This window comes from Mesoplodon densirostris, chromosome 2 (genome assembly GCF_025265405.1).
Source record: "Mesoplodon densirostris isolate mMesDen1 chromosome 2, mMesDen1 primary haplotype, whole genome shotgun sequence".
NCBI classification, from domain to species: Eukaryota; Metazoa; Chordata; class Mammalia; order Artiodactyla; family Ziphiidae; genus Mesoplodon; species Mesoplodon densirostris.
In genome coordinates this window covers 147241062-147313150 of record NC_082662.1, presented here as the reverse complement: position 1 = coordinate 147313150, position 72089 = coordinate 147241062, and the positions used below count along the sequence as shown (strand labels likewise).

Genomic DNA, 72089 nt, shown 5'->3' with positions numbered 1-72089 from the left:
ATGCCTCCATCCTTTTTTTCTCAAAGATAGTGCTATCTACCCATAGATCTGATGGTTAAAGGCACGTAAAGTCCCCTGGAATGAGTGAGCCAAATTCAAGAACATAAAGACCAGACTACGCTTAAAGGGAAAGGAAGAAAATTCTATTCCTCCCTCTTCTCCTCCTCCCCCCTCTTCATTTCCGTTAAAGCCGGGTACACAAGAAAGGCATCAATTAAGTTCTCAATTACTCATTCTATTAAATACATAAATAAATATAATTTTAAATATAAGTGGGATTATATGATTTACTGTATTTCATCATGTCTAAGCTACATCAATTGTAAGGCATGTCATAATTTTATGTTTTACTAAGAAGAGAAAAATGCCACCTATTACAATTATTAGACACTGTTGATTGCATGATGCCTCACAATGTAAGAAGTGTTGAAATGTGAATGAAATGATCTTTAGAATCAACAGAATATAGTACTACATTATTCTGCTCCTAGATATTTTTAGTTAGTAATTTGTCTTGGATATTTTTCTGTGTTGATATATAAAGATCTAGCTCATTAAAAAAAAATCACTCTATAGTATCCCATATAAGGATATAAAATGATTTATTTAAAAAAAATTAAAATAATTTATTCAATCATTCATCTACCCAGAGATTTTATTTTTTGCAGTTGAAAACAATGCTTTAATGAAGATTCTTATACTTTCAATGTATTTTGTGAACATTTCCAGTTCTTAGATGTAGAATTACTAGATCATATTAAATTTTGACAATTACTGTCAATTTGTCCCTTAAAAAGGCTATTTATAATGCTGCAATAATATCTGAGAGTGCCCATTTCCCCATGCACTTGTCCAAACTGGATGATATCAATATTTTTCATTTTTTGTAATCAAATTGACAAAAATGGTATTATTTTCTAATTTGTATTTCTCTGATTGCTGGAGAAGTTAATCATATTTTCAGATATTCATTAGCCTCTTTCATTTCTTCTCTGGTATTCTGACAATTCGTGTCCTTTGACCATTTTACCATTGAGTGGCACAATCTTTAAATTGATTTATAGATGCTTTTATAATAAGGCTAATAGTCTATATGTATCTACTATGTATTTTCTCCATATTTATTTTCTCTTTTTCCATGATTTTTTGGTTATTATTCCTGAGATGTCATTTAAAAATTTTTTTTAATTGAATGAGTCTTTAAATTCTACAATTTTCAAAAGTTTCACATACATGATTTCATATAAACCCATAATAACCCCTTTTTTTAACCCCCTATCCCTTTATTGCCCCTCCCCCTTCTCTCTCACCACTGGTAACCACTAGTTTGTTCTCTGTATCTGTGAGTCTGCTTCTTTTTTTGTTATATTCACTAGTTTGTTGTATTTTTTTAGATTCTACATATGATATCATACAGTATTTGTCTTTCTCTGTCTGACTTATTTCACTTCACATAATGCCCTCCAAGTCCTTCCATGTTGCTGCAAATGGCAAAATTTCATTCTTTTTTTACAGCTGAGTGATATATTTATACATACAAACATACATATATATATGTATGTGTATATATATGTGCTTTTTATGTAGCCATATCTTTTATTTTACTTCTTTATGGCTTCTGGGTTTTGTGTTGCTTAAAATATCTTCCAAACTGTAAGACGGTAAAATTAGTTTTTCCAGAATGTTCATGCTTGTGTTATGTGTGTGTGTGCGTGTGTTTGTGCACATGCCTATATGTGTGAATATATATTTTCAAACTTTTGTCTATCAATAATTTATTTTTACATATGTTGTGAGATGGGAATCTAACTTTGTTTTATCCATATCATTAGCAAATTATCCCAATGCTATTTGTTGAATAGTTTATTTTTTTCCTCCTGATTGAAAGTAATCTTTACTAGAGACCAAATTCCTATGTTTCCTATATATCTGTTTCAGGATTTTCTAATCTGCTTTCTTGGACTACTGTTTTCAATCCTTGAGTTAATAACATAGTATTTAATTACAGTAACTTTAAATTTTGTTTCTGTAGCTATTGGGGCAAGCCATAGAAAAGATAGGTAGAAATATGCATTAATTTTCAAAATATTATTCAGTGTCCTCTATGTCCTGGGCTCTGTGGTAAGTCCTTGAGTGTATCTAACAACTGTACTAAACCTTAATATAATTTTAATAGTTTTTAAAATTGATTTTTTTTCCTATTTTTCAACACTTTCTTGGCTTTCTGTTTTGCTAGCATTTCCTTTTTTAGGTGAACTTTAAAATTAAGTTTATTAAAATTTAGGTGAACTTTAAAATTAAGTTTATTAAGTTCCATTAACAGTCCTCTAAATTTGATTGGGACTGCATTAGCTTATAGAGTAAATTGATTGCATTAATTTATAAGTTATTGAGCAAATTAGACAAAATAAAAAATTTATGAATTTGGATCTTTCTATTCAAAAAGTTACCTTACCTTTATGTGTCCCAGTTTCCTTTTTTAATAAATGAGGATAATAGTATAAATACCTCATAAAATTTCTGAGATTAAAGAAATCATGTAGATAATTCCTGCCACATTATAAGAACATAATAAATGTTAGTTACTGTTATCATCATTATTGCTGTTATCATTATTGTCTGACTGAATTTTTTTAGGTCTTCTTTATGTCTTTACACTACCATTTTTAACATTATAGGTTTAGTGTTACTTTATTTCCATTTTTTTTTGTTCTAGTTGTTTATTGTTTAACATATAGAAAAATAAATTGAAATATATGTTAATTGGCCACATATTTATTGAGTGTCCTCTATGGTCTCTTCCCATTCCTTCCTCCAGTCTAGCTCTGGTTATATTGGGAATTACCCAAAGTGGAGAAACAGAGGCCAGATTCAGGGGTTACTGTGTGACTTCCTCTCAAGGCTGATGGGTTATCACTCCAAAATCAAACATAAATACGTTCTCAATGCTCAGTTGTTCATATCCATCTTCCCTCTGGCCAGATCATGTACACTGGAGAATTGACTGTATTGCATATGGAAGTCATTATTGCTGTCAGAACCTTTGAAGACTGGCTTATACAAAATACACATTTGACCATCTACTTTGCATATAGCTATTTATCTAAAGGGTAGGAGGCAAGTTTGCTTTGAGACACCTGGGGGAACTCAGGATGCCCAACAAGAAGATATAGTTTGGTGGATTCCAGCCATTCCAAGAATGCTAGGAGAGGAAGTGGCTAAGGGTTACATAATCTACTATAACTTTTACATGTGATAATTTCAAACAAGAGATAGTGTTGGAACTCTAGGTAGAACACAGCAGCTGAGGCTGTATGAGTCTGAAAGAATATTACCTCTCCTTGGAACAAACTATCCAGGAGATTTATCATTTCGTTTACTCGGTAACCAAGTTATATCATTAATAATATCAACAGAATACAATGGCCTCTATGGTGTGTAGATTAAAAATCTCCCCAAAGGTCTCCACATGGAGATTTTTTTGGTGGCAGTGTCCAGGTTTAGAAAGCACAACTACAAGTTTACTTATATACTTGCATTCTTTCAAAATGTCAGTGGAACTTACTCAGTTTACACTCAGATCGTTTAAAAGTGAACATTGCTGTTCTGAACATTGTTTAACCTTTCCTTTTCTCTATTCATTCTTATCAGGATGGTATCCCCTCAAGTGTCATTGGCCTGATTCCACTATGTCAAATGTATGCAGCAGAGAAAGGGGATACACCAGCAGCTGGAGGAGCTGAGCGGAAGGAAGGAGACTAAAATGTATTAATCCCATTTTAAGCAACAGGCACTGTGTTAAATGCTTTCAGATATAATACCACATTTAATCCTCATGGCTATCTTGCAGGGAGAGCACTGTTATGATTATTTTCACATAGGAAGAAACTGAGGCTCAGAGAAATTAAGATTTGAGCCAGGGTCTATTTAACTCCAAAACCCATGGGTCAGAAGTACCAGTTCATTCTCAGTTCCAGTTAGAACTACTAGACTTAGGCCACATCTCCAGGAATTCTTAAGACAAGATTTGTGTAATATTGAAGCCAAAGAGGAGTTTAAATGAGTTGGAGCTTTCCGTTTAGCAGTGTGTTTCTTTATTGGCAAAATATTCTATCAAGCTCTCCCCTGATGGGAAAATCAAAAAATTTCCAACAGAACGAGGATCTAAAGTCATCATGGGAATGCTGCTCTCTTGCTCTTTCAGCTTCAAAATCTACTTCTTGGAACCAGGTCATGGACTTGTAGGACTTTCCATGTACAAGTTTGCTTAGTGTGTTAAGATCAGATGAACAGGGCTGAGGAAGCTGTAGGCAGACAGAATTAGTGATAATTCTTTCCCACAATACTGCACTCCATTCTTCTAACATACCTCAAGTGCATGCCCTCGGCCAAAACAGAGCTGGCAAGAGGGAGATTAACAATGATGACAAAAATAGTCTCTGACTTGATAAAACAAATATCAACTGGGGCAGGGGACAAGAACTGTCCATAACCAAACTTGGGATCTGATATGCTCTTCATTAGGACAGGATTGCACCATCTTAAGTATTTCACCTCATGCTAACTCTGAAGTTAGACCTTCTACCACTGTCCTTGAACTTAGTCAATATTTGCAAACTGTGGGGGAAAAAAGAGGATACAGATCAGCAAGAAGGGTAAAAGTAAAATATTCTGGAATCACTTTTTTGGTTTTCTGTAAGCTCAGAGTTCCCTATCTGTTGATCTTCCAGAACTGAACTTCAGAAATGAGGTTACTAGGGTAGATGTCTTGTGTGATATTGTGTACATTGTGGGGTAGGAGGCGGCGGCGGCAGTGGTGCTGGTGGTGTTAAATTTTCATTGAATAAAATGTGGCTTTGTCTGGGTCTGGGCTCCCTAATTTCCTCTCAAGATAAAGATGAGCTCATTTAAACCTATCCATCTTTAGATCAGTAAACACTCTGCATGGGTCAGATTCCAGCCCTAGACCCCGGGCTCCTGCACTTCGGGACCCCATTGATTTTCCCTTTCCTGAGGCTTTAGGGTGAGAGGTCAGGGCAGGTGGGGATGTGGGTGGCCTGTATTTCCTCTGCCTTCCAGCTCTGCCTCCATACACGCTCTGCCCTAGTCTCCATTTCCTGGAAGTGTAAGCATCACATCTCACTAAGTCCAGAGCAAGTTTTGACGTCTGAATGGGCATTGTTTACCATCCTCTCTGTTGCCCTATCTTGCCTTGTACCCAGACTTATAGTATGATTTTGTGCCATCTGTTTCATAAGTTAATATCTTTTCTGATCACTCACCCTAAACTCTGGTCTTCCTAAATAAAGTTCCCCTGTCTCTTTCCTTACTTCTTCCTCATACGTGGTAGGGAACTGCAAACCCATTATCACATTGACCCAAGCAAAACACAGCATATGCTTTGGGTGTATTTGACGCTTCCCTCCCATCTATAACACCCACACCTACATACCACCTGGAGAGAGCTAGTTTTGAGGACAATGCAGAGCTCACTCCTGTGTGTGTACCCTGCTTGTTTCCTTTTCCAGATGCTCAATTAGGGTGGATCTGGGCTGCTAAGTTGAAGGAAAAAAAGAAAAAAGAAAAAGGAATAGGCCACCAATGGTACATTACCATGTCAATAACTGCCCTGCGGGGACAATCATGGCTCCCACTCCCCAAAGGTTACCAGTACATCTTCCGACCTGACTTTCTCCTCCTCCTACTGTTTAGGAGCACATTCCATACCAGGCACTTCACACAACACATCTCATTTACTCCTCAGTTTGAGAGGTAGGTGTTATTTTATGAAAGAAAGAATGGTGATTCAAAAAGACTAAAAGCCTAACAAGTCATGGATTAAGCTTCCGAGGCAGGTCCATCGGGCTCTGTGCCTCCTACTTTCTTCAGGAGTCTGTGACACCTGAGGCCAGCTGGGCAGTGCAGACTGCCCACTGCAGAGCAAGACAAGACAGGGGATGCATCCATCCAGGGCAGGACCTTGATTCCCCTCTGAAGTGAAGGGCGCACTTTCCCTCTTTGCTTTTGTCCTGGTATGTAGGCCCCTTACAAACAAAAGTTGTGCTTGCTCACTAAAAAAACCCTCCAACATTACAGAAATGTATAAAGTAAATGTGACAATTACCCCCTCACCTAAACGCTTCCTTACCCATTTCTACTCCTCAAAAGTAACATTTACTGTGGTGGTGGTGTGTGTATGTGTGTGTGTGTGCACACGTGTGTGTGTGTGCCCATACACAAGCGTGCATGAGCTTTGTAGATATAGATAGATATATCAGCTGAAAAACAACACCAAAGTGGAGTCATGTTATATGACATATTCTTACATCTACTTGTAAAACTCAAGAACGTATTGTGGAAACTTTCCATTTCACTACATAGCTATTGCTCATCCTCAGATTTTTCGTGGCTGCATAATATTCCACAGGCCATGGAATCAAAATACAAATCTTACAACTGAAAGCACAAATAAAGCTTTGGAAAAGCCAGATACAATTTTTGTGTGGCTGTGATGACATATTAGGGAAACGGTTATTCTTGGGGTCAGTTCTACCCAAGTTAAGTTCAGCTGAAAGAGGCATAAAGTAACACAATTCATTTTAACAATTCAGCTTGTGATGGATATTTACTTTGTCTACCATTTTCTATTATTACATACAATCCTGCAATGTGTATTTCTGAACATGTCACATAAAATTTAGACATATTAACTGAGGTCCTCCCAGCTGCAAACCAGTATCTGTGACTTGTCCTCATTCAGTCATGGGCAAGCACTGCTTCTAGATGGGATTCATGGAGCAAATGCGGAGAACAAAGAATCAAGGTTTTGACTTTTGAATTTTAAAATAGAGTCTTAAAACTCAGTGTTGAGACAACAGTCTTGAAAGTTAAGGCTTTTAATTTGCCAGAACCTAACTTTTTTGTGATAGAAAAGAGTGTTTTTAGTCTCAAAAGTTAAGTCAAAGGAATCAAGGCATAAAGCCTCATCCTCAACAAAGAACAGAGTGATAACAGATGAGGAGCCAGCCTGGCCCACCTTCACTGGTTGGAAGAAGTTTTCCTAGTCTAGGGGACAAAATGGCTAAGACAAGAGGGACTTAATCAGACCCTTTCCCTACAAAGGGGCCCTGCACCTTCTGTCCTGGGCTGAGCCTGGGGTTTGGGTGGAGGTGACAGAACAGCCAAGTACGTTTGGAGTGCAGAAGAAGGGATTTGTATCTATGTGCTGCCTGGCACCTAGAATATAGGAGCCATGCAGAAATGCCATGGGCCAACATAGTGTGGCTCCATAGAGTACAGACTTTATGAGTGCCGGGGCAGAGAGCATAGACCTCAGAGTGGCTTGAGAAGAGTCCAACATCCTTGTGTCCAGAGCCCTGAAGGAAATATAATGGGGAAGAAAGTGAGCCAGTGAAGGCCTGAAGATGCCTTCGTGGAAAATGGTATGAACCCTGCAGGCCAGAAGCTCAATGCATTAATAGCCATGTTAGCAAACAAAGGCTGGTGGCCTGATGACACCTTGGAATCAGAAGTCTCAGGGCTCCTTGCTCAAGGATCAGAGGACCTGGCAGTATTAAACATCAGCCAAGAACCAGAAGCCTCCTTCTCCTTGCTAATACCCAAGAGTTTAGATGCCATCCTAAGGGAAAGCAGCAGAAAGGGATGGAACTTCGTCTGAAAATGTTGAGCACATCTGAAAGTGACTAGATTATTTTCTACCATCAGACAAAAAAGGAGCTTGAGGAAGAGATTGAGTTATAGAAAAAAAAATCACACATTTTAACCTAACTGAATATGTGCTTTTGTGATTCCTGTCTGCTTATGCATTCAGTTATTTCCATAAGGTTGATTGCTAGATGTGGAGCTGATGAGGCAAAAACATGCACGTTAAAAAAAATTAAGTATATTGCCACGTCCTTCTCCAAAGTTCTAAGCAATGGAAACTCTCATAAGCTTCACCAGATGGCCTGGGGTCAGTGCTGGCCAAGTCAATACTTCTTTAGAGCCTGGTATCTTATCCTTTCCTCTCATAATATAAACAAATAGGCTCTAATTTTAAGTCAATATTCCAGAAAATGAAAAAGTCATGATTCCTTTTATGTAGAAGAAATAGCCTATCTTTAATTAGCATTACTTTTCTCGATTTCTTTTCCTTTTTTTATTCTTTTTTAAAAAAATTATTGAGGGAAATCCTTAAAGCTCTACTAGATGAATGTGACTTTTTTAAAGACTCAGAGTTCCAAAAAGACATATTAAAATGAGACACGGCCTCTGAATTAAGCAACCTGGCAAACTAGAGTGGCTGAAAGAGCAAAGGCTACTTGGCCCTAGTAAAAGAAAAAATTAGCTGACAGCCCCAATAAGATATGTTTGTTTCCATTGTAATTAGAAGGTAGAAAAAACAAATCAGCATATCAATAAACTTTTTCCTGCTTTTCACCCAGAAAATCAGTAAATCTGGGTCTTCCTGTATCTCAGTTTCATTACAAGCCCTGCTTGTTTATAGTATAGTATAATATTCTATTTTTACTATATGCTTGGTTGCACTGGTGATTGGAATTTACTTAGGATTTTTTTTTTTTTTTTGTGGTACGCGGGCCTCTCACTGTTGTGGTCTCTCCCGTTGCGGAGCACAGGCTCCGGACGCACAGGCTCAGCGGCCATGGCTCACGGGCCCAGCCGCTCCGCAGCATGTGGGATCTTCCCGGACCAGGGCAAGAACCCGTGTCCCCTGCATCGGCAGGCAGACTCTCAACCACTGCGCCACCAGGGAAGCCCTTTACTTAGGATTTTTGCAATTGTATTAATAAGTGTGAACTTCATAAAAAATTGGGAGATATATATATATATATATATATATATATATATATATATGTATATATGTAGGTGTCTGAACTGTTTATCCAATATTTTTAAATACTGAATAAAATTCACCCATAAACCTATGAGGCTGGGTGCCTTTGGAGGAGAGGAGATTGTATTTGTTTTTGTATTGTTTTTTGGACAGCTTTTTCAATTTCTTTTAGGATCTCATTTCTATTAAAAATTTTCACTTCTAGTGTAAATTTTGATACCTTCATTTTGCTTAGAGATGCATCCATTTCACTGAGATTTTTCACATATCTAACCATAATGTTGATTGTACAAATTCTTGGATATTGAGTGGGGAAAAGATATAAATAATACTCAGTTGGTAATCTATATATTATTCATAATTTTTTTCTAGAATGCAGATACCCATACTCAGATGCACATGCCCACACCATGCTTGGGTGCATGATCCTTAACCTTCCTCTGTGTCAGACTTCAAGACTGTCTTGCTCACTGTCAGTTGCTGAGCAGTGAATAGGGATTTAGAGAAAATGTTTCTTCTGGTTACCAACAATTTTCATGTTGTGAATAATTGGAAATAGGACTATTGATTTTTGAAATTATTTCCCAACAGGTCAAGGGTAACAACAATGACAAGAAATCCATAGCTCCGATTTTCATGGTCTAGAGCTACTCACACCAAGGAATTTCCAATACCAGCAAAGCACAGAGTACTGTTTGCACAAGCACTGGGGAAAACCCAGTGCTTTCTCCACCGGCAGATTTATTTGCAGAGACACAGGCATTTTTTCCAGGGTGGCTGCCAAACTATCTCCTGAGCCTGTCTAGCTAGCACCTGGGCCACCCATCAGGGGGCTTTGCAAATAATACCCTCCCCTTTGCCCGGGTAGAGGCAGCCTTTATGATTGTTTCAGCTTGTTGTGGCACCTTAATCTTTCTAAGCTGCTCCACTCCTATTCTGGGGCCTACCCAAGCATGGCTGGCTGGAGGTGGGGCTACAGCAGCTATAGGCCTGAGGCTGAGGGCAAGGGCCCCAGGAAACAGGAGGCATGGGAAGAAACTTTCAGTTCCTGGAGAACGTCTGTGCTCTTCAAACTTTGAATGTCCTGGGAAGCTGCCATGGGTCTGGGTGTAGTTCTTAGATCACAATTTGAAACAATACGGCAAGATGACAAAAGCCACCGGCTGGGGGAGAAGAAAGGGAACTAATGGTGATTCGGCAAAAAACCCATGTGTCAGGCAGGCTCTGTGCTGTTTCTATAGTATAAAAATAATCTCTTCTTTTGAAGGTTTGCCAGAACTCACAGAAGGTACTATTTTTATTTTCACATTCATCCTTAAAGATCTCTTGCTCTACCCAATGAGTATTGTGTTGTTGTTTAGCAGAGCACTCCTTTCTTTATTTTGTTTTACCTTTTGTAAAAAAATGTTTATTGTTATATTGTAAAATATACATAAAATAAAATTTATGTTTTTAACCATTCTTAAGTGTACAATTCAGTGGCAATAAGTACATTCACATGGTTCTGCAACCATCACCATTATCCATCTCTGGAACTTTTTCATCTTCCCCATTTAAAACCCCATACCCCTTAAACAATAGCTCCCCATTCCCTTCTCTTATCCCTTGGCAACCACCATCCTATTTTCTGACTCTTTGAATTTGACTGCTTTTAGAACCTCATATAAGTGGAATCACACAGCATTTGTCTTTTTGTGACTGGCCTATTGCACTTAGCATGATGTCCTCAAGATGCTTCCATGTTACAGCTTCGGTCATAATTTTCTTCCTTTTTAAGGCTGAATAATATTCCATTGTATGTATATACCACATTTGTTAAATCAATTCATCTGTAAGTGGAAAATTAGGTTGATCCCACGTTCATTATTTTGATTTTTTTGTTTGTTTTTTCATTGATTGACTTTATCAGTCAACATATATTTTTTAAATCTTTATTTTATATTGGAGTATAGTTGATTAACAATGTTGTGTTAGTTTCATGTGTACAGCAAAGTGATTCAGTTATACATTTACATGTATCTATTCTTTTTCAAATCCTTTTCCCAATTCTCTTTCCATTTCAATACAGAATAGTGAGCAGTGTTCCCTGTGCTATACAGTAGGTCCTTGTTGGTTATCTATTTTTAATACAGCAGTGTGTACATGTCAATCCCAAATTCCCAATCTATCCCTCCTCCCCACCCTTCCCCTCTGGTAACCATAATTTCGTGGAACTCCTTTCTTTAAATGAAAGTTTGACAGAACTTACTTATTGAATTTAATACTCACATTCATACTTAGAGATTTGTTCTATTATACCTGGTGAGATCATTGTTATTTTAAACAGAGAACACCTTTTTAAAAAAATGAACATTTTATTGCACCCCAATATAAAGATAAAGCTCCTTTGGTTAAAAGAGGTCCCAATTTGATGGCCCCTGAGATAATACACATTACCCTAGAGATCTTGGGAACAAAAGTCACTGAATTATATTCTCTTTAAAATTTCTTCAGCACTAGTTATTTTCCTCTCTAACCAGAAAAATAAAACAATGTCCAGTGGAGAAGGGTTTCTCCTTCTGAATGATTTTGGAGACATTTGGAAGGATTGTATGACCACGGGCAGGAAACAAATCCTGCAGAGAGAGGAAGGATGCCCAGACAGACGACACTGCATTCAGGCAAGGTGTAGCCATGAGTGGTACTGCTCAAAGGACCTGGCCTTGTGTTTGGTGGGGAAGGCCTCCAGCCCCTAATCACTCAGGTGTCCTTGGCCCTAATATGAAAACGTAAAATGCACCATGTATTTTTTAATGCCTATACCACTGGAAGAGGAACACACCAAGTCAGTGATTTCTTCATGTTACCTTTAGTAGATGCCTCATTCCCCATGAACAGAGGAAGGGCTGGGGCCACACGAGAGCATTAAATGCTTGGCAGGGGGTAGAGGCACTTACTGAAGGGAGAATAGATCATGAACAGAGAGAAAAAGATCCAAAGTCACACTTGGCCAACTTCAGAATTTTGCCCTTGTCTTGCCCTGAAACTTAAATTCCCTTTCTTATGAGAAGCGAAAACATTTTAACAAACTCCTTTTTTTTCTTTTGGCATGTAGAAATCCTTCGGAGAAAGTTAATATGGTGTCTGCACTGATTCTAAGAATCCTTTAGCCTTTTATAATTCTTTTGAGTCTCCTGACACTCAAGGGTTAAGTGTCATGCCCTGGGGTCCCAGGGAGGCCACGTAAAGATTTTTAGAAATGAATTGATTGGAGGAAGGTCTTCTGACACCCAAAGCAGTGCTGTCTTTATTTTCCTTTAGTTAAAAAGGTTACCCCTTAGGTTTTTTCTTCCACAGTATTGACCCTCCCTCCAAAGGGTTATATTGCTTGTGGGACATGGGGGAACGTGTGGCACAATTTATCTCTTTAGTAATCTTTCACCATTTTGCTTAGATATCATATCAGCTGTTTTCTAAAATTGTATGAGCTCTTTTCCTTTATAAATACCCCCCTTGTATTTTATGCCTTCGGGAGTGTTCATAGACCCCAGAACTTGGTAACACACAGTAAATATTTGATGTTTTCCTATGACTTGTATTCAGGGACATCTATCCCTCACCTTAGCATGTGTGAGTAAATTAATTGTAAAAATGTGATGATCTTTAGCTGTTAGTCTTTAAGAAAAACTTGTAAATCATTTATGATGATAAATGGAGGTACCGATGAATAAAATTAACCTTTTCTTTACTATTAGTTGGTGAAACTTATACCTTCAAGTATAGCAAGGGTACTGCCAGGCATCAAGACAGACATATGTGGAAAAAGTTTTATGATCAGGGTTCAGATCAACGTTAAGAAGGATGGTATATATTATTCTGGACTAGTACTGTCAGATAATTAGAGTCACAAAAGCAATGATTTGAAGCTAACATTTTAAATAAACCTCCTCTCAGAAAACATTACCACCTGCTGTAACTTCTTAGTGATTTAGGCTCTACCTGGATTATCCAATCTGATTTAAAGCAGATTGGTGTTAAATAAGTATCAGAAGATAGGAGTCATTACATTACCACAAATGCCTTCTCCCTTTCAAGAGCAGGTAGAAGGGAGTTGGGGGGAATTCCCTTTTTTCTCCAATCAGGGAATAAATATTTTGGCCTAGAGGGACACAGGCATGCTCTTTTGCACAATTTAGTTAGGAAGACTGGAATTTAAGTTTGTGCCATTGATAGAAAAAGAGCTGAAAGTGGAAAAGTACTGTTAGCACTTAATGTTTTGAGATTGCATTGGTTCTAAGCACCCTCAGGACAACAGGGTCAAAATACCAAGTTTCCATCACTGAGGGGAAAAGCAAATGAAGCCATCTGAGAGACGAAGACTCACTGAACAATAATATGGCGGACGGAAAGGGAGGTGCAGCTGTGAATGACATTTAATAGGGTCAATGATTTCTGCTGATTCTTCATGCTCCTGATTGGAAGATAAAGGAGACATGATTTTAAACCAAAGCAAAAGAGATAAAGAAAAATTTCAAAAGCCATACAACCAATGTTCTCAGTATGAAACACGCTGCCAGTCATGTCTAAAGGAACACTTTAGAAAGGTTTTGAATTTACATTAGGACTTAGTTCTGAATTCAACCAAGTAGAAACAATACATGCTCTCACTCCCCATATTTCAAATAATATATTTACCATTCTGTGATTTTGGGGAACATCTTTCCTTGTTCTTCAAATCATGAGACATTAGCAATCGTTGAACTGAATTTAGCTCACATTGTTTTGAACCAAAATGGTTGTTGTTTTTAAATTTTGAGGGCTAAAGTTAAATCTGTGAGAAGAGTTTTCAGACAGGAATCTAGCCATTTACTACAAACGTCTGAAATAAAAAAGATCATTTCTAGGAGTTGCATGCATTGATCCTAGGTTTGTATCAACATAATTAAGAATCGCAATAAAAAGAAAACTCCAGGGAATTCCCTGGCGGTTCAGTGGTTAGGACTCTGTGCTTTCACTGCCAAGGGCATGGGTTCAATCCCTGGTTGGGGAACTAAGATCCTGTAAGCTGCATGGCCAAAAATAAATAAATAAATAAAATAAAGTGACAAGTGTGGGGAGAGAAAGGAAAACTCCATCACTGATATTACAGTCACACCTAGCCTGCTGTCCTACAACTGGACACAGGTCCAAAAATTAAATGTCACCTGTTTAAAAAAAATCAAACGGCACTGAGCTTGTAATGTATATTTTATTTTGCACAAGCTTGCATATATACTGCACATACATTCAGTTTAAGAGAAGATGGAAGGCACACAAGGCAATTGGACTACTGTATCCTTTAAGTGGTACAAAGCAAAAGGTAAAAGTTTGGAGAGTATACAAAAGCTTAAACACACAAAGTAAAACCCCCTTCCCACCCTTCCCCCCACAACTATTTTTTTTTCCTGTTTTAAAATTTAGTAGCTGCCAAACTAAATTTTTTACTTTTACTTTAAAATCAATTGTCTACTGCACCTTTTTATTTACTTTTTAATATGGACAGGGAGTCTCATTGTTTTTTTTATCATATCAATTAATATTACAGTACATCCTTGGTAATACAAAATTGTACACCTTCATCAAATAAATTAGGATAAATTAAACCAATAAATTATGCAAAGTCTTCAGAACAATAGACAACAACAAAAATCCACAATTGAAATTGCCTCTAGCTAAAAAAAAAATCAAAAATTGACTTTATCAGTTCAGTTATTTTACTATATTCAAATCAAAGGGTCTTTATTACAAAAAAAAGAGCTTAATAATGCTATTTACAACATATTGCTAAATAATATAAAGGCAGTGTTTTGTCACGGTTTATACTATATACATATGAGAAATGGCTGGGATAATATTGGGGGAAGCCAGGACCTTTGATTTTTCCGGGTATTGCTGAGACCAACCCCAAATACATTTGCTTTTCTAATTCTAATTTTGAAGTGGTAATATACAATTTTAAACTGCTTTTCCCACCTATGGAGAATATTTGAATATTTTAAAAATAAAGAATGAAGCCATTTTCACAGAAGAGGGCCAGTTTGTTTGCCTTTTCTGTTCATGTCTGTGCATTTTCGGGGGTGTCAGGTTTGAGAGAGGGCTCAGTTGAAAAGACTCAAAGTCCAGATGCTTCCAGATTCCGTTATATCCTTAGAAGGATCATTATAAGAAGATGCAAAGGTTAAATACCAGTTTTGATCCCAGCTCTGAATATGAGCATTTTAGCTTTAGTCTTATGGATGGTTTACAACCAACAGATCTACAGAAAACAAAACTGCATTTCCTTCAACATCACATGTAAGTGCAATACAGTAACTGCTTACTCATAGAAACCAGTTACGTTATTTTAAGGGGAGCTTTTTGAAAACAATGCTTCTTGTAATTTGCAAACACAGAGTTTGTACCAGAACGAAACATTTGTACTATTCACACCAATGAAGATTCTATAATATACATGGCAAAGAGATTCTGCTCTGTCCTCACATGTACACTGCTTCTTTCAGGGGAGTATATAAACCACTTTTTCTTTGATGAATTTATGATTGCTTCTAGGGGACATCTTATTTTTAAAGCCCCCAAATCTTTAGCTTTATGACTTAATATTAACCTGTATGTGTATGCATGTATGTGTGTGTGGGGGGGAGGGAGGTTACGTACTGAATGTCTTCATGTACATAGAAAAGAAATTTCATAAATTTACAGAAACTGCATTACCCTTGCCCTTGACATCTGATGAAAGAGACTGTTATCTTTTAAAAGTAGAGAGCAGGATTTTCAAGAATGCTTTCAACTGTCTATACAGTCACTGAAGTGTTCCTAATAAATTCAACAGATGTTGTGAGAATGTAGTTATTTATTAAAATCTCATGTCTTATGTAACAACAGCCATGAGGTTAAATATTTACATTGCTTTATAAAAGTTCCCCTCTTGCTTTAGTGTTTTTGTTTTGCTTTTTTTTTGTTGTTTTTAAAATTTTTAAAAATGATATTCACCCACATCCCTAGCACAGCAACAAAGATTCTGCAAACATAAAACACTTTAATGAAATAATACTTGGAGGCACAAAGCAAACTTCAGGAATATGTGGGTGAACATTTCCTTAAATAATTACTACATTCTACCATCTTCCACGTTGTTTTACCATTTAAAGTGAAATGTCCTCGTTAAACAGCCAGAGATACAGTAAGAATTAAATGTTTTGTTGTTGCAAATAGAACATTCTTTTCACAAAACATAACAAGTGCCTAAAATAGGTCCTTAAATCTAGATAGGAAAAGGTAAGCTTTCCACTTCACACGCATATATATATGTATATTTTTACATGTGTGTATATGTGTGTATGTGTTTTTATGTTCACACATCTGCACACACATATATAGCACATGGTATGAAATATTGCTTCTATACTACTTTTCATTAGGCTAAGAAAACACAAGATTTGCACCACAGTTACAAAAAATTGGCTTCTACAAGAATTTTCAAAACTCGAATGCTGCTCAAACAATTGAGGAAAAAATAATTTGCGGTATCAAACTGTTCTAAAAATTCTCTTCTTCAAAAACGTATTCTCCTGCTTTGTTTTAAAAAGACACAAAATATGCATAGCTATCAACGTTATGTCAAACAGCCAGAAAAAAAATCTAGTGTTTATTGCAGCTGTAGTAATTGGAAATAAAGTCAAAAAGATGAAATCGAAAGCCACAGAAGGCACAAGAACAATTGTACTTGTGGGAAAAAACTGGGATTTTGAAGGATTTTTAAAAATCCCCCCGCTGGTGCATTTAGGTCTAGGCACAGACTATAACCTCAAGTGTAGATGCAAAAATAATTTAGGGTTAGCAGAAAATAAGTGGAAATGTGGTATTTCAACATGGACTTTAGACTTTGTTTCCCTATGTAAACTGTCTTTAGTCCTTCACCCTCCCACCAGAGAAAGTGAACTTTCTCCCAAGTCGCCAATTTTTACTTGGTGAGAGTTGAGCTAAGATTGGAAAGATGGTGATTTAAAGAAAACTTGTTAAATAGGAGTTTTGAGAGATAGGCTTTTGTCATTTTCCAATGCACTGGGAGGCACAAGATCTTATGATGGTCAAAGAGAAAAGAATCACCTAAAAGCAAAATGATTGAGTTCTGTTTCCAGGACAATGAGGTGAGTTTCTCCTCACGCTGCAATTTCTACTCTGAAACAATTTCTATGCCTCAGTGAACATGGAGAGGGTATTATTGTAGATAAGTGTATCAACATTTGGTTGTGAACACACATTTTTGCTTAATTTGTCTATTTCAATTAGAAAGGCAGGGGAGAATAATACTAAAAATTCAAATACGTCTGGAATCAATACTGAATTTGCCCCAGGTCAGGAAGATACTAGCAATCTATCTTTACAGGTGAAGACATTACGGTTTTGCTTTTTACCTTGCAAATGGCAACGCAATGGTGATGTGAATTACACGGAACAGCAAAGACCCAGTTCTATACTGATGTGAACAATGAACGTCATACTCTTGGGCGTGAAGCAAGGCGAAAGTGTGTGACCACAAGCTGAGATTGCTTCCCTACTTTGTGCTGATTGGATTTTTTTTTTTTTTTTTTTTTGGTTTTCATTTTATTCCAATGTGATGATTATCCGAACACTATTTTTTTTTTTTTTTTTCCAAACAAGCCGGAACAAGAACAAATTGGCTCTGATGGCTCTGTGCAGGAGCCTGCGAGCTGGGCGATGTGTTTGGCTGTGGGTGCAGAGGGAGACCCAGGGTGTTCCAGGCCGGGCCACTGCACTCTGTCCACACCGCAAGAGGCCATGTCTCCTGAATGACGCAGGCATCATAGGACTGCGCCGTTTAACTTAAAGTCAGCAGGTTTTAAGGCTTTGTGCTGACAATAATTGCCTTCATACATTCCTGTCCATCAGCAGAATTTATAAATGATGTTAAATTACAGCGATTGGGTCACCTAGTTACATGGGTCAACCTGAAGTCTCCAAAGTCAAATGTAATCTTTATAAAAATCAAGGAAAAAACGATATTTATGTTGTATACGATCTAAATACCAGGTTTTTTTTGTTTTGTTTTGTTTTTACTTTGTCACTTTAGGAGATGTAGATCAAGTTACCAAAGGGGAGGGAGGGTTCTGGAAAACACTATTAGAATAAAAAACGAATTCTTACTGCATCTGCACACAAAACCCATCTAAGAAAACAAGTGTGAATGCCATACATTTTTTAAAAAGCAAGTATGGGACTTTGTACACCTTTGAAAAAGTGGGAAAAAAAAAGAAAAAGAAAAAAGAGGAGAACCATTGAAGAAAGCATTAAATAGCAGCTAGCTTTCTTATGTGTGCTGAAATTGTGTCTTTTGGGTTAACTCCCAAACTCTCCTATTCTATACACTCTTCACGTTTTGGTCAATTACTAGCTTCTGAATTAGAAGAGACTGTATCAATTTCTTTAAAACGCTGTACCTAAAATGAAGAAACACTTAAAAATTAGACCGTCACCACTTTGAATATCCATCAGGGTAGAGTGGAAATGTATAGGAAAATAGGTCATTCTCATATGTACTCCTCTCAGGAGGGGAAGATCGCGTCAGCTAGCAGCTGTTAACAAACTTCTAGTGTAGGCAGGAATTTTATGGTCAAGTTGGGATGTCCTTTATTCCTTACCATAGAAAGGAATTCAGAAAATAGTGTTTTTTGAAAAAAAGTGTTAAATATTAAACAGAAATGATCATTCTTTTAAACCACATAAAGTTGAGCAAAGAATAAATTTGAAACTTATGTGCCTTTTAGTATCTGAAGCAAGATACATAGAAAATGATAACACATTATAGGGGGTTTTCTGTATGAAGAACGATAGATACTTACTTATTACCAAGAAGAACCTATTGCAAAATTTCGAGAGGTGACTAGAAATCACATGAATTTCCAGTCTCATTTTGAAAGAGTCAGTTTTGTACAAAACTGCTTTGCCTCCAAAGAAAATGGTACTAGCTTGTGGTGTTTGCCATTTCTCTAGGAAAGACTTGACGGTTAGTGATTATGTTTCTTTTTAAAATTTGGCCTTTTGGGGGTACTTTTGAAAAGTGAGTTGTTCATCTGCCACCGGCATTATTTTTAAATGTGTGATAAAAAGCGACTTACTGAGTTCAAACCAAATAAAATATTTAAGTTTATCAAGTGGTTTCATTGAGTTTTCCGACCTTCTCAGCAGGAAAAACAAGAGACACATCACTGACTACAGAGTAGTGCTGTGTCACGGGTCTCCCTCTGTCAACCGCCATGCGCAATAAACAATCAATCCAGCAGAAGCATCTTTTTAAAATGCCCTTCCTTGCTAATATAGACTTTACACACGTCAACATTCTTTTTCCCTGAAAATTAACCCTATTTTAAGTCTCCAAATGTTAAGGGCCTTGGGCAAAAGTAAACTAAAGGCGGAAGGAAAAGAACCATCCCCTTGCAATGGAAAACAGAAGAAAATGAGAGAAAGATGATGAGGAGGAATTACCAGCTGATTTCGTAACACATCTATGCCTCCCATACACATATATATGAAATCAAAATCTAGACACGGATAACTTGGACATCCAAAGGGGACTGCTACTATTCATACATTCGAAAAGAGTTGTTGAAATTTCTACTCATGAAGCAGCTCTTGTAGGCAGTTTGGGGATTTGAAAATCTCAGGGACTTCACTATCCAGCTTGCAGATGACCTTGTATATAGCCTTCTTCCAGGAAGGATCAACATCTTTGCCTGCGATAATGGCATTGAAAAACTCCCGTAATGTGATCTGCGCAACTTCCAGGAATCTCTCTGGAACCTGCTGATACAAGGAGACAATGGCATTAATAAAGTTTTCAGTTTCAAGTCTCCAGTTCTTCAAAGGAAATTGAGCTAAGTTCTTTCTTTCAGAAAGGGGCTTACATGGCACCTGCATTTTCTAAAAATGGCCGGCCTCTATTCTCTTATGTAAAGTCGTTATATATAGTAGCATTGTAATGTGGGGTTGACAGCTTTATAGAGTTTTAGAAAAAGACTTGTGCAAAGGATACATGCAGAACTACTGAAAAACTGGGATTCCATTGTGAATATCTGAGTAGAAAAAAAGGGGACACACTGTTGGGATTCCTCACTTCATTAAATAGGTGTATTCCAGAAGCAAGTCGCCACCTAATCGTTCAGAATTTGAATCATATTTCCATTATGAAAACAAAATGTGTTCTCAAAAGTAGAATAATAATTGGCCTTTGATATAAACCAAACTAAACCCACGCTTATAGATGAAGATAGCAAAAATCTTAGTTTCCTGCTTGTATCAGAGGATTGTTGACCCAGATGTTAAATTGTATATTAAAATAATCTGCACTATAAAGTACAGGCATACCTTGCTTTATTGTGCTTTGCTTTGCTTTATTGTGCTTCATAGATAGTGCGTTTTGTACAAATTGCAGGTTTGTGGCAGCCCTGTGTGGAGCAAGTCTATTGGCGCCATTTTTCTAACAGTATCTGCTCACTTCATGTCTCTGTGTCACGTTTTGGTAATTCTCGAGATATTTCAAACTTTTTCATTAATATTATATTTGTCATGGTTATCTGTGCTCTTTGATGTTACTATTGCGAAAAGATGCAACCCAAGGCTCAGATAATGGTTAGCATTTTTAGCAATTAAGTATTTTTAATTAAGGTATGTACTTTTTTTGAAAGAGAAAGACAAATACTGTATGCTGACACATATATATGGAATTTAAGAAAAAAATGTCATGAAGAACATAGGGGTAAGACAGGAATAAAGACACAGACCTACTAGAGCATGGACTTGAGGATATGGGGAGGGGGAAGGGTAAGCTGTGACAAAGTGAAAGAGCGGCATGGACATATATACACTACCAAACGTAAGGTAGATAGCTAGTGGGAAGCAGCCGCATAGCACAGGGAGATCAGCTCGGTTCTTTGTGACCGCCTGGAGGGGTGGGATAGGGAGGGTGGGAGGGAGACGCAAAAGGGAGGGGATATGGGAACATATGTATATGTATAACTGATTAAATTTGTAAAATAAAAAAAAAAAAAAAGGTATGTACTTTTTAAGACATAATGCTATTGCACACTTGATAGACTACAATATAGTATAAACATGACTTTTATATGCACTGGAAAATCAAAATATTTATGTGGCTCGCTTTATTGCGACATTTGCTTTATTGCGGTAGTCTGGAACGGAACCTGCAATATCTCTGAGGTATACCTGTCCTCTATGTACAAAAAAAGAGTAAGATAATGATACTGAGTCCCAAAATACAAAATTAGTACTGAATCTTAAAATCCTACATTGGAAAATACTTTACCTTGAGGTTAGAATTGCTCCATGAGAGAGTGATTTATGCAGCTGAAAGCAATAATAAAACCCCACATTTTTGGACTGCTTATTATGTGTCAGGCACTGTGTTATGTACTGAATGTGAATTATGTCATTCAGTTCCCCCAACATCTCTGTGATTATTAACCCCATTTGACAGTGAGAAAATGGAGGCTCAGAGAGATTAAGGGAATTGTTCAAAGTCATTGTACTCTAAGATAAACATTCTTCAAATATTCTTTTCAGAATCCCTATCTGTTAATCCTTTTCTCCCAGAGCAGTGAGTATATATGTGGGTGTTTTTTGTGTGTGTTTATTAATTATTTATAAATAGCTGTTTATTTAATAGTCTAACGTCTTGTCTAGGGAAAGGAATAGCTATTGATGTACTTATTCAGTATCCTTTGTAAGTTACGTGGTAAAGCATGGCCTATCTTTCCCCACAACAAGGAAATGGATTCACAGAATCATTCCATGTACTCATAATTTTCCAAATACACACTGACACTGTAGATTTCTTTTAGTGGGGTACTTATACATTAATAATGTTTTATTTTTACAGTAAGTGCAGACATACGAGGAAGTAAAATGCACTGCAGTTATATGTGTAGACAGATCTGTCTGCACATATACAAGAGGTATATATTTTCATCTTGGTTCACACTTGCCCCTCACCAAAGTAAAAGGGAGGGATTGTCATTTTGAACACATTTGATTCCTTTCTCCACGCCTTTTCTCAATTTGTGCAGTGGACCTTTTTATAATGATAGTAACTGTTAAAGAAAATGAAAAAGATACCAGGCATCCCTGTCTTACATATTTGGAGTTAGACAAAGAAGTTCAGTGCATCCCATGGCAAGTCACTTGTCCTTTGAAGGAAACCTAATAACACCCCAGAAAAAAAGGGCCCCCATCTGGGGCTGATCAGAATCTAGAAAAAGTGAAAAGTTTGAGAAGCCCCTCCCAAAGACATTGGCTAGTTTCTTAGGACACAGTCCCCACCACTGCCTGGGAAATCATGGAAACATCACTTTGTCCCCCATGGATGTGCAAACCCATACACCCCAAAGGCCATTCCCTGCTGAGAATTCATCTGTATTTTCAACTGAACTTTGATGATTTTCTCCCCAACCTCCTGCACGTATATGAGTACTTGTGGGATGGGAAGGGCCTGGAAGAGCAATCACCCCTCCTAGTCACCTTATACTAAATAAAAAGTCAAAAAAAATTAAAAAATTAAAAAAGGGGCTTCCCTGGTGGCACAGTGGTTGAGAGTCCACCTGCCGATGCAGGGGACACGGGTTCGTGTCCCGGTCTGGGAAGATCCCACATGCCGTGGAGCGGCTGGGCCCGTGAGCCATGGCCGCTGAGCCCGTGCGTCCAGAGCCTGTGCTCCGCAGCGGGAGAGGTCACAGCAGTGAGAGGCCCGCGTACCACAAACAAAACAAAACAAAACAAAAAAAGTCATTAAGCAGCCTTTTTGAGTACCCCTCCCTCTTCCCCAAAGATGATCCTTCACATTTTATCAAATGGGCACTATTGAGAGAGGGATTCTGGCTAGAGAACAGTTATGCAGTGCAACTACCCACTCTAACTACTAGGTTTGGGAGCTGTTAGCCAAATGCTACAGAAACATCATCAGAGTGGTTTTCCTGGCCATTGGCAACAGATCCACGATGAAGATCTGTGTTCCTTGAACACTCGGGGATGCGGCCTGGCCTGGTGGAGAGCTGTAGGGACAGAGGGTATGGCAGCGGCTCCAGATGAAGTCCCACCCACTCCAAGGACCCCCAAGAGATCTGGGGAGCCAGGGGCCAAGGGAGCAGGGCTGATGTTTAAGACAGTCGGAGGAGGGAGGTGCATCCAGAACAGCATCAGCCCTGGAGGAGGGAAGAAGCGTATTTCTAGGGTTTGCCTGAGAACAACTCAAAGTAATTTCTTTGGGGGTGCGTGCAGCCTCCACCCTGTTATTCCTTATCATTCGCCATGCTGGTTACTGGTTTTTAGTGGGTCTTATCCTGTTTTAAACATTCATTTCTTTTGGCAGTCATCTTGGGCTGTCCTTTAACATGTTTTGTATTTGTGTCTTGATGTTATTTAACTTTTCACCTACTTATTTCTAGTTGTACTGAATTTATCATAAGATGTCTTTAGAGAGGAAGTCCTGGCTTCTATTCTGCGTATCCCTCACAATGCTTCACAGAGTTCTTTCACATCATCTTTGATAAACAGTTCATAATGAGACCCTGCCTTCTGCTTTGTTCTACACTGCTCTAGAGTCACACTTATCTTCTCCCTAAATACTTAAAAAAAAAAAAGGAATTTTAAAGTAAGGATAGAAAACAGAATTTAAAGACTTGAAATAGATCTCAGAACTCATTTTATAGCTGAAGAAACAGATTCTATGAGATGAAGAGACTCATGTGAAATAACTTATCCAGGTGTCCTTCCATTAAACCATGATGGCTCCTTTTTAATGCAATTTCCTACTTATAAGAGGCATCAAAACCTTGACAACCTGTGGATCTGTGGTTTAGAAAAACCATGGAAGAGCTAGTAACTTCAAAATAAGTGCAAATGACACAAAAGATTCCCAAGAGTAGACTATGGTTATTGGTTTATGTTTGGGAAGGGACGAATTCTTTGCAAATGGTTTGCTAATTTCTTGCTTACTTTGAGGCAACACTCATGCATGGATTGGGCTAGGTAAAAGAAAGTTATAATGAGATCCTCTAGTACTAGAGCAATTAATCATTTTTTGGTGGCTCCAGAGAGGTAAATTGATGTGTAGCAACTGAGCTGAGTGTCAAGGAATCCCATCCACAGGTAGAACTATCACCCACGAAAAAGAGACCCTTACCTCTCTGCCAGAAAAGTTTCCCCAACTCCATTTAACAGAGTAAGGGGCGGGGGAGTCCTTTCTGATGTTTTTTTTGGGGGTATCTTCGAATTCAGCGTTATGAGAATGGTGTTGCCGATATTTTTTCAGTACCTCTTCACACCTAATGGATTTCCAATCACTAATAAACATCTGCAGAAAATCCCTTAGTGACAAGTAATCCCTTATCTAGGTTTCTTTTAATAGAACCCAACAATCTGCAGAATGAACCCTAGAGTATCTCCTCAGCATCAGGTGGCAACAGTCAATCAAGTCCCTGGAATGCAAGACAATGCAGGCCGCTGGGAGGGGGAGGGAAGGCCATGCCTTTGGACATGCCACAGGGGAAAAACAAAAGGCTTCCAAAGTCTCTGGCTGGGACTCTGAGGCTATTGTGGGAGCTGCTGTGCTGAGTGTTCTTCAGGAGAGGAGAGTGGAAACTTTGCTTTGATAAAAGGCATCCCAATATAGGAACCTCACCCCAAATGGTCTTGCTTCTCCTTGCCCTGATATTTGGAGAAGAATATCACCGCAGGGAGGTACTTGAATGCACTCATATATTTCAAGGGGGTTGGCTATCAGCATCCTCCCATTTCATCACAATTGTTTGCACTTGAGTCTCCTCAGAGCACATGAGGGCCCTGTGGGCTTAGATGAAACAGGAGAAATGGGAGGATGTTTTCAAGTCTGTCAGCCCGTGCCTGAGTTGCCTATATGTGCGCACAGGCACGCGCACACACAGGCGCGCGCACACACGGTGTGTTGGGTGAGTGGTTGTTTTGCTGTTCTTTTTTTTTTTTTTAATCAGAATGAGTGGCAAAGACACATTTTCCCCCCGTCTTCCTCCTCCTCTTCCCAGTTGCTTTACCTTCAAGGATGATTTGTTTTATTAAACTGACTGTCCCTAGCCTCTGCAGTACATAATAAAAGCCTGACATAGCAGGCTGCCTGCCTTCTGTGTCCTGCAGACACTCATCATAAGTGTCAGGACATACCAAGGTTAGCGGTCACTGGAAGTGTGCTCACTGGCCCAAACCTTGCCAAACGCTCTTGGCAGCTGAATGAATGTCACAGAGAATAGAAGGGGAATTACAAAGGTTAAAAAGAAGACAGCCTCTCCTATTTTCTGGAGATAGAGAAGCTGATTTTTCACACCTCTGAAACATCCATAGGCTCATCCATCAGCCTCTTGCAGGGGACCTAAACTCTGCCCCTTTCACAGCTCCCCGTGGATACCTTTCCAACTTCCATCCCCTTTAAAAACTGGTCCACTGGCCTAATTTCATCAGTGGAATGATCTTTGCTGAAATGGACAGAAAAGAAACCAGGCATTGACCTCTCTCCCTGGCCCCTCCCCAATAACCAAAGCTAATCAATCAGTAGATTACCATCTTATCAAGAGAGATCATCTTTTAGGTTCATCTTTTAAACTATTTTTTTTTCAGACTTCAGTGGGGAAATGGAAAAGGAAACATACATATGGGCAGAAGTGGCTAACGGATGGGAAAGTAAAATCCTGGCTAGTATTTTGGTGAATTAGTTTGTGTGTGGGTTTTCTTTCTTCATCCTCCTCCATTAAAAAAAAATACTATAAAAGGGCAATAAAATGCTGACTGTAAGAAGACCATGTCAAGGAGAAAAGGGTACTGGTATTTTGGATACTCTTCACTGCTCGCCTTGGAGAGAGAGTTATTCTTGTCACAAACCCTTTTGTCTGCATCTGCTGACTGCTTGCCTGTAGCCAGCAGCATACTTTAACTGTTTTGTCACCTCCTAACATCACATGCATCAGCTGTTGGGCTTTTGTTACGGGTATTGTAGAACTAATCCGCTGTGGCTGGTCTACTGTGCAGTAAATAAAACAGAAACGGGCTTCTCAGACAATTCTGCATGAATATTTCAGATGGCTTTTACAACTCCGATTCACAAAATCAAATAAATAAATAACTCCCACAGTCCCCCCGCTCCAGCCTCTACCCACACAGAAACAAAACCCCTCAAACTAGACCCAGATGCCTCCAAGTCAACTGCATTGAAGGCACTGACTTGAGCGTTCAAGCAATTGTTTGAGTGAAGTTGAAAGAATAGCGATCTCTGAACTTCAATACTGTGGTGTTTGTATTTATTATTAGAGTTAAACACGTCTGATTCCGAAAACTGGGTAAGAGGCTTTGAAAATCTCGAGAGCTACTTTTCTCCTTGGGCTTTCTAAAAAAAGATGTAATGCCATCAGTAGTATATAGTTAGAGTTGCCCTATCAAACTGCTTTTATTGTTTCCTTCTGCATTTTCTTCCCTTCCACTCATCTGAAAGGGGTCAAAGGAAGATGCTTGTGCATCTAAGTCATCCTAAGAGCCTTTCCAAAATGTTTAACCTGTACTGGCGCACAAAAGGAAAAGCAAACTTTGGGCCAGGAGTTTTGAAACTGAATTGACATTGTGAGTTCTCTTAAGGGATACATAATGTACTAACCATATACAGTGAGGCGTTTTTCTAGACAACTTCTAAGTGCCTTTGGAGAAGTTAAAAAGAAAAAGGGCATCTGTACACGGCTGCGTGCATGTGCACACACACAAACATCGAGATCCTAGGAAAGGAGACAAAGTTGAAGTACTTTCCCGAGCATTCATTCACCCTAGTGTGCACGTGATGCCTCTAAACAAACTCTCCCATCCCTGATGTTTGTTAAGTAAATATTGATCAAGGAGAGACATATCTCCTGACGGCAGTGGCACAAACTGGGGACTTAGACTGCAGACAGAGGGGACTTAAATGGATAAACTCAGATGCTTTAGTAACTCCTCATTGAGATTATCAGACAAAAAGGGAAGGACAGTTATGTTACTGCTGTTCCTCTCCACTGTCTCAGTCTCACTGAATTCTCCTGCCAGAGGTGGAAGAGGGGAATTGCGGGGCTATGAAAGATGGTGACAAGATGCTGTGACCAGGGGGTCTCCCTTAGCAGTCACACACGCATTTATCCTGCGTGTACAGCTGGGGACTGGCTGGCCCTTCAGAAGGACAGAAAGGGTGCAAGGGATGGTGAGATTGTGTTCCAATGCCCTCTCATTACGGGGAAGGATTGGATGGGAAAACAAGCACGAATGTGCTTTGCGAAGCGTAAAATAGTATCCAAATGTAAGGTGGTGGTTAGAACCTTAAGGAGGGGTCCATCCACTTCCTAGGAGCCATTTTACTGGGATTATTAAGTGTATGCAAAGCAGTGTCTTGAGAGATGCTTTGAGGAGGTTCATGTGGCTGATTTTATTGGCCGAGTCAACACATTGAGAAAAGTTGCTTTGTGTTTCCCAAGTTTTATTTCAGTCATTTCATGATTGTGACGAGAATCCTGTCAGGGGCTGAACGGCCACATAAGCTTCCCTGGAAAGGCCAATTTTAAAATCAACTCTAGAGACTAGGTTTTCTGTATTAGGCACTGAGCACCACAGCCCAAGAGCAAGGTGTTATATTTAAGAGTTCCTACCAAATGGCTACATGGCGTTTAAATTTTAATAAGATGCTCGCACCTCTGTTTCAAAGGACTGGAATCATTCAGGGAGCACTGGCTACAAAACTGCTTGCAGACGCTACACCGAATGAGTCCGAGGAAGATTCTGCAGCCACAACCGGGCTTCAGACTAAAGTCTCTTTGACTCTGATGCTCCAGGTGGCTTCAGCTTTCAGGGACCTTACAGGATTAGGTTAGTGTGATGCCCACACAATTTTAGGCCTATGAGTGGGCTCACCTCCTGCTTACATGTTTTGCTACTTAAATATGTGAAGGCTAAATGTTTATAGGAAGTGGCTAGAGTTCAAGGCTATCCTTAAAACAAAACAACGAAAAAAGAAAACCCCCCCGCCATGTTTCCTCCGTCTAAGCAAAGGAACACATGGCAGTAACAGTCTGTATCAATTTTTTGTAAACCTTCAAAAGAACAATGTTCTGTTGAGCAAAATTCAGTAGCATTCTGTAAACATTAATTTAAGGAAATCAATAGACTCAGTGAACTAAAGCCATATTGCAAGATAAACTGGCCAGAGTGCCACTTTGTCAAATAGATTTTCGTTTTCTCGGCCTGATAAAGACAGTTTCAAAACGGGGCAAACGTGTTGCAACCAAGGTTTGAAAAGTATGTGGCCTTCAAACAGTCTGCTCATTCTTCCTACAAAGCTGGATAAACATACTTTAAAAATGATAAGATGGTTTAGAATTGATCTGGCTTTCAAATTTTACATAGGGTGGATTTCTTCGTTGTCTCACAGGAAAAGAGAAAAACAAAATAATGCGCACATTCAGAATAGAAAATAAATGTACTTGGGAGAAGGGGTTAAATTGTCTTGAGAAAAAGAGCTCTGGGGGCAGTGGCAGTTGATGCTTGACTTTAAAAAAAGAAAGGAAGAAAGAAATCTTTATTCATGCTGACCTGATGGGCAACAGGCTTTCTTGCCAAAATCCAAAAGCCAAACTCTCTAGTGGGTTTGGGATCAGAGGTTTCAGCTGGTGGAAGCTGCTCCGTTCTGTGAGCACCATGCAATGTCATATTAATATGCAAGGGAGGAGCTGGGGGCGGGGATGCCAAGCTGGGGAAGGGCCGGGGGAAGGACCCTAAGTGGGCGAGATCCACACAACAGCCTCAAGGTTTCTCTCAGCCAGCCTGCAAGAACTGCAGGGATAATTAGGAAAAGTGGCAAAAGGAAAGCCTGTCTCTCGTCTGTGGCCACGGCAGGGACCTGCACTGAGCTTGTGGGAATACGCTTCCGAGTGAAATTGCCCGCCATCCCCTGATGCCACACCAGCTCTTATAAATGCTGGCAAAGTGGCGCCCGGCTAGGACATGGTGCAAACAGTCCATTGGAGGGAATGTAATAAAAAGAACGAATAGTCACATGGGAACTGCAAGGAAGGAGGTTAAGGATCTACCTGGACTGGACAGTGGAACGCCATGGCAAAGGATGCCAGGCAGTGGACTCTGGTCTGCGGTGTGGCCGTATGGGCCTGGCCATCAGCCCTCACGTGGACTTCCCTCAATAGCACGAAGGAAGGGCCAAGGCTGCCCTGAGGAGTTTCTTTGTTTCCTCATCTGAATTTGAATCTTTTACCTTTTAAGGGTGGGTATTCACAAAACACAGAATTCACAATAAAATTCCTATACCTTTCAGATGTTGATAACATACACATTGATAAAATGTGCTGGGATTGAGCATTTGGAAAAATTGTGACTTTAGGTAATAAAAAAGACTGTCTTCCCATCAGTGCTACCTGTTAATAATTTGTGTATACATTTTAAACTGTGTAGACAACCCATTGGCAACTTTGCCTATAGATACCAAGATAAATAAAACCATGTCTCCCACAGCCCCAGAAAAGGAAGTACTAGCTTGCTGGGAACGGAATGACGAATGTCTTTATAATAAACTCTATGAGGCTGTCAAAATTATTTTGTGCCGCTGAAATCTGGTTCACCAAATATGCCTGAAGTGGCTAGTTTGTTTGCTCATGCTTTGAGGTCTTGATGTTGTATGTATTAGGAAATACAATAGCTGTCATGTTATTTGTTGTAATGAGTTAAATTTTCCTTCTCTCCCAAACACGTCTCAACACATGACTCCAAGTTTAAATGAGCATCAATCAAAATAGAACAAAAACAAAATCATAGAAAAGGCATCAAAAACTAAAATCTCATATTTTCTCCCATCCCTCCACCCCCGAGAGACTATACAGATACTCTCCCATCTTAAAAACAAGGGTGAGCCCTCTGCTGGAATGACACATCTGGTAGGCTGTTCGGATAAGATCTGGACCGAGACTATGGCATCAAAGAAGCATAGTTTCGGAACTTCAGAACTAGAAAGGAGCTCAGAGAGTTCATGTTCTACCAAAGAGAGAAGAAGCCTCAGCCAGGGGTCGGCAAACTTTTTCTATAAAGGGCTGGACAGTAAATACATAGGCTTTGTGGACTACATTTGGTCTCTGCTGCATATTCTTCTTTTTCACAATGCTTTACAAATATAAAAACCCTTCTTAGCAAGGGTCATAAAAAACAGATTCAGTGCCAGATCTGGCCTGTAGGCCAGAGTGTGCCAAACCCTGCTCTCGGCCAAACTTAAGAGCTAACCACTTTTCTGAAGGCCTAATGCTCTTTCATTCTCCTCTAATCCTGTGGCCCTCACTGGGTCAGCACACTAGTCGTTCCTGAAAGGGGAGCTGGGATCAACGTACCCGAATTCAACCTACATTGTCACGCCACTCCTCAGATGCGTGTAAGGCTGGCCGTGTCTACGGGAATCATTAATGGACCACACGGAGAGATGCGAAGAGCTAGGTGGACCTCAGTCTTGCCCTGCTTTGACAGGGAGCTTTTCGTTCGAAGCTTTCCTGCCAGCAAATATTCAAACGAACTCCTATGGAGGAATCTATCCCTCCTTCGTGACACAGGTAATGAAACAGCTTCGATGGAAAAATAAGCAGGATACCAGTCACTCTGCCGCCTTAACTAACTTCCCTTCAAGTCAACCCCATGAATTACGTGCCAACCGCGTCTGAGTTCAAGACAGGCTGATAGCGCTTGAAGTTTAACTTTTGCTACCATGACTGGGTGAGGCAGTAACATAAATGGGGCCAAGCTTGCTGCTCTTCTTGGATGGGAGATTATTCAATAACAACATGGCATCAACTCTCCAATATTGCGTGAAGGAAGCTGGGGCCCAGATAATCCGCAGTTACTCCTGTTTCGTTGGAGAATGCATTACGTGATTGCCTTCTGCAGAGGTTTTCCTTCATAATTAAGCTTTGCCCAGGCTAGCATCCAAACTAGTGTGTGCCCTTGATTCATGTGGATGGAGCAATGTGAGGGAGAAGCCTAGGGAGAAATTGCTAGGAAGCGGGGTTGAGGCAGGACAATGAGAATAGCATTGCCCGGTGTAAGCACCAAAGAAGGCCCTGGGAGATACAGATGCTCAATGAACAGAGCTTCGGAGAACACCGGGTCACGGGAGACACCGCCTCTCTGCTGACAACAGCTGATGCATCCCCAATAATATCTGGGTTGTTTTGGGAAGGGACTGGGATGAAAGGCAAAAAAGTCAGAAAAATTCTGCTTTGTGTTCTACGGAACTCTATGGGTTTCTCCTCCAGGATTACCCTTTGCAAAACTAAGCAGGAGCCATATTTCAAAAGCACCCTAAGAGGTTTGTGAAGGGCTTTGACATTCCTTTTTCAAGAAAGGTAAATAGCTTGGAAAGTCAGAGAAACGGATTCCAGAAGGACCCCAGGAGCCTTTGGAAGTCCTCTAGAACCCTACCGACACCTCATGGGTCTTGAGGTAATGTTTGCGGTGGGAAGACTTAGGATGCTGTAGAGACCTGGGACTGGCCCTGCTGAAAGGCAGGGTCAGGAGTCCACATACAAATTATTTTGTACACCTTCAGGTCATTTAAGATGATAAATATTTGGGAATTCCCTGGCAGTCCAGTGGTTAGGACTCCACGCTTTCGCTGCTGAGGGCACGGGGTTCAACCCCTGGTTGGGGAACTAAGATCCCGCAAGCTGCGCAGCACAGCCAAAAAAAAAAAAAAAAAAGATGATAAATCTTTGAAAAATACTCTCTGTATTAAAGGAAGTACAGTGGCCTTGAAAGCATAGCCGACTTCTGCTTCTGACCATGCCTCTGCCTTCACCCCTACTCAAACCCCCATATCTGTTCTCAGTGAATATATTACCTTTTACTAAAAGTCATTTTTAGTACCAGATTTTATTTTCCACCGTTAAGGTAGCCTTAAAAAAAAAAGAGGTCGGGTACAATTACTGTAAGAAAGATAGAAAAAACATATCCAAGTGACCTGTGTGAGGATTTGATACCTCCCAAACACAAACTTGTACATATAAAATCCCAGTGGAAAAGACATTCCTGGTTGATTACTATCATTTGGGACATGCTTAAGGGGAAGGATGATGTTGCTTTTACAAAAACTACCAACCAAGCCTAGTAGTGACGGTAGTTATAACATCTAAAACAATTCTGTCTTGAAAGAGGGGAGATGTTGTATATTCTACAGAAGTTAATACGTATTACACAGGCCGATTGTCTGGGCTGAGTTGTGGTCTCGGTGGAATGTGTGTGGGGACAGGTATACAGGCTCTCTGTTAGTTTGTTCAGGTCCATATCGTCTCCTAGAAAACCCACAGGCATGAGGGCTTCTTGGATGAATGACCTCACTGTTTGGCTGCCCTAGCCACCACAACAAAGTAGGCAGCAAATATAATGCCAATAAATTGTCTATGAATTTGAAAAATTCGCCTCTATAATCCCAGCAAGGGAGTTGCCACATCTCCAAGGCCACTGTTAAAAGATCTGCAAAGAGGGCCTTGGGAGAACACTAAACTGGGCACCCTGGAGATTTTTACTGAGATAATTAAGACACAGCAGCACCCCAAGGGTGGAAGTGGCTCCACCTGGTTGCCATCTGTATTCCCAGGGCCTCCACAGTCACTGCTGAAAGCTTTGCATCCTGCACAGGACTTATGTAGAGAAGGCACAATGTCTTCTGTTCTAGAATCGCAGAATTTCAGAGCTAGAACAAAGCTCTGTCTTGAATCTTATCACTTTACTGGTGAACAAAGTGGAGCCCACAGAGGCAGGTGTTGCCAGGGGCAGACCCTCCAATCTGGGGCTCCTTCCACGCTACCCTGTCATCTCATGGCTGTCCTTCTCATCTGGAACCCATGACTCCAGAAGCCTGGAGCTGTTCCGGGCTGCTGTCATCGTTATAGCCAAGCTTGGGGCAGGAGGAATCACTTTCTCTTTTCAAAACCAGTTTTGCACTGACTCTTTGTCCCAATTCTAACGGGAACTCCCTGTTTGCTCTTCTGTTTGTTTGTTTTCCTGTTTAGGGTCAGCAGGAAATGATGCAAGAGTTGGGTTACTGACAGTGGCGACAAGGGAACTTTTCTTTGGCTTGACAAATGAATGAAAGCAAAGGCTTATATAGCGCTGACTTTGTGCTAACATATTCATGGACATTCATTTAATTCTCACAACAACTCTGTGAGGTAGGCACTATCATTTCCCCCATTTTACAGATGAGGACACTGAGGCAGGCACAGAGACGGTAAGACACTTGCCAAGGTTTCACTGCTAGAAAGTGTCAGTGCTGGGATTTGATCCCAGGGACTGGTTCCAGAAACCATGCTCTTAAGTTCTACACTATTATTAGTCCAGGACCACTGACATTGGAAAGACTCCCCCAAAGGAAGTCCCTTTTAAGATCTCAAGGTGACGTTTTTATACAAAATTATACCTACTTGTAAGTGAACATTTTGTTTCCTGCTTGAGAATAATACAGAGATCAGAGCTTTCTTGCCTTAGTTGTCATTTTTATAGACTCAAGCCCAAGGCTAAGGCTGTGTCTTCATGATGTCAAACACTCCAATACGTTACCTACAAAAACACTGAAAACATCTGCACAGCAGGGTGGATCTGTGCAATTTTTATTTGGCTGGATATGTTCCGTAGACACAATCAGATTTGCAAGAATACTTGCCAAGGGTCTCATAAATTGGTCTCATAGGATCATTTTAACCAGTAAGTGCTACTGAGATGCTGGTCAAGAAATCCAGCTTCTGAGGATGAACTTTGGGGGCAATCAAAAAAGTCGCATTGGAGGTGTATGTGAGGTATAAAACCGTGATGTGGCCGCCCACTGGAATTCTGCCCTGTTGTCCTGTAATTGTAACTGTCCCTCAGGAAAACATGGTCCTGCCGGAAGAGCATTACAGAAGGGCTGCTAAAATGATCAGGCGCAGCCCACTTACTGTATGAGATTAGACTTTTAAAAAGGATTAGAGCTCCTTAATCTGGAGAAATGAAGATTAAGAGGGAGTAATGATCAAAGTCTATAAAATCAGAGAGGAAATGGAGAATATGGCCACAGTCCTGTTCACAAATCCCAGGATATTCTAACAAGGGATATCCCTTTGGAGTTCCAGGGAAATCACTTTAACAGCCATACAAAGAAGATACTATTTTCACAGCAGGTAATAAATTTAGAGAATTACTACCTTGAGAAGTGGTGTATTCTGAGAATGGAGTTACATTTTTAAAAAGGTTTAACTAAACCCAGGGGTGATAAAACCATAATGATCTAAAAATGGCAGGTTAGGAATGTTCTGGGGACATCCTGAGTCTTTTGAAAATGATGCAATCAGTGACAGGTACCCGCCTCTCCCAACATGCTCCCTGCCCAGGGCTGGTGGCCTACTGATCTGGCCACCTCTGTCCTCACTTTGTTACCTAGCTTGTTCCTAATATTCAGAACAGGGGTCAATGACTGGTAAGCTCAGAAACCTAGTACAAAATAGCAACTCACTCCTCGGAGGGGGTTTTCTTTAATCCTTGCCAGGGTCTTTGTCCTCGGATTCTGAATTAGAATTCAGGACAATGATCTGACCATGCTTCCCATAAAAATATGAACTTACTCCTTTCAGGAGACCTTAAAATTAAAATCTACATTTTACTCAAACAGAGACATGTTGGAAACATCTTATGTTGCAGTGGTGGGGGGATAGAACCGGTTAAACTCTCTATTGGAGAAGCTGCTAACACAGATCAATCAATTCACATTTAAGGGGAAATTAAACATACCGATTATGTAGTACCCATCACAGCCCAAGACATTAAGCTCTAAAATTTACTGCAGTTAATGTAGAAATCAGCACACCTTAAGAAAAGCTGAGGCTCCATCAAACGTATAGAATAAAACTTGAGAGAAATGTTTGAGCTCATTTCCAAAACAGCCACGGGTTCGTCACTTTCAATATCTAATAATAGGTCATTGTTGGGGAGCCAAAGGCAGCCAGAAATAAATAAATTAAAAAAAAGAAAAAAAAAAAGGTTATGACAGCAGGAGGAGGGGGCAGGGGATTTTGGGAGAGGGTAGAGTGCAGACGAAGATTCCGTGCAGAGAAAAAGAACCTTCAGATGACTATAACATGCTCAGCAAGGCATGAAGAATATTTTCTGTACTCACATTTTAGACTGCTTGCTGAAGACTGGTAAAACGCGGCAATGTGCAGAAGGAAATAAAAGAGCCAAGGAGAGGGAAGGGGCTTCAGGAGAAAGGCACCCATCTCCAAGCAAATGTCTAATAAGTCCTCATTCTAACCCTAAGTACCCTTGTAAGTTGGGAGCAATCCCGTGGTATCTTTTCAAACCGCAAGTTTGAAAATGTTAGTCCTCACGTTGGGGAGATATTCAGAATCACTATTCGTTTGGGGAGGAGAAAAGTAGGAAGGTGGGAAGGGGTGAGGATGGGTTAAGGGGTAAAGAGTCGCCTTGTTTCTCGTTGTACACTTTCAAGGGCTCTGGGCAAGAACACTGGGACATCTGGAGTTCAGAAGTCGAGGAAAATGGGGAAGAACCAGGAAGATGAATACGCGATCATCAGCTACACAAAAGAACGGAGCAGAAAGAAGCCTGGATTTGGGCACTCGCGTCTGGCAAGGAGGCCGCCAGCAGGGCTAATGAAGCATTTGTGGTGCAGGACGATTGCCAGCGCAACAAAGAAGATGTGCTTGGGCTCTGCAGATGTGCCAGGGCCCCCAGAGCAAAATAATGACATAATCACCATCAGTGTGACAGACCAGACTGTACACAAGGTGACAGGGGAGCAGGGGGGCTGTAATACACACACGGGGAGGACTCTCCGGGGCCCACGGCGGCTGCGCCCTGAGGCCTAGGATGCAGGCAGGACTACCTGCCTACCTCTCTCTAGCTGGATCTCACATCCTAAGGTGAGTCTTGTCCCCACCATTGGTGGCTGTGTTTTACCCAATCCCAGCTACTCCTCAAGAGGCCACAGAAATCTGAAAAGCTTACGAGAGACTCAGACTGGTTGGAAAAGGCTGGAAAAAGAGAAGGAAGGGGAGAAATGGAAGCAAAGAGTTTTGAGTAAAACTCCCTGTGATTCTGCTAAGTTCTGTGCTCCAACTCCCACGAACCTGACCCTCGCCATTCAACCCGAGGGACAAACGTTAGCATGACTGTCAAGGTTTCCTGCTGCAAAGAAAATGCGAGAAATATTTGGGGGCGCCTGGGAGGGAGGATCACACAGTAGCAATCGATGGTCCACCTCAAAGCGAGCACGAAAACAACAGGAAGGCAGGAGGGAGCTGCCCCTGCCCGTTTTAAACAAGGTCTCTCAGCTGGCCTCGGCACCTGCCCTGGCTCCGGCTCCGTAAGGTGGGTGTGTTAGTACAGCTGTCTGGCTTTTAAGTGACTTTTGTCAGTTTGAAAGTGAAAAGTCTGTTTGAGGAGCTGAAAGAACAATAGCCCAGAGGCCGGAAGAAGGGCTGGCAACACAAAGGACTTAGACGACACCACTGTCCCTTTTCATTACTTCTAATGAAAGATTCATAGGAATAACTTTAATTTTTTATGACCCCCTTTTTGGTATGACTCTATTAGTTGTGTCAACTTCCAGAGCCAGGTTCTCTTTAAATAGCAAAGGGTCTGTTGTGAAAGTATCTTCAAAGAGCAACAGGGACAGAATAGATTCTGGCCATCCTGCAGGCCCCTTTCTCCAGAAGACACTGCTCTCAGGGACACAGAAATGCTCTTTAAATACGGTTTCCTTCTGCCTTGAGGTCTCTGTGAACACTACAGGGAAGCGATCTTTTTTTTTTTTTTTTTTTTTTGCGGTACGCAGGCCTCTCACTGTTGTGGCCTCTCCCATTGCGGACGCGCAGGCCCAGCGGCCATGGCTCACGGGCCCAGCCGCTCCGCGGCATGTGGGATCTTCCCGGACCAGGGCACGAACCCGCGTCCCCTGCATCGGCAGGCGGACTCTCAACCACTGCGCCACCAGGGAAGCCCCAGGGAAGCGATCTTAAACCTCTCTAACATGCTAGTTCAACTGCTCCTAGGAAGAACGATTCTATTTGTTTTCTTGGCTTCACTCTATGTAACAGGAACAGTAGTATAATCATCATTAATCGCTCTCTTTTCCCTTTACTTTTCAAATAGCTGTCTCCATAGTGCATCTTTATTTGGTGTCTCAGCCAAAAGGGCAGGGGTGGGGAGGGGGGGAGGGGAACAGGTTGTATTCGTTTTATGTCCTGTTACCAGATAGCACTGAAGACTGGCTTGAGGCAATCGTTGAAGGTGAAACAATATTTTAAAACGAGGATAATCTACTTTCAAGAACCAAAGTCCTACGCTTCATCAAAAGAATGTTTGCAAAAAACACTCATTCTGGCAAATGTACACTGAAGTGGTTAAGAGAAGTGAGTGAATGATCATTTCATTTTCTGCCCTATGGCTGAAAATGAACCAAACAGTTAAAAGTGCAATAAAATCCTGGGGGCGGGGCTGGGGTGGGATGGGGTGAGGAAATGTGATTTAAAATGTTATCGGCCACGTGAAAAGGGATCACCAACTTTTGAACAAGCCTGGGGTTCGCTAAATGAGTTTGTTTAATCTAGGCGAAATAAACAAGCTGCTTTTCAAAAGGTGGTTAGACCTGCAGACATTTAATCCAGGATGGGCCGAACACAATGATACCGGCCCACTGAAAGCTCCAACCACCACCGGCGGCTCTCAGCAGAGAACGGGCTCCCTTTCTCCTATTGATAACCCTTTGTGGGGCACAGAGAAAGAGGCGAGGCGAGGAGAACTGAACGTCAGACAATGGCCATCATGCCACACACTGTCTCTGAACTTTCCTCATCTCTGAAGGACAATTAATTATGAAGGCCTTAGGGGTAGGTCGAAGCAAGGGAAAAACCCAATGCTGTCCCAGCAGTGGACGCGGCTGCCACCTCTGTGTTTGCTAAATGGCTTTGCCTGTTGGGGTACAGCCACCAAGAGAGCCAATAGATCACTGGGCGGGAGGGGGGGAGGTGTGGGAGGAAAGCAAAAGATTTTTTTGTGTGTGCGCCTGCCCTTGTATAATTCTATTCTCACTGTGAACTCATCCATACACAAAACACAAGGACAATTTTTTTTTTTTTTTAAAGAGAGAAAAGCCACAGGGTAGGTTGCAGCAGAAACGGCCTCTCAGTGGTGTGTTAAAAAGGATGGTCTTTTCACCAAATCATTTCACAGAGGCAAAACAGACAAACACAAAGAGTTGAGACTTTTTCTCTGACATTAAATGGAGTAACTGATAAGGTCAGACATATGATACCTAAAGACATGAATCTGTGAACTCTTGAAGTCAAAGGGCCTCTCTGTGCCGAGGAACAATCTTTCAAAGGAAATAGATCATAGAACTCCACTGAATCTGCTTTAAACTTTATGAAGCAGGAGGAGAAAAAGCTCTAAGTAGGGAAGCTTGACAGAAGAGCCTTGAACTATTTTCTGAAGGAAAGATGAGACCCTCCCTAGGCTGCCACAAAACATCTTTTTTTTTTTTTTTCTAAAGGCTCCTCTGAACTTTGATACCAAGACACTGCCATTGAAAGCTGTATAATTATGTGCTATAGCCACTGTAGAAAATGCTTTGTTCCCCCCAACAAAGGACAATAAGCAAAGTAAAGCGACATTACACTGTATCTTTTTCTTTAAGAATGTTGAGAAAGGTCATGGAATGCTATAACTAATAAAGCTGTTGAGTAAGGAGGGTTTAACGTTGATCTTACTGTGCTTGAATGTAACCCCATGACAAAAAAGACACAGGGCGCTAAAAATGCAATGACATTACCAAATAGATGATAAATCAATGGGCCTGCTTCATTATACTCATCAACACCTTGAATCCCAAAGGGACAGCGGTGCAAAAATGAAGCTTCAGGCACGCAGTTTTCCCTGTGCCCTCCCCCCCCACCCCTGCCAACCCCCCCCTTCCCCACCCAGCCTGGCGTCTTTACTGCTCCCACCTTCAAATTTCAGGCAATCATTCTGTACGAGGAATATGTTTCCAGACAGCCATGTGTGTACATATATTTAGAGAACATTCATTTAGTCTCTTAAAAGATCAATTTGGCTTGTCAATGGGGGGACTGGCAGCAAAAGAAATGGTAAAGGTTTCTTTTCCTCCTTGCAACCCACCAAGAGTGCGTTGTGTGATCGTTTAAATGGCACCTCGGCTTTGAGGCCAAAAGACTGCAAGAGCAGTAAAAGGGTTTCCCTCCTGTGCCAGTTTTCCAAACGATCACTCATATTTAAGTATCTATTTGGAGCAGAGGGAAGCGCTTCCTAAATCCACCTGTCCTCATTTTTCTTTAAAGAGGTGACAGGGCGAATGAAAGACTTCCAAATATATTAAATCTTCTTAAACGTGTGTCCTGTGGAAAGTGGGAGTGGGCTGGGAATGGGGGTGAGCCTGGTGGAGGGAGTTAGATGCACTATATGTGTTTAAGTGTCACGTGTTTGGGTGGGTGTGTGCGTGGGGGGATGTGAGGAGTGCTGCCTTTTCATTTTCTCTTTCTAAGAGGAGAGTGAGAAGCCCAGAGAGAGGCCTGCAGAAGTACCCTTCTTATCTGTCATGTGACACCTAGAAAAAAGTCAAACCACAGGCTCCATGATGGAGCGTCTGCCCCCCGAGTTATTAGTATCTTAGGAAATGACATTTACAAGCCCACTAATCAATGAATCAGGTTCTCTTTTCTATTTGTTTCTAAGCCTTCCATCCAAAACCCTGGGTCTTTACTGAGGGCAAGGGAAGTTAGTCACTCCTCCTGCGAGTTTGGACCCTGCCCGCAGTTAATTGGCTGGCCACTAATGGCCCACGGGGGACGCCTGGCTGACCATGGCGGGGGAAGAGCTAGCTTATGGGAGTGGAGAAAAGGAGAAGGAGTGCTCAGGGCACTCTTGGAAATTGATCGTGAGCCTTGCCTTCTTTGCTGCCCCAGTTGTGAGGGAAACAGAAAAGCAATACAGTCCAAAGCACATGCCCCTACGGTCAGAAGGGTCAGCCCGGATGAAGGTGTCTGCTACATTCTCTTCCCAACCTCCACGCAGGCCATTCCAGACCCCAAGCTCTGGGTCGTCCTGCCTTTCTCAGCGGCCAACCTACCTCAGTCAACCTAGGGTGGCTGTCTTCTGGCTCCATGAGCAGTGCGTTTAACTTTGGGACTTAACACAGATCTGTTGCCTTAGTTGAGTTCTCTGCAAAAACGTGTAAACCTGCCTTGGAAACTGACAGCGCGCATTGCCTTCTTTCCCTGCCGCAGTTGTGAGGGAAACAGAAGTAATAAAATTCAACTCCTATGCCCCTGAAGTCAGAAGTATCAGTGTGATTTAAAAACTGGGAAGGAATCCCAAACCTCCTTTCCCTCCCTATAAAAATCAATTTTGGAAGCTCTTCAAAATGAAGTGAGAATGAAGCATGGCAATATATACCATAACACCTGGAACGACAAATTTATTGTTACCAATCTCATTTAACATGAGAAGCGGGAGTTTAAAATGTGGCCTGGGCTTCCCTGGTGGCGCAGTGGTTGAGAGTCCGCCTGCCGATGCAGGGGACGTGGGTTCGTGCCCCAGTCCGGGAAGATCCCACATGCCGCGGAGCGGCTGGGCCCGTGAGACATGGCCGCTGGGCCTGTGCGTCCGGAGCCTGTGCTCCGCAACGGGAGAGGCCACAACAGTGAGAGGCCCGCGTACTGCAAAAAAAACAAACAAACAAAAAAAAACGCGGCCTGTCACTGAACGTGCCTCTCTGAGCACCTTCACGGACTCATGTTGGGAGGGAGATGCTGGACCCTTGTCCTGTAGCCAACTTCCTTCCCTTGAGCACAAGCTGAAAGCGTGGTTCATCCCCCACTACCCGCCCCCTTCAGTGTCTTCTTCCACATCCCCTGGGTCTTCTCAAGCTCTCACCACCCCAAGTCTGAATGCCGTGCCAAGAATCTTGGCAATTGTGTAAACTGATACAAAAGGCAGAACAGGCTCTCCTGTCACTTAGAAGGTTCTGACTCATACAAGACAGGAAATGCGCAGGGTCTAGAAGAGCAGGGAGATGCAAGCCACTCCCTCTGCACTAGTGATAAACCTTCCCCATCTGCTTTATTTTCCCGCAGGCCAGGGGTCAGCAGCCACTCCAGCCTTGAGAGCCATCAGCAGCAGGGGCTGGAGGGGGGTGGTGCTTAGCAGTGACAGAGGTGCCACCAGCAAGCTTATGACAGAGGCAGAGATGGAGCAGAAAGCTGAGAAAAGACAAGGGTAGGAGGAGGGAAAGAAGGAAGGAGAAGGTAGCAAAGGACAGAAAAGCATTAGCATCAACCCCGTTCTCTCTCCCTGGCTCCCCTGTTCCCACCCATTTAGAACTACTTTAAAAACAGTATAAAGCTTTAGGCAAGCTGAAGTATTTCTTGTATTAATATCCATATCATTAAATTATCCATCATCACATTAAATTAATTAATATTGGTAGACTACTTAGAAGAGTGCCCAGAACATACTAAACAGTCAATAAATGTGAGCTATTTTATCATTGCTACAAACCACTGATTAACTGATTGAGAAATTTTAAAATGTAATCAAGAAGACGTTTTATTATTTGGCCAGCTAATAGTTGGTTTAATATATTCCTTTAAATTGATTGGATCTTTGGGCATCATGTAGGCATAACTTCAGTCTCTCTACTAGGCCCCATCTCTGTTTAAAAATTTAAAAATAAACCAGGTGCACAGTTCTCTACTTTGCCATCTTCTTCACTTGCTCATTTTAGACTGCAGATTCACTTGACTTGGTCTTCAGGGGAGAAACTTAGATGCAAAAGTCAAGCAGTGCATGCAATAGCAGCTGAGGTATCAGATAGAGGTGCTGGGCCTACTTCTGGCTCACAGCCACAGTCCACACTGGAAGAGCAACAATGATAAGACCAGTGGCTTTCTTTTTCTTTTTTTTTTTACAAATTTATTTATTTATTTTTGGCTGTGTTGGGTCTTCGTTGCTACGCGTGGGCTTTTTTTAGCCACAACTACTGAGCCCGTGAGCCACAACTACTGAAGTCCGCGCGCCTACAGCCCCTGCTCCGCAACAACAGAAACCACCGCTGTGAGAAGCCTGCGCACTGCAACGAAGAGTAGCCCCTGCTCACCGCAATTAGACCAGTGGCTTTTTAAGCATCTCACTTAAGCACTGACCTCCATGCACAAAGGCACAGAAAAGAAGGATCATCTTATCTGAAGCTTTTATTAGTAAGTGCCCCAAACTGAGAGGCTAAATTAAAAACTATTTCATGATATTAGGATCATACATGGTGGTAGGGGTGTGTATGTGCATATGTGTGGGTAAGTGGAGGGGGCAGGGCAGAATCTAGCTCCTGCTTTGTTCTTAGCACATTTCCGGAAAGAGCCTAGTTTTTACCGAAGGAGGAATAAGGCCCAGAATAGTCCAATAACTTGTGTGAAGTCACATGAGAAGTGACAAAATTGCTCCCTGGGCCCCATACTCTTTGCACTGAAGCAGTCTTTATTAGACACTGCAGATAAAGGAGAGGTGGCCTGGCTGGAAGTGGATATGATTCACAAAGGGAGGAATATCAGATGTTAATCATATTAAAGAAGGATTTAGATGATGCTAAATGGAGCAGCTTGTTGGGTATCTCTTGATTCCAGCCATCCCCTGTTTGTGTCATTTTGGCCCTTGCGCTGAGTAGGGGATTAAAACCAACCAGGTAAGGTTTAAACGACCCTAAAAAATCCTAATGGGCACTGTCAGGATTTGTTCTCTTGAGTATGTTACTCAGCAAAAATGCACAAACCGTCCCGTGGATCTTGGGCAATTCGTTTATGAAGCTTGACGCATGCTGCCAAACGAATATTTATCATAATAAACTGTAATTAGTTCACTAGCACACCGTTGAATTCTCTTAGCTCAAAGTTGACAGCAAAAGACTTATCAGAAAGGGGGTGGGGAGAAGTGAAGCTTTTAATAAGATTTCTTTAAAATGTTTAGCTATGGTCATCATGCAGGGGAAACGGGTTCGATCCCTGGTCAGGGAACTAAGATCCTGCATGCCACAAAGTGTGGCCAAAAAAAAAAGTTTAGCCATTGTCACATTCTTCAGCTTTAGAAGAAATCTGCTAGAGTGTTTTGTCGAAACAGTAAACCAGAGCTCTGTTCCAACAGAGACTTGAAAATGCTGAAGCAGTAGGGCTTCCCTGGTGGCGCAGTGGTTGAGAGTCCGCCTGCCGATGCAGGGGACACGGGTTCGTGCCCCAGTCCGGGAAGATCCCACATGCCGTGGAGCGGCTGGGCCCGTGAGCCATGGCCGCTGGGCCTGTGCATCCGGAGCCTGTGCTCCGCAATGGGAGAGGCCACAGCAGTGAGAGGCCCGCGTACCGCAAAAAAAAAAAAAAAAAAATATATATATATATATATATATATATATATACTGAAACAGTAAGTACAGGAAGGATCCTCACTTTTAATGTGTTTGGCCAAAGAAAAACTTTGCTTATAACCCATTTGGCAAGAAAAATACATTGGTATTGGATAGCAAAGAGAAATTGGTGGCTTACAGTATAAACACTCCAACTTTCAAGGAAAAACCGTGAATTTCCCACTGCTAAACTTCCCTATTCAGTTCTTCATAAGCCACAAAAACTGATCTGCTAAGACCACTGGGAGAAGGGTCCCCAGAGGAATGGGCAAGCAGCGGAGGGCAGTGGGGGTCAGGTCGTTATTGACAAGGCCAGACCAAGGCCTTTCTCCTTTGACACTGAGAACTTTGTGGGCATTTGGGGGTACCTATCTGCATAAGGAAAGCAAGAATATTAACATAAGGTCCACGCACGAGCAGATGTGGAGGAAAAATTCTCCTCCTCGAGGTACTACAGGAGAAGGACCAACTTTGTCAAGCCACAGCCTGTCCATTCTCATCATCAGAGGTTCAGCCTGCAGAACCCTTCCCACATTCCCACTTCCAGCCATCATTGCCCCAGTCAGCAGGGCTCAGCAAAATGCTTTTGTGGGTACTGGGAGATTCGCTAGTGTTGTCTCATGGAAAGTCATCACGTTCAATGAAAAATGCTTGCTGAGGCGCCACATCAGCCAGTAAAGAAATGCCTTACTCATAGCCACACATCTCTTATTGTTGCATAGATATGGCTTTCTGGGAATCATGAATACTGCTTCATATGTGCCTGGAATATGCAGGTTGCAGACACATACAAGTATGTATAAAACCGTATGAATGAAGAGCAGCAAGCTCGTGCAGCTGCACGTATGCAAAATGAACACACAAGGTTGTCCTCCCAAAAGAACAAAAACAGAAACAAACAAACGAACAAAGATGTCCATGGGTCTCTTATAATAGGTACTGGTAAATTCTCACACCATTTCTTCCAGAAAGGAAATGAATGCTGATGAAAGTTTGAAACCATGGAATCACTTCCCCATCAATCTTCCTAGACTTTTTAAGAAAACAACTTTTGAAGCTACCACTGAACACAGCATATGTCAACTCAATCCTCATGCCAGAACCTAAATGTGAAAAAGGCCTATTGGGGTAGGGACCTCTTCTCTGGAAAGGGAACCACTCTGTGTGTGTTCCTTGCTGCCGTTTCTTTGGATTCATCAGTTCCCTCTTGTGTGGCCACATGGGTCTTCCAAGCAAGCAGCAGAGGCGGGGGATGGGAAAGGAAACGGAAGTGGGTCAGCTCCCAGGACTCTGACGGGACCCACGGGGGGCTCTTCGTTGCCACTCGACCTCTTACCCTACTGGGGGGATGCTTGTATGAGATACCAAAGCAAAAAAAAAAAAAAAAAAGACAGATTTGGGGCATTTCTAAAGAAAATAATTTTTTTTTTTAAAAAAGGGAGATGACCGAAAAACAAAGATGAGTTCCTACCTCAAAGTCATTTGCTTTATTGTAGTGCATGTTCAGAGCCCTGTACAGCTCACAGTCTCTGGTTATAGACAGCTCTTCGGTACTGGTGACCCCATCGTTGATGGCTTGACGCGCGTACTTCTCCATCTGAATGTAGTAAAACTCACGGAAATTGCTAAACCACTTGATGAGCTGAGAGGTAATGCATCGGTTGAACTGTTAAATTTAAATGTTGAAAAGGATAAGAACATTGCCATTTTTCTTCATTCATTCTTTAAGCATTTGAAGAATGTTTAAAGTTCCCCTCCCTTCCTTACTTGGAAAGGTATGTTTTTAATTCCACCAAAATGGTGGCAAGGGTGGCAAGAGCCATGATATACTTACGGGATATTATAAAACCAACTAACGATGGAGACTGCGTCACGACCCTCCACGTCTCCAATGGAAACCTCATGTTCTAAATCTGATTTTCCTTAAGCTGAATATCTTATTTGAAACGTTGTTCTTCATCTTTCAGTAGAACAAACTGCATTTGTATACTTCTTATGGAAATTCGTTCAAGCCATAGAATCCTGGGAAGTCGTTATATTCAAGTACCAGAGATGGTGAGTCACATGACTTCACCACTAGCATGATTTTTTTTTTGAAGAGAATTTGTGTCACCACAGGACAATCTCATTCAATGCTGGAAAATGGCTTTCACACAAAAGGGGAGGAATCTGGCACTTGCTTAGTTTTTGGTAATGGGAGATCCCCGTGGCCATCGGCTATGATTCCACTTAATGTCTGCACTCGGTACTCACGGCTGGTGCTGTCTGGTCAAAACCTCCGTACCTGTTCATACACTTCCTACAGCCAGCACTGGAGAGGACCCATGCCCCCTTCCCACTGGAGTCTATGCAGTTTGGGAGGTGTGCTTAAGACACAGTCCACAGACAGCATAGACAGAATCTTTATTACATTTTTTTAAATGCCAAGTTACAACAACGTGATTAGGCTTTAAGACTTTGTTTACCACGGTTTCCCAATGACCTTTTAAATGAAGATGTCTTCCTGGATTCACTGCAAGTGATACCATTCTTATTGACAGTCCTCTGAGCACGTAAAGGACAGATGCATCTCAACTTGCCAAGTCAAAACCAATAAATCCATAGCTTTATATCAGGCAGGCTGACAGACAACCCCCTGCCTTTTGTCATCACAGGCATTCCCTTCCCTGGGCCCCCAGAAAAAGATGTACATTCATCAAAAATCAACAAAGACCACTTATCAAACACTGGCCATGAGAACATCCAGACTCCAACAAGATGACAGCTAAAGTGTGTATCGGGGCTGTAATTACTACACAGAAAGTTGTTTCTATACCAGCAAAGATAATAAATGAATGAAAATTTATGGCAGAGAATGGAAGTAACAAGGAAACAGAAGCAGGGAGACTGGTGTTTCTCCCAAAAGGCCAACTTGCATCATAATTGCCATGGAGTTGCAAGGGCCCTTACAGATAATTGACCAGAAAATGATTAAGTCATCAGCAAATCGCTTCTGCTTGCTAGAGTTCAAACATGTACTTAACCTATCCAAGAATTATATTTTCACTCTGTGTGTCTGCTCTGTCTATTCAGCCTTGCGGGGAACCCGATTAAAAAGACAACTGAAGGACCCCCGTTATCTGATCTTCTGGTTGCCGATTTCAATAGAACTTAAACCCATTACGATTTGCTGAACTTGGAGTTCTTTCCATTTTATCTCAGCAGTAAAATACACTGTCCAAATTTCCAGACACTGAGATAAGGACTACAGGCCCCCGTGACGGCTTACTGTTCCTTTTTAATTCTTTTAGAATAAGAAACAAAACATTACAAAATGATAGCAGGCTGTGCACTGGGGAATGAAAATTGCTTTGACATGGAGATTAGGCTTCTGTATTGTTACAAGACATTGTCTCATATGGACAAGAGTACTGTAGAGGAAAAAAATAGAAGGGTATTTTTTTTCTAGAATGGTCATGAATGACCTAATGGGGAAGGACAAAAAAGTAAGTGCACTTGCCATTATTTAGGAATGGGACATAAAGGGAGATTTAAAGCTTATTGTTAGAGAATGGAAATACCAGAGAGGAAGAATGGGCAAAAACAACAGAGTCCCCAAACATGAGACAAGGAAAATGACCAGCACAACAGCTTGAAGAGCAGGGTTTGCTCCACAGGGAGGTAACTGAAATTTACTGAAATTCGTTCGGTTTGGGCTGCTGGCCACACCAGCAGAGGCCGGCCCCCTCTTTTCCAGATAGTCACCTTGGGGGAGAAAAAGTGTGCAGCTTGAAAGAGTTAATGTCCCCCATTCTGTAGTGGCTTCCCAGAAAAGGATCAATTGTTCTATCAAGGCGAGCTCTGTCGTGTTAATGTGTTACTGCAAAAACTGATCGCTACAATAAAGAGGCTGTGTTTCCACAGTGTACGAGTCTCTGTGACTTTGATTAATGCTTCCCACGGGACATCTCAGCCTCAATATGGGCTGGAGAAACTTCCTAAATATTCAATGAGCATGGTCAAAAGATGTATAAAACAAATCAATCTGACACCTTAATCTGGCCGGGCAGCAGTTGACTCAAGGGGTGGAGGGAATGAGATACATCATTTAACACCGCCGGCTTGAAAAGCCGTGAGCGTCTGTTCTTCAAAGCTAAAATGGCACTGAATCTGTTGTACTTAGTGGTCTAAGAGTTATTAGTTTGTACATTAAAATCAGCACCCAGGAGTGCCCAGGAAGATGGTGGAGGCCCACGGATCCTCGGCCTCTGTCTCCCACGTGCCCCCTTGCCCTTCTCAAAGGAGCTGAAGGCCCATGAGCTGAGCTTTTTGTCCGGCTGAATGTTGGGATGAGGGAATTAAGTTGGACTCTCTGTGAGAACACGGAACTTTGTTTAGATTCTTACTCTGGGAGTTCAACTAAGACGGCCCTGGTTTCGTCCTTCATGTAGAAGAATTTTTCTCACCAAGCCAACGTCTCTGAATTGTACAGGATTTCCTCCTACCTCTTTTTTTCCCAAGGTAATTTAAAAGCCTTCACTTCCTTCCCAGAGGGGAGAGTGAAGCACTGTCTCCCTTCCTAAGGAAAAATACAAGGGAGGGAGGATCGCTCTGGTGAGGCTCACCTACCAGGAGCTGGTTGGAGATTAACTCAGTCTAGCACTACCTCCCAACTGTGCCTTGGATGGACACCTAGGCTACACCTTATTCATGAAACAAAATATTTTCCACTCGTGTGAGTCTCTTGGTTTTTTTACTTGCAAAACGAACTTCTGATCACTATTTGAAATGAAGTCACTCTGTGACTCAGAAAGTGACATTTTGCTGGAATTAGAAATTTTCTCTTCATGTATGTGGCCACAAACAAGTATACGCTTGTATCATTGCGACAAGTATTACTTGGTCCAGAGTCACAAGAATATGTCCTTTTCAAGATATATGATGCAGGGTTTCATTTCTGACAAAACCCTAAGATCTCTTCTCCAATTTCTAGGGATTTCTCAATTCTGTGGTTTCTTGAATCTGGACTGAAATAACATTTTGGATCGTATATCTATATAGTTATTTCAGCTTTGCAAATAAGTATCCGCATTTATATATCTATATCTAGATAGAGATATGTGTATATACATATATACATACAAACACACTACATATATATATATATAACATAACATACATATGCATGAGTATACGCATTGTCAATATTCAAATTCTGGATTTTCCAATATATTAAAGAAATCCAAGAATGCTCTGCCATTGCTTCCTAGAAAGTTTCTGGAACACATTGCCTGGACTATCCTTCCCTTTCTATGCATGACTTTCCACTATCATTAGTGTAAGCTCAGGGAATATAAATTCATTTATTACCAGCCAAAGAAAAAACACAATTAGGAAAGTTAAAAATGTATAATTCATTCCAAAAATAAAAGAGGAATGACCTTCGGTGATTTTCTGCTTTGCATTATATGCCCTACTGTTTCCCCTCCATTAGAGTGGATAATTGGGAGTTAACCAGACTCACGTACATTCTAACAGCCTTCTTTCCCAGTATGGATAGAATATGGTTGGAATCTATAATCTGAATATTAATGCTTTTTTAAATGAAATAGTCACCCAGGTATTTAATTGTTATTTACATAAAGTGAGTGATTATTTGCAAAGCTGAATTACTAGATGTATCCTAAAGGAATGGGAGCAATTTCTTGTTGGTTTACAGTGCCTGGTATTTCTAAAGCTACAAATCCACAATCTCCCCCACCCTTGCCCTTCCCCCCGCCACACGTGTGCAAAAACATGAATGCTTCTAATATTTACATCTACTGTTGGATAGTGTTGCTGGCTCAGAATGGCTGCTACTTTGCACCCTCCAGGTGTCTGCATGTCAGTGGTAGATGAGTGATCCCTATGTATGCAGTTTGTAAAGCTCTTTGGCCTCCTGAATGAAAGGATATTATATTATAGATAATATAAGGTGTTGCTCTCATTACATCACAACACTGCAGATCACAGCACCAAGAGAAGTGAAGGAGGTAACATGGACATCTAAACACACACACACACACACACACACACACACAATAACAATTTTCTCCCTCTCCTCCATGTCCCCCTCCTAGAACTAAGGAGGGAGGATGCCCTGGAAGAAGAACTAGGCTCTAGAAGCTGGTTGGTCCTCAACCAATCGGCAAATGCCCTTCAGTTTGTCAGTTACAGATGGTCCCCCACGAGGTCCAAACCCTGTCCTGGTCTATTGTGGCACTCGACCTTTCTTGTGCTTAATGATTCTTATCCAGCTGTTTAAGTAACTGCCTCTCTCTGCCTTCCCATCCTGCCCAGTTTGCTGGCACTGAAGGAGGAGGAAACATGCCTTCCTTAAGGAGCTCAGCCAGGGAAGGAGAGAGATAAAAGGCTGAAGTTGCTACACAACTTAAAAGCAAACAGGAGGGAGAACGGAACTTTTCTTACAAGGGCCAAGTAAAACATCAGTGAAGGCAAGACTGAAATGGGTCGGCCTGCGAAAGGGGCCAGTGAAACAACTCAGACATTGGGCAGAAAACCCACTGCAGAGAGAGGGGAGTCGGGGAGGAAGGAGCACATTTTGGCAGCTCGTGGGTTCTCCGTGGCGGAAATAAGAACTTGTACACACGGGGGTGGGCAGGAGAGGGTGGGGGGAAGAGCATCCAGCCTTAATAAACTAATCTCGGCTAATGTAATGTTTATCGAGTTTGTTGGCTAATGATACCACGTGTGTTATTATCATCATCAAAACCCAATCTATGTTTTAAAAAGTTACAGATGATTAACACAACATCAAGTTGTTGCAAACCATTACTTAAAATCCACACATAGACACAGACGCATACGCACACACACACACACACACAGAACCAGGAGGTCCCCATACTCTGTAGAATGAGGGAGGCTGCAGCTGTAGGCCGACAGCTTTCATATCCTCATTTGAATAATGTGTCCTGAATCTGTCACTTTATTCATTCTCCTTATGCTCAGTGTACTCTACATCAACAACAAATTAAGTTGTAAATAAGAGACAATCATCACTTTTGTTTTTAAGCAGCTACTGCAGAGAGAATTTCAATGTACGCTCCTTTCGACAGGGGGAAAAAGAGGTGCTAGTGTTTGCTTTCCTAAGCACAAATATGGGGAAACTAACAGAAACAAAAACAGAAACAGTTTACTGTGGCTGAGGGGAGGAAAATAAAATTCTCTAAAGCACATCCCTCCAGGACCAACTGAAATTTCTTCCAAGGAGTTAAGACATATAAAGACAGAGGTTGAGTTTCCCAGACTAGAATGAAAATCTGTGCACCCAGTCCTTTGGTCTTAACACACAAGGAGCCTCCTCTTTGCTTGGCAAAGCCTTAGACCAAAGGACAAATGCATTAAATCAATTACAACGTAGGTGTATTCACCAACCAACTCCACACTCATCTCCATTAACTTCCAAGAGTTCAAATCACTACCTCATGCACAGAAATTGAAAACATTAATAATGAAATATGTCCTTACCTTTACATCAGAGAAGTAGGTTTTCAGCATGTTGGAGCTGGGATAACGGGTGTAAAAGAACATGAGCTTTGCTTTTTTCAAGTGATTGGGTGACAATCCTTCCTGCATGTAGGATGCAATTGGTTAAGGAAACAATTTCTTGAAACACAAGCACCTACCATCCCTCCCTTCCCCCCCCCCCCCCCCCCCCCCGCCCAGGAACCTGGAGGCCCACCCAGCAGCCATAGGAATTCTGGAAGATAAATGGTGCTGGCCATGGAATCCATCACTAACTTGCTGCTGCCTGCTCAGAATGACCACTGCCGGTCAGAAATTGCCAAATATAATGGTGAAGATGCACAATTTAGTTGTGGAATCCTGGAGACTTCGTGGTGAGGATGGCAAAACGTTCCCCCTGTTTGAGGTCCTTACGCTATCTATACGTTCACTTGTTGCTAAGGAGACAAATGCACCCAACAGGTACTGCACAACCCTTATCATGAGTTTTTTCCTTCTGCACAATTACAGTTCTGTTTGTTCTCTCTGCTCTCTGCAGGTGACATCCAATTATTATACTAATGTACATGAAAATATAAAATGCATTATTTTGAACACTGTTAGGCAAGCTTCACATTTTACCTTTCAGCGCTAATATAATGGAACATCTTGACTCACTTTCTTCCTGTCTTATTATTATATCCTTTTAATTGTTTCCTTTTCAATAGCAGCTAAAACTTGGGAGGGGTAGTTTGGGCATCAAGAGAACAGGGAGGGGGTGTCGCTTTTGTTAGAGCAACGATCCAAAACCAAATACAATTTGCCTCTCCTGGATTTATAGTTAACTCCTTTGAGAGTGGCACAGTGGTTGGAGCTAACAAATCAATAAATGTGGGCTAGCAGATCAATAAATGGCCACTTACCCAAAATAAGAAGGTCTATTTATCTGGAAACATCATTACCTTTTAGATCTGTAAACAGCAGCAACTAAAACAGTTCCCAAGAGAATGTGAGGCTAACCATAACAATCCAGGCTTCCTGATTCTCCCCCAGATTCTTGGCACTGCTCAGCAGACTCGGAGCTGGGATGGCTCTGGTCACATCTGTGCCGCAGCCTGGCCCTGCCATTTCCTCAGCAAATTAATGGCTTTATAATTTATCAGAAATGAAGATGCACGTGGAGAAAATCAATGTGGTCCCCCACAAGGTCAATTAAGGGTCCTTCCTAGAAGCTTCTCTAAGGATTTTCTCTTAAAAGTGAGTCTGGGAAAAAATAAGGGAAAAAAAGAAAAGAAAATATGCACGTGTGGGTGTGCGCGCACACACACACGCACACATAAGCAAACACACACACTTGGCTAACAAACCCAACAAAAATTTCACACCGTATGAAGCAAGGTCAAATAAACACAGATATTTAGGAAAGGTGAACATTTCTAAACTACCATCATCAAGTACAGCATGAACAATCTTAGGAACAGAGGGAAACCAGAAAGTTCCTAGAGAAGCATAATCGAATTAATATTGATAAGTTCTTGACTGCTTATAACAGGGGGTTTAACCAAATATTCTGCTGAGAATTTGATCAATTAGCATTCCCATTAATATCACGCAATTTGAAAATGATCACCTTAGTTTGTAAATTGAAAAGTTAAATATTGAGCCTTTTGTTTTCACTGAAAATAAACACTGAAGAAAGAAATTTTGATGTTTTATCTGTAAGCCAAAGCAGTTTAACTGAACTTGTGTTTTTGTTTGAGATCCTTAATGATTACAAAGACGATAATTTATGACTGACATACTTCTTGTGCCAAGGAAAGGGCTGAAAGGCCCTCCAGTAACCTCCATTAGACTGAGAGAGGGGACTAAAGGAGCCCGGCACACTTCAGGACCATCTGTCCAAATGGATAAGTGAAATAATAGTTGCAAGCTGTCTCCTATTGCCTCATGATAAGAGTTTTAGGCAAGTCCAAACTTTGACAAACATCCTCAGATCTGGGTTCTAATCTGTTCTTTCAGAAGGCTACATCCAAACAACCTAGTACAATTAATTATTATCAGGGAAAAGTTCCAAACCTTTTCAAATTTGGTCTCATACAAAACGAATTGTTTTGCTGTGGTTCTCAGATAGTTATTGAGCCACCAAAACTTCCTGAAGCTTTCAGTGTCTTTAAATTATGCTAAGATGTTTTCGTCTTTTTTTATTTAAAAAAACAGAGCAAAGTATCCATCGTATTTTGGTTGGGATTTAGAGGCTTTTTATTTCATGAAAAAAATCATCCTAATTTGAATTTCTCAAGTACGTTTTTTTGCTTTAAAATGCTTCCTGTTGGAAATACTTGGAATCAATCAGTGGAAATGAAACACAGAATACATCTTTATTTCTTGCTCATCGTGTAATTAAGATAAAATTCCCATAAAATATATGTTTCTAATAAACTATTAAAAATAGCTAATGAAAGATTTAAAAGCCAACAGTTAGATAACCCTTTTTTTTTCTCTTCAAAATAAATCTGAACTGACCAATTGGTTAATTTCCCTTTTAAGTGCTTGTGCTGAAAAGCAACTGTTCTTCCAAGAAAGCACTAGCTGTTTCCAGGATACTTACACACGCACAATGACTCATGATGGAATAGATTCAGTAAACATACAGCTGTACTGAACACGAGCTAAGCTCCATTCAAGGCCAGGAAAGAAAATGAGCACAAATAAATATTAAGGAGGTAAAGGGGGGTGGGTTGAGGGGGGATGGAACGCAAACAAGATCTGTCCCGGCAGCTCATGTGGCTTTGCCTCAATTCTCTTAGCCATAGCTTTGTGAAGACAGATGACATTCAATTCTATGTATAATGCAAAATAGACAATAACTGCTGAAACTTGAGACAGCTGCCAGGTGTAAAAAAAAAAAAAAAAAAGAAAACAGAAAGGAAAGGAAAAGAAAAAGAAAAAAAAGATGATAAATCCATAAATTAATGAAAGACATCTGCTCGGGAATATAAAAGATAAGAGAAGTAGGGTACTGCAGCTGAACCTAAAATGGTGTTCAAACAACCTGAGAATTTAAGTGTTGTCTGTTTACCAAGCACAATATAACTTCACCTAAACAGCAGCCGCGGGAGAAGCAGCAGAGGCAGCAAAAAGGCAAATGGGAGAATAATAGGTTGCGAAGGCTGCAGGAAGAAAATTCTTTTTTCCCAACTGAACCCTGAATTGTGGCTAGAGGTTTTACATGCTGCAGTTCCAACCAAATGGATCAGGACCACTTTCTTACAATTTCTAAAGCGCTTTGAAACCCGGAGAATTTCAGCTTGCTCCTTAGGCTCTGATTTGCTATGTTTCTAGTTTTCCCCCCTTAGAATCCTTAAAAGGGGAGAAAAGATCTAAACTCTCACATTTAATAAAAGGGATAGAGCAAGTTGTTGCTCCACAAAGAAGTTTAACATAATCGGTGGGATGTGTAGTTTATGGATATATATTTTTTAAATTTACTTAGTCCATAATTGGGGGGGAGGGGGATGGGGAATCCAGAGTCTTCCAATCTTTAATATACATGTTTCCCTACAGCTAATACACTTAACAGAATTCCTATGGCCCCACACCACTTCCAAACATGTAAAAGATCAACTTCTATGGATTAATTCCCATTTTAGAAATTCATTTTTAATTCAGGTTTTCTAGATGGATTTTAGTTTCAAATCATTAAATCATTTTCCTTTTTGAACTTCACGTGTTTTTTAACCTTCTCCCTAAAAGTCGAACAGGCAAAGCTGAGTGTCACGGAGAAGAGGTTCAGTTTCCTCCCTTGCATGTCTTAAGTGCTTAGAACACCGCTCTTGTGCTTTAATTGGGGGCATGCAAATGTTTGAGGCCCGAACGAGGCTATTTTTCTTGAGATGCAAAGAGGATGAATGACAAGGAACATCAGGAGGGAAAACAATTGGCTGGCTGTTTCTTTTGGAATTTGAATAAAATTCAATATTTGATTAAATAGATTCATTTGCAAAGATACTGAACACAGTTTTTATATCCAAGACCTGACCTTTTGGTGCAGGTGCACTGACATTCAGTTTACCATGCACACACATTCGCTAGTTCCTTTCTATTAGAAGGGATAACAAGGTAGTGTGCTCTATTATGTAGAACATATATGCCTAATGTGCTGGACTCAGAATGGATTTATCCGACAAGCTGGTGTTCTTAATAGTTCTTATCTTGGCTACTTTGTTCAGGGAAACAGATGATGTCTTTTGCAGTGGGAAAGAATTGTTCCTTAAGAATTCAATTATTCATTACAGTTTGGAAAGACACGGACTAAAAATCAAAATAATAATGACAATCATGAAGGTACCATTTCATCCCATTTCTCCTCATTTCTATTGATCTTTTCTAAGAGTAACTGCATAACAGGTTCACATATGGCCTTGTCTACCTAAACTGAAGTAAGATGACTTGCTGTGGTTCCCAGAGATTTCTTTAAACTAAAAGCTTGAGAATTTTGCCTAGACACCATCAGGTAAGTCAAGGGCAGAACTCATCGCCGTACAAGGATGGAGACAGGAGAAAAGCAGACCCAGCCTCTCAGCAAACACTCACATCCTCACTGGCTTCAGAACTGTGTGAACTCTAGAAAAGGATGCTTGCCTATCTTCTTCCTGAGAAATAATATAGCAAAGAGATAAACGGCTAAAAGGGCAAGATCACAGAAGGGAAAAGAGAAAGAAACAGAGGCTGGAAGGCCAGCATATGGGAAATGTAATCATTCATTGCAGCAAGAGGCCAAAATTATTTAGCTACACAAAATAAACAGCTCCAGGTGTAAGCAACTAACATTTCATATGAATACAGGCGTTTCCAAACCGTCGCTGTTGAGCAGAATCTTCTATGGTAAGAGAGCAGTGAAGTTATTCCTCTGAAGAAGAAGCCACTAAATTTTCTTAAAGTCTTTGATATGTATAGAAAGAAAAGGAAGTTCTTTCTATTCAAATCCTCAAAATTCCTCAGGGGATTTAGAGAGGGTGAGACAGGGAGCATAGCCAACACTTAGAGCAATCTAAAGATTTTTTTCTTAGAAGACCCAACTTATTTAAAAAAAAAAAAAAAGCACAGGCATAATTATCTGGATACGGTGACAAGTCTAAAAAAAAAAAACAACAAACAAAAAAACCCAGAAACTGGAATCTTGAGTTAAAGAGTTTAGTATGGCCTTACAAGACTTTGAAACCTGGCTTCAAATATTCAACCAAATGGGCACGTCCCTTTCCTGTGTGTGTGTGCGCACACACGCACACAAGTGAGAGAAACAACCCACCATCACTACAACTGGCTTCAAAATGAAGTAAGGGATCTCTGAGGAGCAATGGGGCCTAGCCCTGGACATGAGCCTGGTATGAACCCCAGAAGATGCTCTCCTGCAGAGGGTAAAAAAAAACCATTCAAGGTCTGTGTCTATGTACTTTGCCTTTCTCATCACCAACAGCTATATTCCAATTTGACCAATGTTTATTGCCTGCTTATGATGTGTAAGGCATGGTGCCTGGCACAGCTTTGATTCATGACTGGTGGATTAAGCTTTAGATCTCTGAAAGTTAGAAGTTAAATCATTAACCAAACCAAGACTCGATTTCTATTTACATCTTAAGTCCTCAAATCTTTCTCTCAAGACATTATTCTCTTCTTCCTCTCTATGGAAAGAGACTCTGTGCTTAACTACCCAAGTGTGTCTCATACTTGTGGCTCACATTCACCTTATCAGAAATCTTCTCTGTTATCCTGAGCTGGCTGGAAGGATGACCTTCATATCAAGGAAAACACATTTCCACCATAGCTGGGACTTTGCACTTACATGGCAGCCTCTGGAGTAGGGTTAGATATGAAAATGTCAATCTCTAGTCATCAAGACGATTGCTCAAAACCCTCAATTTAGCAACAGCCAATTTAATTGCTAAATTTTATATCCATCTGGCAATTTATATAAAAGAAATATGTCTCTAGTTGCCCCCCGGTGCTACTATTCTACTCCCCCAAAACATCAACAACCACAAGATTTTTAAAAATTTACTGAAAGGACCAATTTACAGAGAAAAAAATCGTGAGTTAAAAATAGCTAGAGTTCAGGACAGGTCTAATAAAAAAATATAACTGGCATCTCTACATAAAAGTCAGGTTCAAAATATAAAAGAGACATAAAAAGAGGCATTTTTAAAGTCGAATACGGCTGAGTTTTATATTTAATTGTGCTCTCTCGCTTTCCAAAATAATTTGCTTTGTGTATGTTAGGACAAAAGATTTCTGTGTATGGCTGAACAGAGGTTAATCATGCATAGAGGCAGCTGCACCAGACCCAAAGAACAGACCTTGGGTGAACGGGAGAGAGATGGATACCGTCTGAATAAATCAGTACCTGTATATTTCCTTTAAAACAAACAAAAAACCACACCCCACTTAAAGAATAAGGAGAGACTCTAACTCCCTGTCCACAACCATCTTTCTCCCACTGCAGCCTCCCATCAGTAGACTGTTCCTCATAAGACTTAATCAGGCCTTCTTTAAACAGACCAGGGGCCTTATAGATAACTAAAGGGAGAATTCTTCTTATGGAGTCTTAGGGATCTGAAAACTGATTTTTCTCTCTTTACTCTGCTATGAAACTTACTACATTAAAATAAAATCTGATAAAATTCAATATTACAATGAGATCTTTTTTTTTTTTTCCACCTCTAAATCTACTCTTGGGGAAAAAAAAAAGGATAAGAAGATAACAAGGGAAGAAACAGCAGAAAAAACACTGCTGCAAAAGCACAAATTAAATACTACCACTTTGGGGCAATTAACAACTTGTGAAAGTTACAAAAATGTTGGTTTCCTGTGAAGCTTTTGTGCAACCAGAAGTGCTACACGCGTGTTGATAAAAGCCTAGTACTCTGAAGAAGAGGAAAGACTGCATTCTTAAGAAGATAGTAATCTACATCATTCTAAATAATGTGTAAACCTGACCTTCTGGGAAGCCTTTTTGGTTTGGGCTTGTTTTCCTTGGGGGCAAATGAAAGGATATTGCACTTCCCGAATAAGGTGAGATTTCGGACATGTCTTGAAGATCGCCACACTCGGATTTGATGAGAGACAAGGAGAGCCCTTCTGCAGTGCTGGGTGGATGTGCTGGTGAACAAGGATGGTGGCTCAGGTGGTGGGATGACATCTTGGTCCTCAGACTCGTGGTCTCCCTAGTTAAGTCTAAGGATTCAGGAGAGGCTCTGTCTTTTCCCGAGAAGGAGCCGGAGGGAGCACCTAATGGACTCTGAAACGGGTAGGCCATCAAGGGGAGGGGAAAGGGGTGGCGGAAGGTGGACGTGGTAAAGCCTGCGGTGGCCGACAGAGGCGACTGGTGCAGGGGCTGGTGGTGACCGCCGGCTGGGGGGCCGGAGGCAGACTGGTCAGATGAGTTTTTGCGGACCACCAGGGGCAGTGCTTCTGTCTGGTCTGTGGAACTGGGCATCTGCACATTGCCAAAGGTGTCCAGGGGGTTCGGAATGATGACATCGCCAAAGCACTGCAGGCGCTGGTTGGCGGTGTGGAAATTGTGGTTCTCCCCGTTGACTGCAAATCTGGCCTGGGGGATCTGGAGCGGCGGAAAGACCTGAGGAACCTGGCGAGAGGGTTTGGCCGAGAAGACTTTGACCACAGTGTCCACAACTTGCGACATGGCAGTGTTCAGTTCCTGTTTCAAGGTCTCGGCCAAATGTTTGCCTTCGGGTTGTAAGGAGTTTGGCCCGTGGTCTCTTTCTTTGTTGTTGCCTTCTCGCTTCGGCTTGTTTTCGGCCATTTCCTGCTCCCGGATCAGGGCCCGGGCTCGGTCGATGAACTGCCCGGGGTCCAGCTCGCACATCTCATTGTCTGACCTCCCCACGGAGTCCTGGGCCCTGGCATCCAGGATCTCCGAGCGCATGCTGTCTTCAGACAGGTTACCATCTTCATCATTTTCAGAATCAGTGCTGTCATAGATCTGGTAGAACTTTTCCTGCAGCTGGCGCAGCTGTTTCTGCATGTCCTCCAGCTGCTGTTTCAGCTGTCGGCGCTCCTCTCGCTTCTGTTCTTTGCGGGCTGAAACCAGCTGCTGGAAACTCTGTTGCTGCTGCTGGGGCAGCTTCTGCTTGCGTTTGTTTTCTCGGTAACTTTCTCGGGGACTCACAGACTGCGGGGCCATATCTCTTTCATTTTCATTGCCCCGTAATGCCACACTTGGGGAATGGCTCATACCCCGGATTATATTCTCAACCCGGGCGCGCTTTGCTCTCAGGTGCTCATCACATAAGCGATCCACATCAAACTGGCTCATAGTAGGCCTGCCAAAAGGGGAAAGACACTCTGGGGGGCTGTCTCTTGAAGAGTTGCTGCATATATCCTCCTGATGTACTTCGGAGCCTGTACTAGAGAGACCGCTGGCTTGGAAACTGGGCTCCGTGCCACCATTTTTGTTCATGTTATTTTTCAACAGCTGGGAAATTATGGTTGCTCCTGGAAAAGGCATCATGGCATCTTCATATGAGTTCGCCCTCTTCAGCAGCTTGCGGAGTACATTTGACTTTTCCCCATCTGCATGCTGCACCACTGAATACTCAACATCCTGCTCGGAACCTTGGGGATTCATGGCACTAAAAAACGTTGCTCTTGCCTTAGCAAAAAATGCAGATGCTGTCCCTACCGTCCTTTTCACTCCAATGTCAACTCTTCTCCTCTTGGTTTGCCGGCTTAAGAGGGCTGTGCTGTCATGGTCAGGCATCACTGGACAGTTATTGTGCCATCTTCAAAAGCTCGTCAGCTGGGCACAGCTCAAGAATCCTGGGACCCTGGCCAACAGAACAAAAGGACTGATGAATCATTTTCTTTAAATTTCTCCAAATTTCCTGACCTCAATCCTGAATCAAATGCAAAATGCATAGGCTCTGGGATTTATGGCACATTACAATTATTGCAATTTATTATGCACTCTGCTTGAAATGAAACATTTTTAAATATTTCTGCTCCACTGGTTTAAGATGGATTAAGATTAAAAAAAAAAAAAGCAAAAACTGCTTAAGCACCAGTAATATGATTCTCTTTCACAAATGCCTAAAATGATACTGTTTATCTTCAGAAGAAACAGTAGATTATAAGAACACAGCCTCTGACAACCAATTGATTAAATTTTGGGCATTGAGATTCATATTACAAAAGAAGATAAAAGTGGTCTACACTTAAGAAATAAGGTTAAATTTTGAGGATGCGTGAAATTTGGATGAAAAATTCCATTTCTGCTATAAAATTATTGTGGCTTTAACGCTATTAAGGGAAAAAGTGACCCTAAAAATGCAAATATTTCACACACACCCTTTATTACTGAATTTTAAAACATTTTTGTCATATGTGAAATAGGGAGGAGAACACTCCCATCAGCATCTTTCCAACATAAATGGCCAATTTAGCATGGAAATAAGTGCACAAATACTCGTTTTACAAGTCTGCTTATTTAGCACAGATATGTGCTTTTCATTACTAAAATCACATTTGAAGACAGTATCTGTTGCTGGATTTTAAGGTAAGTATGAGAATATTTATGAATTTTCATGATGTCGTTTTGATGACTTCAATTATTATAAAGTTGGACTCAGTGCAGAAGAAGGACATTGTCACATTTTAGAAATCAATATGTGGAACAATAAATTGAGTTAGGCAAGGATAAATACATCTTCAGTGCTAGTTTTTTTTCTATAATCTGTCAAAATAAGACTTCAAATGCCTAAAGAAGCTCTTTAACATACACCATTTGTGAATCTTATTTCTTGTGCCAAATTAAAGGATGAGAAAAACACAGGGGGAAAAAAAAGACTGAAGGAAGATATGTAAAGAAGAAAGAAAATAACATCAATTATATATGTGAGAAAGGGAAATACCGTCTCTGCATATGAACTTCCATTGTTCCTTGGGAACACAATATAAAAAGGCACTTGCATCTTACAAAAGGCACTTGACATTTTTTGTGACATTAACCAGTGATGCTAACCCCAAATTTTGTATAAACGTTAAGATGTCGCATCTTTTTGCTTACAATGAACGTTTTATGAAGAAAATGAAAATATTTTTTTCACACAGGGTTTATCTAATATTAAACTTCACGTTTGCTTAACAGAGCACATCTTCACAATAACAGGGTCTATTGCCAAAGGCAGCGTGCAGAGTGTTTGGAACAGCTCCCATCTCTTTCGGTTCACCTGTAAAAACATCTACGTGCTCCCTAGGACTGCATCTGTGGCTAGTTTTAAAGAATGACTATCCATGCAAATAGGCATAATTTCAGCATGAAATAACCTGTAAAAATCAAGAAAATGCTCAATGCTTAGATGGCAATGTGTATTTTTTTAAGCGACAAAGATTTCATCATGTAGCCCTTGTTCTCAGTTTTTATATGAAGATAAAACATTTAAATATAGGCTGTATCAGAGTGTCAAGAAAGCAACATGATGCTTTTTTGTATGTTTTTTTGTATGCTTGAGGCTAAAATACTTTTTTGTGTGCCTCGGGATAAAATTTCCTGAACTTGGAATGGAAACAGATCTTGATAACTTCAATATATAGGGTTCAAAATTGAATTCAAGATGATTGTGGCGCCTCACACATTAATAAATGAAATTGGTTTCAGGAATACAAAAATGCAATGGCAAATATTTCACTAACATGTTAGATCTGATAAATCAGGTGCAGCTGTCAGGTGAGAGAAAGAAAAAAGGGGAGATGGAGACAAACAAGAAAAAAGATGAATTATTTTAAAGCTCAGAAAGACTTGCATATTGAGGTGGGATGTCTTTGCGAGGAGGACTTTGTGTGTGTAGATCAGCTTTTCAAAAACAGAGTTTATTGCCATTCTTTAAAAATTTTACCTCTTGTCTTTTTGGGTGCAAATCATTTTCTCTTTAATATCACCTGAAAAGCACACAGATCACCAATCAAAATGTTGAACAAACTTTCTGCAGTATTTTCTTCCCCTGTTCCTCTTAACATCCAGTCTGGGTTTTCCCCCTACCCATCCTTGTTACAGGAAGAGCATCTCTGCAACAGAGGCTCAGAAACAACATGCTGGTGTAAGAGATGAGCACAAGGTCATCCCCAGCCATCCTTCCCTTCCCAGCTGCCATTTACCTCTGCGTCAACTGCACTTCCTCTCATCTAGCCTAGGTATCAACAGCTGCATCCCTACCTCATGCCTGAGCCAAGGGGAACGCTGTGCTCTTCCTAAGGTGGAAAGAAATCATATTCTCATCTTCAGTGGAGAATACATGTTAATTAAACATGCTTGTTGGGTCTTTTAAGAAGAAAATATCCTGTAGCTTCTTTCAAATTCACCAAACGAAACTGATTTTTGCAATTTTCTCTCAACTGGTCAGCATTCTTGGATTAAATAATGATTTGTTTCTGTTTGGGGCTAAGTAAATTTAAATACTTTTAGGTTTTATTGTAAAATGTACAGCTGAGACATAACAATCAGGACAAAACAAATGAGAAAACTAGGAAAAATTATATAATCCAGCAAGACAAGGCATTATATTAGTAGGCGTGAATAAATAGATCTCTATGTATAGCTTTGACCTAAACTCAGAAATAAAGGTATAGTAGTCATACACATTGGGATTATAACCCATGAAGGCTATAGGCAAGATTAAATAATTATAACTGGTTGACTGTAGTACTTTATTAGCATCATGTTTCACAAACCAGATATATATATATATATATATATATATATATATATATATATATATATGAATATTTTACCACATAAGAAAATGCATTGTTAAGTGACTATAATGTAAATTAAATCACTTGAAAACACTTTCAAAGGTGCTTCCATGATTTCCCAATTCAGAATTTAGAGAATGCTATGGAATTAATTTACCACTGATATCATCCTGTCCATTAAGATTTTTAAAAATTCCTTTATTTCTCAATATATGTACTAAGCCATATGTTTCAACTACAATTATTACTGATTCTTATTATATTTTAATTTTTATATTAATTTTGAGTTTAACCCAGCAATATGAACCTTTTGATCAGCACTGGTGAACATCAATATCAGCAAGTATGCAGAAAAATACTGACGTAGCATTTGAACCCAAATGTATTATCGATTGGATACACATATTCTATTCCTGTAAACTCCTCTGTAATTAATTTGAAAATCTACATAGAATATTTGTATTATTAAATATTGTGTTGTACCACTTGGCATCTAACTACATAAACACTTTAATAATTCCTATACGAAGGGTATCTTAACATTAGCAGATTCCTCCCAGAAAAAGATAAGAACGTTCAACTATGATCAAGTCAGATTTTAACTACTCCAAAAGATTCTTCATTAAAATCTGAATTATCTGAAGAATGTCAGATAATTTAACATGGAGAATCCTAGGGAAGCTGATGACAACGTTAGTAGAAAAGAATTTTCAGGGAAGCATTTCAAAGGAACACTGCAGTGTGAAGTAGAAAGTGCTGAAGTGTTCTGCTTTAATAAAGAAGTTATTTGGGGAAGGGGATGCAACTTTTATGCCTCGATCTGGAGTCCAGATTCTAGACAAAGAAGTGATCACTATGATTATTACTCAAATAGTTCAGTCAAATCTTTCATGAGAAGGGGAAGGGTAAGGTTGGCATGGTTTCCTGCTTGGATTATTTAGACTATCTGTTGATAAAATGATTTGAAGAAATTGCTCAAGCCTACACTTTACTTCTTTTAGAAAACAACCTTTGAGTGGGCCTCTGATCTACTTGGGTCAAGCCACTTGTGAAACTGCAAGTGGAATAACACTAACAAAGAACCTTGTAAATCCATCTGGAAATCAGTAATTCAAGGGGGAAAATCAGATGATTTGATTTAGGTACTCGCCCACCCCTGCTCCTTACCAAGCTGTCCCCTTCACTGCATTTAAGAGTTCATTTCTGCTAATTAGCAACTTTTCCTTTGGAGATGTTTCTGCTCACTATCAGGCTAAGAAAGCCTTTGATGTTTACTGTGAAGAACCCACTTGACATTAGTTAATACTTAAATTAACTAACATTGTATTGTCAAAATCTTATATCAGGTTTAAATTTTCCTATGATAATAGAGATCTCAAATCAGAACCATTCTATCTTAAATTCCTCCATTCTATCAAAAATTTCATACATTTTTCACCTGCAAGATGAATACAGAACATTTTCTGAGACATACCTAAAATATTAAAAAGTAATAAGTCACCAAATTAGTGAATAAAAGAGAGTGAGAAATAACTTCAAGAAGAAACACTTACATTTATTTTTTTTCTCAAGAGAATTGAAATACTCTAAATGCCCTTTGAAGTTTTGGAATACACCAGGCAATAAGGTTTTAGAAATTCCTTATGTATATGTCCTTTCCAATTTATACAGATACTTAATTAGAACCCAGTAATAATATATCATGCACAATCCATCTTCATATTATAAAATCAGTAACATTTTATAATCTTTTGTTAATCTTGAACCTAAATATTCCTTAAATTTACAGTTGCAAATGCAAAACAATGCCTCTAAGAAATTCATGAAAAAAGGCCTATTTCACTTTGAACAAATAAAGAGTACGCCTGGCAGCTAGGTTATGTTTTAAGATTGTAAGTGCTACTTATAGAGGAAAGATGCAAGGGAATGAATAAAGTGAGAACAAAGATGCATGTTAGGTATGCATGACTTTTTCCCCACAAGGTCTTGGTGATTAACCTAAATAGAATTCTGCACAATGGACATATAAAAATATCAATAAGTGCCAAGCACAGATAACCCTTATTAAAAATAAAGCAAATGACATATCCATAGATGACATTTTAGTTATGAAAGAACTTCAAAAGCATCCAAAGAAAGTATTAGGAAGAACTTGGATGTTTAAGTCAAAAGAATAAAATGACCCATACTATCTCATTTTCATGAAACAAGGATGATCACCCAAGCCACCAAACCAACCAACAAAAACCATTCACCATCTAATCTATTTCTATGCAACTCAAGAAGTAGCCTGTTTAAAGAAAAAAAATTAAAAGGTCAGATTTTGAGAATCCATATACAGTACTTACACTGAATTCTCAATAGCTTCCCTCACACATGAAGCCACAGTCCTTACTTTCATCTATTTTACTATTGCAGAAACAGGTCCATGTTGTAGCACATGGACAGGTTAACCAAATTACTCCCCTTTTTCCTCTTCACCACCCACAGCCCATTTCATTTTGAAAATGCTCAGAAGTTCTTGCAAGAAACTTCAGAGAACTGACTGCCTACATCTTGCATCAAATAGAAAAGCACAGTTACCTCTCACATACTTGAGATTTTCCTTCTCCATCAAAGTAATAACTAGGACATCTGGCACATGTCTGGTACAATGACAGGCTCATTCTACTTTATGAGAGTATTTAACATACGACCTGAAAGAGTTTATGCACATACCTATTCCTTCTGGGCAGGGAGAAAGCACGCTAAAGAAGATAAGCTTTAAAAACAGTAACACTTTCAAACTGACTTTGGTATTCTTGGCAGTTACACACACCACCCATGGATGTCCAAAACATACACACACACACACACACACACACACACACACAACGCTCTCACTACTCCCCCCGAATGGCCCCAAAGACCTGGGAAATAGGCGTAAACCAGAGGGAAGCGAAGGGAAAGTCAATCTCCCTCCACCTGCTGCCTGAAGTGGGGGTACTTTCAGCTGCCTGGCAGACAGGAGCCCGAGACACAGCCTCAGCAGCAGCCTGCCAACATCCTTAAGAAAAATAAACAAACACATACCAACTTGTCCTCCACCCCCAACCAAAGAACTCACATGGCAGGGCTCAAAACATAACAACAGCGCAGTTCCCATGAGCCCGGACAATCCTATTAACCAAGGCAACCATAAACCCATAAACCTCCGCAACCCTGGAGCACACCCTGAGGTCTGGAACTGTACAGACACACACAGACACAGAGGAAATTTGCACCTGTCTCTCTTGACATAACACACCTGTCAGGCCCTGCCCATGGCGCAGCTCTCGGCTAATAGACCTTTGTCTACCTAATCCAGGAAAGGACATTATTATAATTTTTTTTTTTTTGTAAAGCAGGTTATAGATGGGAGAGAAGGGGTGGGGGGGAGAACAAGAGAAGAGACTTCTAGCCTTGACTTTGAGAGCAGGCCACCCTGTGCTTGCACTGTTATTATAAGCTCAAGGAGACAACACAGACCTTCTGGGAAAAATAAAAACAAGCAGGTGAGTTCCCAGCCTTCCCCCAGGCGGAGTGGGTTCTGGATTGCCAAGAACAGAAGTTTCACACTCCAGCCTGCCTCCTTGGGCTATTTAAGACTGTCGCTCAACCCCTCCTCCCAGGTCTTCTGTCGGCCAGCCTGGAGGACTCTCAACTTCCGAAAAAAAGCTGAGAAGTGGCGGGAGACCTGTGAGTCTCTCTCCAAAGCTACTCCCCCTTTACCTCCCTCCCGCCCCCCGCCCCCCTCACCTCGCCCCTCCAATCCATACCCTCCACCTACGTTCAGTTTTAGCAGGAGAAGTAAGTGGCGGGCACAGCAGAAGAACCAACAATTTGCTAACCTGGGCTTTGGGTAATTCTCCCCCCAGCTTGCCCCCGTCGTCCCCCTCCTTGCCGGTTCAGGCAAGATAGCAGCTCTTCTCGCCCCCTCACTATTCTCCCCAGTAACAATCACTCTCACCTCTTCACTCCTCCCTCTCCAGTCCTCCGGAGTGGGGCAAAATTGCAGGTACCACCCAGACGAACCAAGATCAGATCGAAGCAGCCCAACCACGTCGACTGCCAGCGGTGACTGCGAGCACATCCGCTGCCCGAGAACATCCTCTACCCCCACCCGGACCTCGATCCTTCCATCCTCCCGCCGCGCTTGGGCCCCAGTCCTCCCACCACAGGACCCCTGAGGCTCCCGGTGCCACCTTACCCTACTCAACTTGACCTAGCCCTGGGTCCTGGGAGCACAGGGGAGGGGCGCCGTGCTCGTTTCCCAGGACCATCTCTCCATTGCTCCAACCCTGATTTCAACATTTCGGCTTCGACAGCGTTTTGAGAGGAAAGTAACAGAGCGCCCCCCGCCCCCCCGCACTCCCTTCCTCCCTACTCCCAGGCCCTCTGCTGGGGTTAAAAAGGAGAAGTGAAAGGTATGCAAATGACAAGCAAATTGGAAGATCCTGGAAGAAAGGCAGCTATAATAAACAAGACAAAGAGCAAGGACGTGGGGACTAGCCCAGGAGTTTTCACCGGGGGAGACAGGAAGGATGAGGCTGGGAGGAGAGCGGGGATCCAGACGAACAAAAAGCGACCCGGTCCCCCTCGCGGTCCTCTCTCCTGGGAAGAGAGGGCAAGAGAAAGAAGGAAAAGAAGGAAAAGCCTCCTCCCCCTCCAGAAACAGTACACAAAAGGTGACAAGATCAGCGACAAGTCCAGCACTATCAGCCTCCCCCCCCTCGCCAACACCACCCTCCAGCCACCAGCAGGAAAGAGAAAGAAAGAAAAGCCAAGCGGATCACTTACTCGTAGGAACTGGGAGAGGCGGAGCGCTGAGTTCCACTGAGGCTTCTGCTTAGAAACTGTTTAGACACTATTTTATTATGATTCATTTAAAGAACACCATTTTCTCCTGGGGAGGGTGGAAAGATGTTTACACGAGTATGAGTAATGGGAGTCTCTTTTCTTTTCTTCTCATTCAAGAACAAGCCGGTACAAGTGATTCTGGAAAAGGGGAGGGGACTCGCGAGGGGGAGAAGATACTTACTCGGTGCAGAGAGCAGTGGGACCGAGCCTTTTTTGCAGGCGGAGAGAGGAAAACACGCGCGCGCACACGCACGGTGAGATCTTGCGGGTGATGAATATGATAATTGGACAAGGGACGGTGAGTCCGTGCGGGAGCGCGCGAGCGGGCCGACGGGGAGAATGAGGGGAGAGAGAGGAGAGGGTGGGCAGGGAGAGGAGAGGAGGAGAGGAGGGAAGACAAGAAGAGAGGAGAGAGGGGAAGAGAAGAGGCGAGAGGAGGAGAGAGGAGAATAGGAGAAGAGAGAAGAGAAGAGAGTAGAAGAGGGGAGAGAGGAGAGGAGAGAAGAGGAGCGAAGCGGAGAGGGAGCAGGCGGACCCGGCGAGAGCTCTTTTGCGCCGCTCTGCTTTCCCCGGCTGCAATGGTGTATTATTTCAGAGCGCTCCCTCAGCTGAGGGCTCCGCTCCACAACAAGATTTACTTTAAGACACAGCTGAAGGAAACAGGAAGACTGCACGTCACAGTCTGACTGACGTACCCGGCCCCAGCACCCAATCGCGAGGCGCCTTCGGATTCAAGGGGGGATAGCGAGGCAAGAGAACTTGGGAGGAAAAAAAATATAAAAGGGGTGGGGGTGAGGGGCTGGGAGGAGAGGAGGGGAGAGGGGCCCCGCGCTCCCCTCCCCCGCCTCCATCCCCGCCCCCACCCCCCCTCACCCGCGCACAGCCACTGCTTGGGGGCGACCGGATCGCCGCTCCCGGGCCGGAGCGAGCCATCTGCGGGCGCTGTGCAAAGCCGGCGACCGCGCGAGCGCCGCTCAGCTCACACTCGCTCTTCCAGGACGCAGGTCTTTTTTTTTTTTTTTTTTCCCCCTTCATTTCCCAGATACAGCTGATCGAGTTCGCTGAACGGCAGAGCGAGTGAGCGCTCCTCGGACAGGGGTGGAGGAAGGCACAGAAAAGTATACTGGAGAAAAAGTGGAGGTTTTAGGGGTGGGGTGGTCTAAGAGGAGGGAGTGAGGATCCTCAAAACATTCCACTTTTAAAATGATCATAGCTAGTATCAGGAATACATGTCACCCTTGCTTCCTTTTAAAGGAGAGGTGGACAATAAAATACAGGTAGGTTTGGGATTAAAATAATAGGTGCCAGAGGTTTCACACCGGCTCCGCTGCATCTGATATAAGAAGACCAGTATTGGCTGAATCCCAGTCAATCTCCCGTCAAAATTGTTAGGAAGAATATTTGTCCTCGGTTACCTCTACAACTTTATTTGGATTGTACGTACAGCAAGCTTTACGGGAAAAAAAAATGTTACAAACAGTACCACGCGATTACCGCTCAGTAACTCACCCCAGAATGATTAAAGAGAGAGGTTTCAAATAGGATTTACACAGTTTTGACCTCTGGGTAACAAACTTTAAAGTATACTCGGTAAGAAATTTCAAACGCTTAAACTTCGGGCTTCTAAGTCAAGCTATAGAAAATTCACTTTGGTTTGACATTTCTTGGACGAAAAATAACCAGCAAGACTTCTTTAGATAACGTGGCTCTTAAAGGGCTTCCTGGGATTTGAAAGTTGCTAATGCTAAAGCGCAAGCGCCCAGCCGCAGCTAGAATGTCTCTTTCACCGGGCACAGTAAATGGCTTTTAATAAAGCAACTGCGCTTATGACTTAAAGATCCTATAAAAGCTAGGACTTGCAAGGGCTGCGAAGCAGAAACATTCATACCTAGTCGATAAGACACTCATTTTTTTGGTAGAATGGGAACAAGTATTTTTCCTGTGTCCCTCGAATTTAATCAGATCAAAGGTTGAATCGTGTTGCGTCGTGACAACAGAGTGTTTGTGAAGTGTGTTACAAGTATACTGGCCGATCATTACCACCATCTTCTGCAACACACGCACGCACACACTTTTCCTAGGACACTTACAATCTCAGCCTCAAATTCATCAAACTGTGAAGTCACATCTTTGAATAAGAATAGTGATGGTCCATACCTTGTAGGAAACTTTTGGCACGGGACTCAAACATTGAAAAGAAGAAGAAGAAGAAAAAAATCAGGCCGTCCAGGTTAGGTGTTGGGGATAAGAAAAAAAGACTTGCTTGAGCATCTCCAGCCTTCATTTCTCCCCTTTTGCCGCCTCCTGACACTCTCCCCACCCCACCCCATTACGGAAACAACACAGACCCTCACAAACACACTACTCACACTTCCAATGATCGGCTACTGTATCAAGTGTTCTAGTTGAGAAGGGACAATTTAGGCTGGGGACAGAAATAATCTATCAACGTGCCCATTACATACAGGACGGAATAATGCTTCTGCTGGTTGGGTCCTTTCGAGGGAAGCGGGTGTACTGAGCGGGGAAATGTGGGTTCTGTGAATGAATCAAGGCTACTTCCTTTCTTCTTTTTCGTCCTATTATTTTCCTTAAGTATCCCAGTATGTACATGTGAGCGCCAGCCCACAAATAAACTGGCAGGAGTAAAGGATACATGCCCTCCACACCTTAAAACCATCTGCTCAGTTTGACATTTAAAAGGGAGGAGGGCAGGGAAGGAGGAGGGGGAGAGGGGGAAGAAAGGAAGCTGGGAGGGAGAAAAGGTTCAGACCCTGGAAGGAAACGGCTTGAACTTTAGCCCACAAGTTTATGTCAATTGCACCTAGCGCTCGGGTGCACGTTTAGCACACACTACGCCCGGGAAGTGGCGGCGGGAAAAGTTCCCTGCGAGCCCCAGTAAGTCCTTTATCACTCCCGGGGGAAGGCAGGCCCCAGTCTTAGTCGGGGTAACCCGCCTGGCAAACAGGAAAGCTCCCCCACCCCCAGCCTCGGCGACGGAGGCTCGCGGCTTGCCAGCTCTGCCGCGGAGGTTCGCAGCCCGCATTTGGGCACAAGAGCGGCTTTTTGAAATAGCGCGCGCGACGCTGGACGAGCGAGCTCGGTCCACAGCCCAGCTCCGCGAGCTGCGTACGCGGAGCCCGGTCCTGTCCCCTAATGTCTAGGCGACGTACAGGCCAGGCTCCTGGCAACCTCTCTTGCCAGAGCTGCGGCGCTCTCCCGGGTCTCGCACCGCCCTGGAGCAAGGCGTGAGGCCCGAGCCCTCTATCTCGGGCTACTCCCGGTTTGCTTTCTGATAGGCGAGAAGCGATCAGTCAGCCCCGGAGACAAGAAGTCGCCTAGATATTAGCTCCATCTCTGAAACCAGCGGCCAAGCCTAGGGTCTGTCCCTTTCTCCGCCCCAATGCCAACACAACCCCAATAACTTAAAAGTTAACACAAGTTCTGACCGGTCTTCCAACAAACCCCATCCGTGCAAGCTACATTTACTTATTTATCTGAAGGGTGATCTGTGCGTTCTCAGTCAAACTCTTGCACTTCTCACTTATGCATCTGGTTCTGGGTTAAACACACTTCGCCTTGCCATTTTCTCGGTGTATTTTACCCCTCCGGTTCTTTCTTAAAGCCAGTAGGTGGGGGTAGGAGAGAAGACCGCATATGAGTAATTTAAAACCTTACAAACAACCGTCAGCAGACCTTAAACAAACCAATTCTGGGAATTTCAACCAGACCACTTGAGAGACAAACGTGGATGTTTATTTCAGGAGAAGGATGCTGGAGATCCAGCCTGGACACACACACAACACCATGCACCACTCACCACCACCACCACCCTGAAGAGAGGAAGAGAAAGAAATAAACAACTCTAGGGTGCAGGCCGGCCTGCTTCAGGCTGTCTAGAGGCAGACTGACTGCCTGCCATATTCTCCCTCTCTCTCTCTCTCTCTCTCTCTCTCTCAATCCCTATGCCCAGTGTGACGCCAAGCCCAACCTGGATTTGTTCTGAATGGGGGGGAAAGTGAAATGCCACGAGATCAGTAGCAAGTAGCAGCTGCACGGTTTCTCTCCTGGGAACCCCACTGCTTAGAAGCCTCCCGAGTGATGTTTGTTTAACCAACAGCTTTCAAAGTAAACAGAAGCGAATCACTCCAAAGAAGCTGAAATATAACGCTTACAAGAATTTGGGGTCAGGGGTGTTGGCAGAAAAATGTAATTTTTTAAATAATAAAGCCCCCACCCCCAAATCAGGGCCCGTCACAACGCCTAAAGGAGCCTAGAATTGTCATAAAAATGAAAACTCATTGAAAGGATTCCTTACAATAAAGTGGCCTCGAAGAAAATCACTCTTCTCCCACAAACACACTCCCGCGGTTAGAGAGGGTTGCTTGTCAGTGACTGAAGGGGCACACTCCTACTTGATTTTATGGAAGAAGGCGAAAACAATCAAAGAGAGGTATGTTCCCTGCCTCGGAGTAGAAAGGAGTAGGCTGGGAGCTCTGCGTCGCCAACCCTGGCTCTGCCTCAGGCACCGAA

The 72089-nt window shown here is 41.6% G+C and overlaps 1 protein-coding gene across 1 annotated transcript; it reads right to left on the bottom strand.

Moving 5' to 3' along the window:
• Nucleotides 1-19504: 19504 nt before the first annotated feature.
• On the bottom strand, nucleotides 19505-59688 carry PROX1 (prospero homeobox 1). Its single transcript, XM_060088496.1, has 4 exons — nucleotides 57964-59688; nucleotides 50937-51044; nucleotides 44899-45093; nucleotides 19505-19690 (listed from the first exon to the last, which is right to left on the bottom strand). The coding sequence occupies exons 1-4, from the start codon at nucleotides 59686-59688 to the stop codon at nucleotides 19505-19507; spliced, it is 2214 nt and encodes a 737-aa protein (XP_059944479.1).
• Between the last annotated feature and the right edge of the window lie 12401 nt (nucleotides 59689-72089).

What these genes read in the sequence shown, in the direction of transcription:
- PROX1 (XM_060088496.1), bottom strand. Translation starts at nt 59,688, where the DNA reads ATGCCTGACCATGACAGCACAGCCCTCTTAAGCCGGCAAACCAAGAGG. An exon ending in CACCTTATTCGGGAAGTGCA is followed by an intron (nt 51,045 to 57,963) that starts ATATCCTTTCAT and finishes ATTGCATCCTAC; the next exon opens with ATGCAGGAAGGATTGTCACC. An exon ending in CCTACTTCTCTGATGTAAAG is followed by an intron (nt 45,094 to 50,936) that starts GTAAGGACATAT and finishes TAAATTTAACAG; the next exon opens with TTCAACCGATGCATTACCTC.